Below are 67,584 nucleotides of genomic sequence, written 5' to 3' on the forward strand. Positions count from 1 at the left end.
GCTTAAAATGCTCGTGGATGGCCTGCTATGTCAGGAAATAAACATGCAGATACTGCCCCCAGGCTTGCCAGCAGGATTCCCTGCGCTGTGCTCCAAGCACGTGATTCAGCCTGTCCTCACCACAGGCTCCGGTCCCTCATGCAGGATTGCATGAAATGCAACGTGGAAAAGTGCCAGGTTTTCTGCAAGCTGAAAAGACCAACGTGAAAGAGGGGAGGTGGAGATGGGATGTAAGGGAGGTTTCACAGTGAGAGCAGTGGCACAGAGATGAGGTGGGTGCCTGTATGGTAACTGTTGAGTCGAGGCCTGGGCCACTGATGGAGCACCTAGGGAAAGGCCCCTGTCAGCCCTGGAGCACAGGTGAAGGCGATTCAGGTGTGAGACAGGAAGGGGTGGAGCAGGCTGCACCTTTTGGACCTCATTTAAGGGCTGACTGCCCCTGGGAAGGGTCTTTTTCTGGAGATTCCTCCCTTGGGAACCTGAAATCTCCTGATCTGGGTAAGCAATCTTTTTCCCTTTCTTTACAGCACCTTTTCTATTGAGCTGATCCTCCCATCGTACTCAGGTCAGGCTGGGGGGCTCTGAGCACTGGTGGAGCTGCGGGTGCCCATGCTCACTGCAGGGCCAGATGGCCTTTAAGGCTCCCTTCCAGCTCAAACCTTTCTATGGTGATTCAGTGCCATTTTGCACAAGATGTGACTGGGAAGGATGCAATCATTCCATTCCTTGACACAAGAAGGAGAGGCTCAAAGTGGGTGTGAAGTGTTTCAGCAGGCTGGATGCTTTCCTTGCACCCCATCCGTTCCTGCTCCATTCTTCCTAGCATGGAAGTGATTCTTCTCTCTGTTTCTGTCTCAAAAAATCAAATTCTGATACAGAGAAGGATGGGGATGGGTTTATTTCTTTGCCATTTTAGTACAGGTATCCACATCAGACAATTTCTCATGATAGTATTAAAAAAGGGCCAGGTGGACTCGTAATGCCTTCAAAGCATTTGCCCAAGTTTTGGCTTTTGAAGGACTTCTGGCACAGCTGTTGGTTGCACAGCCTCATCTTCTCTTACCAGCTGGAACAGAGCAGATCTGCAGGTCCACAAGGAGAAATTAAACACCCTGCACAGATGACAGGTCAGGTCCTTGTAGCTTCAGCCGAAGCTTTCCAGTGTGGTTTTGGCTCTTTCCATTTCATGCAGGAAACTGTAGAACTGGGGCAATGTTAACTCTGTAGGCAAAAAAGAAATAATAATAGAGTGTATCAAACCTTAGATGTCAGGTTGCAATGAAGGCTGGAGAAGCCACTCTGGTGCTATCACAGAGCAGCTCACGTCCACCTAAGCTAGGTTCACTTCCTTCCTTTGCCATGCTGCTGTTTTCCAGTGCTCCATGGCATACCTGCATCTGCTTTTGCAATGATGTGAGGGCTGCCCAGCAGTCGGTGCTCCCAAATGCTTCCCTGATTGCATCAAGGAGAGGCCGGAGGAGCAGCATCTCCCAGCAATGCTCTCACAGTGACCCCTGCTGGGTCTGCCCCCAAAGCTCCCCCACCTCCCCAAACACACAAAAGCTCTGAGCTACAGCTCGGATTTCAAGCTCTCTGCTGCTTTTCCAGAACGGTTAACTCACCTACATAGACATTTTCCATTTGGCTCCCTTTTTTAATCACCAGCTTCAGCTAGGGGGAAGAAAAAGCAGAGATGTATCAATGCAGAAGCCTGTATTTCAAGCACCATGAATAGACAGGAATCTGCTCTGAGTTCTAGTGCAAACTGCTGCACAGAACACACGTCTCTGTCGGGCTTTTCAAGAAGTGTCACTGCAGGAACAGATAAGGGAGGATCTCTGGGAAGCCCTTAGAAACGACGGCCTTCCCCCTCCCTCCCTGAGGCAGCACAACCTGTGCTAAGATCGAGCTTTTTTGAAGCTTTTCAGAGTGGGCTGCACTTTTGTGATGCAGCTCTTCTGAGAAGTAACAAACAGCAGCACGGCTGCTATCTGCTGGCAGCTCGCTCAGAGCACTGAAGATGTGCCACTGCAAAGCTCCTACGAGATCCAGCTTTCCTCTGCTTCCTCTGGCAGCCAGTTCCCCCCACAGCCCTGGCCACGGCTCGTTCCCTGACTGTGCTGTGATTTCCCCATGCAGGGCATTTACCTGTAAGAAGATACTTCCTACTTTTTCAAGTTCGCTGCTCCCGGCTGTAACTGTGATTCAGAGAGAGAAAGTTAGCAAGCTGTGTAACAAAACCTCCTACAGCCCAAAGGTGCTGTTGGGTTTCCCAACCCGGCCAGTTTAAGTCTTAGCTCCATTACCACCAAACTTCCACTCCATGTCTATCAGCTGGTTAATCGTCAGTGTCTGACCAACAGCCAGGCGTGTCAGGGTGGGGGCATTCAGCTTCCACTGCAAGAACAGAACACACCATCAGTTCAGAGGGGCTCCACGTGTGGTACCTGTAATTTCAACACAAAACAGCTGCCCAAGTGTGTGTGTGTGTGTGTGTGTGTGTGTGATATGGGCCAAGCTAATGCAGCCAGGAGGGCTCCCAAGGATGAGTCCTGCAAGGATTTCCATCTGCCCCGTCACTTCTGGCACTGGCTGGTTTTGTTTGAAGGTTGGTTCTGTGTAACACTATCTGCTCAAAAAGTCATGTGTTCGTGTAAGTGCGTGACCCCGGGGCTCCAGGCATGCAAAGCAGAAAAACAATCAGATGGAAGCCACACGGCTGCAAGAATCACTGAGCCCACAGGCTAGAGGCCACAGCAAAGCACAGCACCATTACACAAGTGTTTCTTATCACTGGGGATTTTCAGCTCAAAATTCAGAGCTGGATTGGAAGAAAGCAGCTGATGCATCTGACTGAGTTTCTGTTAGTTTAGAAACAAGCAAGGAGGTCTTCGTACCTGCTCTGCAAAATAACTGGCTTTCTCTTCGCTGAGGCCTGTGGGAGAAAGCACACGAGGTTACTATAGATGATAAATGTTAATTAGCTTTTATTTAGCGAAGTCACGTGACCTACCTAGAGCAACAAAATCTGCTCTGACTTGTTCGGAAGACAGATTTCTCTTCAGGGCACCTGAATAAACAGTGCAAGGGGAAAAAGATCAGCTTCTACTGAGTGGAACCAGTCCTTACTGAGGCAAACAGACGCAGGGATGGAGACCTCGCCATAGAAAGGCTGTTCTTGGACTGTTTTGAAACAAACCCCAGCTTGCCAATAGGCAATACAGTTGTGTCTGCTGGTATCTTTGCAGATGCCCAGTGCTTTAAAAGTCAGTCCTGTGGAAGTGCCTGAGAGAGAGAGGGAGAGATTTCATTGCAGGTAACCATGGTAACAGCAGCAGCAGTTGTGTTTTGAAGTTGCTGCTTTCTCTCCTATAGAAGCTCTGCTTGTTAAGGGGGAACTGTTAAGGCTGGCAGGCTACTAATTTGACCTACCTGCTGTGTTTTGGATTATGGGTGTGAACGTGTGCATATAACACTTTCCCCTGCTGTGCCTGCCTCCTTTGTTCCTGAGCGCAGGCAGCACATGGAAGTTTACAAGGATTCTGTTCTCTGAAGCCAGGAGCAGGAATTGTGAACATTCAAAGAGACTGGCAGCCCCACGTGGCTCTGTGTAGCACAGAGGCAAAGTTATCTGCTGTGTTCTGCCCTGGTGCAGCCCGTGGCATCCCGGAGCTTCTGAGAAGGTGTAACAGGACTGGAACCAGCGCTTGCAAACAGGAACCGTGAGGCTGAGTGCAGCCAGTGCACAAACAGGAAGGGAGAAAATGCTGATTCTGCACTGAATCCCTCCAAGGCAGTTGTAGGGAAGGAAACTATTCAGTGCTTCTCTGGGACAGAAGAAATGGCTTGAAATAGTAGGATGGAAGTTTAACCCGAATGCAGGAAGCCGCTGTGCGCAGCCTCGCTGCTGTGACGAACTCTGTGGGAAATGGGGGACTGAAGGGTATTTCTAAGCAACCATTGATAACGAGGATCACCAAGGCATGAATGTGTGTGAGGGAGGATGTCTGATGCAGCGTTGTGTCCGACAGCAGCCAAAACATCAGAGCAATCTCATACGGCAGAGTCCGAACAGGGCATGCAAAGGGAATTCTCCCACCCCTCTCCTCCAGTGTTTGTGAATGAGAAGTCACTGGAGGTTTATGTGTTTTTCTAAAACAAGACTACAAGGACAGACATCACGTGTGCACGGAACTATGCCTGCTGGATCCCAGTCTGCTCCAGGGGGGGCGTGAATGCAGCCCTCAAATGGTGCTTTGTTCTCGTAGGAGTCACAGCGCTGGGTTACTGGGATGGAAGTGCAAAGATGTGGTGCCAACATAAGGCTGTGCTGGTTTAGCACAAATGGATTACAGGTATGGGTTGAACCAAGCTCTGTTACCATCACAAAGTGTTTGTGCCTGCACTTAATAAGCAGGGGAGTGAGTGTAGCCAGGCCTGCAAAACCTGTATGTGGGAACGGTGTAAAGAAGACAAAGCCTGAGTCATTCAGTAGGGATGCTGCAGCAGGGGAGCACTTTCTGAATTTTTGATTCTTAAATGCTAAGCTATTTATGAGTTACTGTTAGCATCATCGTGCAACACAGTTCTGAAGACGTGGGGCCTTTAGCAGCATGCAGAATGGATGCAGCAGTTTGGCCTCAGGGCAGCATATGCATACGTACCACTTACCATTGGGTACCAGAAGAATACTTTTGACGATGTTTTTCAGGGGGCCCAAGCTGATTTTATTCATGGTTGCAAAGTCGGAGAGCTGAGTCAGAAACCTTTCTACCTGCTCAAGAGAAAGAGCAACGACACAATCTTATCTCTGCATGCTTCTCACCTGAGAGCTGCTTTTGTGCTCTGTGCAGCCTTACCTCCTTGGGTTCTGTCAGAAAGCCAAAGAGCACTTCCGTCAGTGCTGAGAATTGCTGTGAAGAAACAGGGTGGTGTTAGGAGTAAAGCATCAGTGTGCTTTGTTCCTCAGCACCTCGTTCCCCCCCCCTCACCACGCAGTTTGGGGCTGATGTCCTGCCCTGACACAGCTCTTCCTGTTTCCTTGTGCTGGTGCTTGAGTTTGAGCTCCCAATCATCAGCAAGACCATCCAGTCCAACCGTCCTCCCATCGCCACTGCTACCACGAGCACTAAACCAAATCTCCTAGCTCCTCATCCAGACACCTCTTGAACACTGCCAGGGATGGCGACTCCACCACCTCCCTGCACAGCCATTCCAGTGCCTGACCACTCTCTGAGAGAAAAAGTTCTTCCTTATGTCTAACCTAAACCTCTGGTACAACTTGTGGCCATAAATGCTGAGGTGCTCCCCCAGCCCTCACCATGACAAGATGCCTATGGGCAGCATTTGCACATGGACTCTCTTCAAAGACAACCCGAGGGGTTCATGCACCCAGCACCAGCAGGCCTTTTGTGGCCGTTCCATCCCATGCGATCCAAACAGCAGCCAACGGGAGAGGATGCAAACATCCACTCCGATGCACCAAAAAACCCACGGGGTAACCAGAGCGACTCGGCAGACAGAAGCACGGCTTCAAGGCCTCGCCGTCACCCCCGGGCCCAGCTGCGGGCAGATCCCACCGCCTCCCAGCACCGCCGCCACCGGCGCGGCCCGCAGCCCAGCAGAGCCTTCACACCGCAGGCCGGGGCAGGCCGGGCTCGGGGCCCCGCGCCTCAGGGCCGCTTGTTCGCCCTCTCCGGGCACCGCCTGCCCCCTCCTCCCCCTCCCCCCGGCCCCGCACCTCGGCGCTCAGCTGGTTGAGGTGCTGCACGTCCCCGCTCCCCGCCTCGGGCCCCGCGTCGCGCCCGGCTCTCAGCAGCCCCATGGCGGCTCCGGCCCCGCCCGCCCCGCCGCACCGCCCGAGTCAGTCTGAGCATTGGCGCTCGCACTTTCCACGGAGGGCCGGGCAGGCCGTGGGGAAGGCGTTGCTTCTACGGGACTTAGGGAAAAAAAAAATAATAATAATAATAATTTAAAATTAATCGTTAAAAAGCTGTCGTGGGGGAGGTCGGATTTTATCTATCTATTTATTTATTTATTAGTACATCCCCCGGGGATTGCAGCCAGCAGCAAGCGAAGGATAAAATCACCCCTTGCTTCTTCTCCTCTGTTACATTACCCAATTTCTAGGAGAAAATCCCCAAACTCAGTGTGTTCCCCCTGAGGACCCCCAGCCCTTTTTTTCTTTTTCTTCTTTTTTTTTTTTTTTTTTTTTTTTTTTTTCCTGAGAGCAGGAGCTGCAGGAGCAGCGCTGTGTCCACATGTCTGTGCCTGAGCCCTTCTGTCCCAAAAGCTGTTCACCCGTAAGAAAGTCTTCATGAAAGGCAAAATCATGCAGTTCACAATCGTAAATGCCAGCGTGGGATATTTCCATGGGTTTGCAAGCAAGGAGTCAGGCAGCGAAACACCATAGATGATGGAGAATTAAGAGAGATTCACTCCGTGTCTGGAAATCACAGCCCTGCGCCCATTCCTTCCCCCTCCACCTCCCAGCTCAGCCCAGAGATCCCCACTCCATGCCCAGCATGGCGGGATGCTGCCCTGACCTAACAGCACTGTGGGGGTGGGAAGTTACACGTGGGACTGAGTGGCCGCAGGATTTGACCCTCCGTGTTCAGCACAGCCCAAAGCAAGTGTGGGTTTTTCATCTAGCTATTGCTACGATGTATCGGGTGAAGTGGTGAAGTGGCCACATTCATTCATGGTCGAAAAAAAAAAAAAAAGAAAAGAAAAAGTGGAAAGAGGCAATCCTCAGTTTGGATTGCAAGCCAGGATCAGCCTTGCTGCAGCAGTCTGTGACTCATCCTTAATTCCCCGTGTCTTTCTAGGGTGATGCTTTAGGAACTAATTAACGATGGTCTCAGTGCTGGTGTGTGCTTGTGTGAGCATGCACATGGTACGGCAGAAGGGAGAAACCCATGGAGGTAAAGAATTTCCCAGGCAGCAAACCAAATTCTTGGGGAAAGTTGAGTGACGGGATCCACGAAGAAGAGTTTAAATGGAGAGATGTGCTCCTAACATCCTGTTTGAACGATCAGTGGGAAATGCATCCATCCTGCTGCATGGGACACGGCTTTATGGCAGCGTGTGCTGAGCACCACCAACCTTCTGTGCTGAGACCCGGCTGTGGGGTTGGGCAGTGGTTGTTGGGAAAGGATTTGGGGTTCATCTATGAAGAGGAGGCTGCAGGCCATCAGCCCGGGGTGCTGCATTGGGGCATTCTCATGCAGAGCGTTGCTGATGGGCTCGGAGCTGCGGGTGGCATCTGGGTGCTGTGCACAGGTGATGTTAACCACAGGCATTGCAGCAGGAGCAGCAGCAAAAAGCAATGGGAGGAGGAGAGGTGAGGAAGCAGGGTGTTCCAGTGGGATGTTCCAAAATAGGAGGAACCATGTGCCCTTCTTAAGATACTTTTTCAGCTTCATTTCACCTGTCCACCCTGGGCTTCCTCCCTCCCCTTCCCCTTTGTATGGAAAGCATCACCTCAGGAAGGCTCCCTCCTTTGTATTCTGAAAAGATCAAATCCCAGCTGACACGTCCAGCTTGGGGGGTCTCAGATCCTTCCATGCAATCCCCCATGGCCAGACCTGGGGCACATTTCTGGGACAGGAAGGCCACCAGCTGCAGCTTCCTTGGGGAAGGCCCAGAATGGTAAGAAACTGCCAACGATCCCAGGAATCACCCCAGCACATTTCACCCCTCCAGGATCAGCTCTGTTTGTTCTGCTGATGCACAACGTCCCTTCCAGCTGTGCGGATTTGGGAGAGCATCCCTCCAAGAGACTGAGGAATGCTGACATTCTCCTCTGCTCTTGTGATGGATATTGCCCAGCTGGAGGGGGAGCACTGTTCCTGCAGAGGCAAATGGCACCTTTGAGATCAGGATTTCAGTTTCTTCTTGCAGCTTCATGCCCTTTCCTTTCTCTCATTGCACTCTGTGCTGTTCGCTCCCAGGGAAGTGCTGCTGCAGGAGCCCATAATTGCAAAGGCAGTGGCGGTGTGGCAGCACGGGCTCTGGGTTCTGCTATGCTCTTGTTGCCTTGTGACCACAGGGAAAACATTTCCTCCGCAGGGCTCTGCCCACTGCTGCCTGCATTCACAGCCTGACGTTTGGGGCCTCTGCTTTTCAGGTTCGACTGCAGCAAATGCATCCTGTTTTCTAGAAAAAAAAAAAAAAAGAGGATTTTGTGGCCAGAGAGGCACAGAAGGTTTTTCTTTGTGTGCCTTCTTGTTTGAAGTTCACACGCTGGTTGCCAGTCTTTCGAGATGTTCTGGTTACATGAGTGCCAATTGGTTTTACATTTATTTTTATTAGGGAGTTACAGCATGTGGTCCTGGCCAGCCCACAGGAAGGGCTCGAAACGCCGTGTAGGAGGGAGAACACTTCCTACCTCCATGTCAACAGCAGCTCCCCGCAGATGTGAGCAGGCAGCCCAGCTCTGCACAGGCTGCAGGCTCCTTCCCACATGTGGCAGCAGGCTGAGGCTTTCCAACAGCTGAGGCAGAGCCTCCAGCGAAGCCCAAACCCTGCGGAGATGGCACAGGGCTGTTTGAGGATGTGGGCATGAGGCACAGAGCCCCCCTGGGGGAGGAGGACAACACACCTCAAGAGATGCACTCCCTGGGGTCACTAGGAGGGTTTGTAATGGTTTGCAGTGTTTTAATGGCGCTGGTGCTTTGCTCTGCTCGATGAAGGCTGAACAAACAGCTCACTTCCACCAGGGCCTGGGACCTGTAGCCCCAGAGATAACAAGGATGCACTGCTGAAGGCTGTAGGGAATAAATCACAGTTGCTCAATTGCTTTATTTGTCTGGGATGTCCAGGCAAGCTGTTTGCAAAGCGCAGAGCAGTTTCCAACCCAAACCCTTTGGTGCAAAGTAAGAGACAGCAGGTGCCCAGAGGAGACAGGGCAGAGCTTTAGGAGGAAGCAACATTGGTTTGCCTGGCCGGGACAGCAAAGGAGAAATTTAGGAAGAGGTTTGGCAGGAAAGAATAAGGCAGACAGCCAGGATCAGATAGCTGCTGTGACCAACCTGGGCACAATTCCCAGCCTCTGGCAGATGCACTGGTGACACTGGTGAGCTCCAATCCCACAGCTGCATCCCACTGCTGGTCCTCACTGGGGAACCTCAAGCCGATGGGCAGCAGTGCTGTGATTTCAGTGGCACTGCTGTGACCCAGCATAGCCAAAGTGCCCAGCAGGAACCTTGATACAAAATCTCCTTTATGATTTCGTCTCCTTTAGGTTCCTTTATAGGGACCTTTTTTTTTCTTTCTTTCTTTTTTTTTGGCCCATAAAATGACATACTTACTTTCTTGATGGGTAAGAAATAAACTCGCAGCATCTCTCCGCGGCTGTGTGCAGCGGTGATGGGGTCAGGGTTTAGCTCATGATCTGCTCAGAGCGGCTTTGTTCAGTGCCATGCCTTTTTCAAACCGTATGCACAGAAGTGCTCTCCTGAATTAAATGATAACCGAGGGAAGAGAGGGAAAGAGGCGTTTCCACGGGCAGGAGATTGATGGCAGGTCAGCGGGGCCAGCGGCGGCAGGAAGGTTTTGCTAGAAAGGGAGAGGAGCCCGAAGGTCCTTGAAGTAAGGGCTAATTGCACTCCTCATGGTGGCCTGGAAACACACAGAAGCATTTTGCTTCTCAAAATTTGGAAAAACCAAACAGGATTGCTTGGATTTAATCTATTCAGCAGAGCTGCAAATCAGCTTGAGGTTTATTTGGCGTGTGTTTATTTGAATGGTAATCTCCAGCATTCCCAAAGGCTTCCCCAGACCAGATTTCTCATCTCCTTCTCTTGTTCACTTGCAGGGCTTTTCTCTGCTCATGCAGCCACATTTTTCATGCTCGCGTTGTGCACAGTAGGGTGGTGGTGTGGGGAACCTGCTGTATGGGCCTGTGTAGGCACTGCGTACAGGTTGCTGACACTTTGGCTGCCTCATTTTTCCTCCTAGCCTTGAGAGCTTATTTCCATCGCAGCAGGCTAACAATATTCCCTCTCCTTCCTGATATCCAGTTTTCTGCTGTACCCAGCAGCAATAACAAGGGAGCAGAGAAGATTATACCCCACGTGGACTCGGGATGCTTTGTCTGGGGCAGGGGACGTGCGGACTGTTTTCCTCATCCCCAGTGCAGCCTTTCCAAGTGCTCACCACTGCATGGGAAAGGAAAAGGAGGAAAAAATTATAAACTATTGCGAAACTTGTGTGGCTTTGTCCATCCACACCGTGGTGAAGGGCCGTGGGCAGGGGGATGCTCAGCCCAGAGCACCCGGCAGAGCTGGGGGGCTGCACTGTAGAGCACTGTTAGGGCTGAGCCCCGGGAGGATGTTGAGCCCTGGGGGGATGCTGAGACCCGGTGGGATGTTGAACCCCGGAGGGATGCTGAGCCCCGAGGGTGCCAGCATTGGGGGTAGAGCACCATTGAGGGATGGAGACACCCGGGGGGGTAGGGGGAGTGTGTGGAACCCCGGAAAGTGGATGCGAGGCATGGCGAGGCGGTGAGAGCGGAGCCTCGAGCGATGCGGAGAGATGTGGAGCGATGGGGGAGTGAGCGCTCGGGGCGCCGATGGCGCGGGGCACTGGTGGAATGCAGGGCACGTGGAGGAAACTCGGGCGGGGTGGTGCAGAGGCGCGGAACCCCGAGAATGCCGGGCTGCTTGGGGGGGAGCTGCGCGGCTCGGGGGCGGCGGCCGGGCCGGGGGGTGCGAACCTCGCCCTCCCCTCCCCCGCCGTGCGGCGTGGGGCGGCGGCGGCGGCGAAGGAGGAGGGGCTGCCCAGCACGGGCAGGGTTAAAGCGCCATGTAACCGGAGCGCGGGGCTGTCGGGGGGCCGGCCGGGGCGCGGGAGGCGGCGAGTGGCGGCGCGGCCCCGCTGGACGGCGCGTCCCGTCGCGGCGCAGGTGAGCGCGGGGCCGGGCACCGGGGGGAGAGCCGGGGGTTGCGGAGCCCACGGGGCAGGAGCCGCGACGCATCCTCGTGGGCGGCTTTGTTGTTCGCGGCGGCGGGGGACAATGGGGCGGGCGGGGACGCGGTACCGGAGCGCGGCGCCGGGTCTTTGCGGGAGCGTCCCGGGCCCCCGTCGCTCCGTGCCCCGTTACCGGGACTCGCGGCACGGGGCAGAGGGCGGTGGGGAGGGGCTGCGGGCAGCGGCCTCGCCGCCACTTGTTGCCGGCTCTCGACCCCGGGAGAGCTGCGGGACTCGGCGACGGGCGCGCCCCGGGCTCCCTCCTCTCCCGGCCCCGCCGGCTCTTGTCGCAACTTCGCGAGTTACCGGCGCTGCGCTCCGCGGGGCTCGGCCGGGGCTGTCACGGAGAGGGCGGGCGCTGGGCTTCTCCCGCGATGCCGGGACGGCCGAGGCACGGCAGACCACGGCAAAGCCGCGGTGACTCGCGTTCCCGACGGCGAAGAGACAAGTGATGCCTTCGGGGCTGGGAGGGTCCGGGGATGCTGCGGTCATCAACCCCACGGGCACTGGGGCAGACGGGAGGGCTTCCGGGAGCCTGGGTGGCATTAGCCGTGCTCGACATGAACACCTTTGTTTTCCTCCCGTGGGCCGGCGATGTGTCAGACCATCTTCTTTCTCTCTTTCTGCAGGAGAGCGGCTCCCGGTGGTGCCTGAAGCGTGAAGTCATCCCTCGAGCTGCGCACGGAGAGCAGCGGGCGGCCGGAGTCGGGGTGCGCTCAGCCGCGGGGCAGCGGCGGGGGGTGCGGGGGAAACACCTCCACCTCCTCCTCTTCCTCCTGCCGCCGGGCCCGGGGAGATCCCGGGGAGAGAGACTGCGGGGGGTGTCCCTGCGGTGCGGCAGCGCTGTGCCGGGGGCTGCGGTGACACCCTCGGGGCGAGGGGTCAGGGGACACTGGGAATGCTGTAGCCTGAAGGGGAGGACGGTAGTGTTTGAAATCGCTGCCCCGCAGGAGGATTTCCATTCCCGTCTTTCCCCGAACCGCAAAGAAGGTCGGGTTGTCCCCGAGATGGAGAGGGCGGGTGGGAGACGGGGACAGCGAGGTGTCATTGTCATCACTCCGTTCCCTTTGTGCAGGGCAGCGGGGATGCAGTAGTCGCTACCGAGGGGACCCGGGGGCCACCGCCTGCCCTGCCCGCCGGCACCGGGCACAGCGATGAGCATGGTAACGAGCCTCGAGCGGCTGGAGCAGCGGCTGGCCGTGATGGTGGCTGCCCAGGAGACTTCCCAGGCCTGGTCTTCGCTGGGAGAGGAGGGGCCGGTTTGTGGTTTTTTTTTGTTTTGTTTTGTTTCTTTTCTTTCAAGCGAGCTTTTACGGAATGCAAAGGGGCAATGGAGCACAGGGCGGGGGGAGGGGGGCAGGGAGGGGGCACAAAAGGGCTGCGGCGGTTCGGCGGGGAGCGGGGCAGGGAGGGCAGAAAAGGAAACGGGGGGGAAAATGGAGGGAAATGCCGCAGCCCGGCGTGCGGGGAGGGAGAGCGGCAGCGGGGAAGGGGCCAGGCACAGGAAGCGGGCAGGGGAGGGGAGAGGCCGGCACGTTAATGAGCATATCTGCCCCAATGCGCTCCCTTTCTTACTAAACTGCCAACCCGGCGACTCTTTTCTTCGCAGGATTAGAGGGAAATGTTCGGTTTCGGGGAGCGTTAAAGGCCATTTGTGTTGCGTGATCACCCGGAGCCGGCTGCAGAGCCGGGGTTGGAGGGAGCCGGCCCCGACCATTGGGGGCTTTTAGTTCTTTTTGTTATTCAAACAGGGCTTGGGTGATGGCTGCCATCCCAGCCATCGCGCAGTGCTTCCCTCCAGCCTTTTGATATGCATGCCCCTGTCTGGAGGCAAAGTCCGCCCGTCTCCCCTGCAATCTCTCCACCTACTGGGGAAACCGACCTGATAAGGGCCCTTCTTCTGTTTTCTTAAGAAGGAAAACTGAAAGCGGCCCGGAGCTGCCCCGGCCCCGAGCTGGGGCCCTCCAGGTGTGCTCTGCCCGGAGCTCAGCCGGACACAAGCGGGCATTCCCGGCCGCGGGATCCCTAAGCAGTTAATGCCATGGCACGGGCTTCAAGCAGCTTGGCAAACCGTAAAGAAGCTGGTATTGCAAAACTAGGGCGGGATCTGGAGGCAGCGGGTTTATTGTCTCCATGGGGTATGGCTGCAGGGAACGTCCCGGTCACCGAGGCAGTGTCATGGGCTGCCGGAGCGCCAGCTTCTTGGGGAGCCTCGAACATCAGAGCTGGAGTGCTGGAGTCGTTGGTTCTCCACAGGTCCTATGGGCTGTATCACCGTAGCGTCTGTCTGCTTGCATTCAGCAGGGCGAGCGCTGCGGTGCTGCTTTTCTCCTCCCCCCTGCCAGAGAGAAGCACGCGAGGGGAGTGCTCTGTTTCTTATTATTTTTGTAAGGCCCTATCTGCACATGCTGGTGTGCTTCTGCGAGGGGAGGTGAGGACAAAGAGCTCTCCAAGCTTGCAGCAGGCGGAGCTGAATGGACCGGGGTGACCGTGCTGGAGGTGCACGGCTCTGTGTCCTGGTACAGAAGCTGGCATGGGGAAGAGAAGGAATGGGGATGGCTGCCCAGGCGAAGCCAAGAGTTTAGCTAGCTTTGCAGCCTGTGTTTTGGTGTAATGTTCCCTTTCCCGCTTGCGTATCAGAGGATGGTGATGAGATGTCCTTGAGTGATCCCAGGCTGTGCAGCTGGAGGAGTGCATGGAGCAAGCAGGCCCCTGGGGCTGTCCTCCCCACACCTCAGAGCCACGTGTCCCCATCCCTTGCTGCCTTTCTCTGTCACATTTCCTGGCACTGTCCCTGTCCATCGCCTGTTCTGAAGAGAGCAGCGTGTCTGCACTCAGTTTATGGGATTCTGAGTTAGACATGTTTGTGAGATGCTCTGGTTAGGGTTAAGATGCTCTGGTTTTACTGGCAGCATCACTGCTGCCGATGATTTGGGGCTGGGGAGAAAATCCCCAGCAGTTGCTGTTGTGGGGCTGTGTCTGCAAGCGTCCAGGGCAGCCGGGGGCACACGGTGAGTCTGGGCAGCTCCTGGGAGTTCTTCACTAGTCTGGGAGCAGATGTGCTGCAGCAGTAGGATTTCTGTGCACAGCTGTAGGGCTTTATGTGGTTCAGGCTCCCGCCAGTGCAGTTTCCCTCCTCGTCCCTTTGTTACAGAGCCGTGTCTCTGGTGGGGGGAGGATGTGTGCCTGGGGTCCCTGCCCGGAGTGGTGGGGGCCAGGCACCTGATTCCCCTCGCATTTGGGTTTTACCGGGGTTTTAATGCAACCCTCTGCATCCAAAACATCAAACCCCGACTGGTCTTTGTTTGCCAGAGGTGCTGACAGATGATCTCAAAGCAGAAATCTCAATTGTTAGTGAAGCAGTCGGAGGCGATGCCGAGAGCGGGAGCGCTGGGGAAGGGGCGGCCGGACTGGAGCCTGGGGCTGGGGGTGGGGGCTGCAATGCATCCCCCCCCCCCCCAGGGCCTTGGAGGGGTGAAGCCGTTCATTCCCCGACTCCTCGAGCTGATCTGCGTGCTCCTGAAATGACGGCGCTGGCGAAGGGGCAAGTCGCAGCACAGACCCATAGCCAGGCAATGAGGCAGCTTCGTTAGCACCGTCCTGGGTGCCTCTGGGAGAGACTGGGAGCTTCTGGGAGCTGGCGCTTCCGAAAACACGATCCAGGAAGGGCACCCGCGGGGAGGCAGAGGCGGCGGGCGCAGGCGAGGCGTGTCCCACTGCTCCTGGAGCCCTCCGCTTCCAGCGCTGCTGCTGTGAAATGGCTGCTGCGGGGCAGGGGGTGCTGCTGGGGAATGGGAGAGGTCTCCGTGGCGGGAATGTTTGGCAACGCCCAGCTCGGGCTCAGCGTCGCTTTGCTCTTTTGGGGTCAATCTGCCTTTGGCCTCGGAGCTCCTGGCGGTTTCGGCTTTGCGGGGGTCTCGTGAAAGTGTGGCTAGTGTGGCTACAGCTGCTGCGGGGAGCTGGGAGCTGCCTGACCCTGCGTGAGGAGCAGCAGGGCCGGCTGACGTGCAAATGGCTGCAGATGCAGATGTTTGCACCGGCCCGCATGCCTCTCGGGGGGCTGAGCAGGGCAGGCACAGGACTTTGGCCCCACGGTGCTGCTGGCTGTGCCCTGTCTGCAATGCTCACCCTCTGCTGCAGCTGTGGGTTGTGCAGGGCAGGAGCTCAGTGCGTGGGGCTGGGGGCTGGGGGCAGGATTGTGGGAAGGGTCTGAGCCACGGCTGGGCACAGCACGGAGCCTGGGAGTGCTCCATGGACACGTGGGGCTGGGAATAGCTCTGGGAATAGCCCTGGTGCTTCTCTAGGGGCAAATGTGTTGGGTTGCTGGAGCTGGTGAATCTGCAGGGCCACATTCAGGGAGGTTTTGTCCAGGTGCCCATCAGCACCCAGTGTTATTGCAGATGCATCCCCAGCCAGAGCCTTCTGCCTGCCCTGGGTGCTGTAGGAGAGCTGCTAAGGGAATAGACTGTGCCTGGCCTGAATAGTTCACACAACCTGCTCTGCTTTTCTCAGCCAGAGGGCTCTCTGGTTGGCTAAGTTTATGATCCCCTATTGCTTCCACAGGCAGCCATGAAAAAGGAGAAGAGCCATGGCCGGGATGAGGCGGACTGCAGGGCAGAGCTGATCCTCTTCGACAGGGACTGCACCGATCCCACTAAGGACACAGCTGCCCTGCTGCTGGAGGCCAGTGGGAAGCCCAGCACCCCAGGTAAGTGGGACTGGGGGGTCCAAGCTGTGCCCTGCTGGGGTCAGGATGTGCCCCAGCTTTATAGTGCTCAAGTTGTGGTGCCCAGATTCTGGCTCTTGGTTGGCCAGATTGTGGGAGAGTTTCTGCTTTGAAAAGGGAATGAATAGCAAACTTGATCAGACTGTCAAAAGTGTTGCTCTCACTGCGTTGTCTGAAAGATGAGGCTTCGATCTCTTCCCATCCCAACACACCACTCTCATGAGATCAGCTCATGGAGCTGAGTCTGCTCTGCTCCCTTGCACAGATGCTGGGAGCCTGGGGCTGGCACCCCTGAAGAACAAGAGGGTGAGCAAAGACCTGTCCAAGGAGGAGCTGTCCTGGCCTCTCACACTGATGGAACCGCAGGAGGTGAGTGCAGATTGGAGATCTGCCCGTGACTGTGAGGCTTTGAAAAGAAAGAGCCATAAATTCAGCCGGGGTGACAATTCTGCGTTCCCACAGTGCCACGTGCAGGGGCTGCTCACTCACAGAGCCCTGCTGTAAAAATCTCACTTCATTTCGAAAGCGCTGTGCCGGATGCCAGAAGCATGCCTGGTTTGGGCTGCTGCAAACCGCAGGGGAAAAGCTGCCCTCAGTGCCTCCAGGCTGTGGGGTTGAGCACACTGTGGGGTGTGCAAGTTCTGTTCGGGGTCTGTGCCCTCATCTCCGATGCTGTCTGTGTCCCTATGAGCTGCTCACCTCTGCTCCTTCCTACAGGTGCGGCCCCGAGGCAGTGCTGGCTGGGAGAGCAGCCTCCGGCAGAAGCCCCCCGTCCGCCTCATCTTCCAGGCAGGGCAGACCCCCCACGAGATGCAGATCAAGGAAACGAGCAGCGTGGAGGCTCTCAGGGAACTGCCGGCTCCGCTGCGGGTGAGAGCTGAAGGACCTGGAGCTGTCTGCATGGCTGGGGGTGGCCTGAGTGCCACATGCTCCGTGCCTCAGTTTCCCTCTGTGATGTGTGTGTGCCTTTGAGTTGGGTGCTTTGACTGCCTGGGGTGAAATGAGGGGAGGAAAGCAAGAGCTGGCCTTTTTGCTGCATGTCATACGCACGAAGCAGTGCTCCCTTAGCTGCACTCAGCCCTGGACCCTCTGATCCCAACCGCAGAGGCTGGGGGTCGTGCTGTGCTGTAGGGACAAGGTGGTGGGGGCTGCTCCCTGTTCCCAGTGGGTTCTCACACCGCTCCCTCCCACACAGAGCTCCCGGAGGAGGACGGCCATGCCTGTGCTCACCACCATCGACCTGACGGAGGAAGACTCACGGGACTCATCGCAGAGCAGCAGCACGCTGTCGGGGAGCAGCTCCCAGGAGGGCCAGAATGGTTCCACTGAGCTGGTGGCTGAGGAGCCAGAGAGCCGGGATGCAGGGATTGCGCTGGAGTACCAGGTAGAGGGGAGGCTGTGCTCTTCCAGCACCCCCTTCTTGTGCTGGGTGGAGGGAAGGTGGTGGGTCTGTGCCCGCTGGGTGCTGGCAGCAGGGGCTGTGCCACAGCGCTGAGCCGTCTCTGCTGTGTGCAGCTCAGCACTGCCAGCAGCCCTGAGTGCAGCACGTGCCTGCTGGCAGCTGTGCCTGCTGGGATGGGTGGCTTCCTGCCCGCAGAATGCCCTTCTGTTGGGAGATGCTGAAAGGGGGAGTGAAAGCGGAGTGATTTGGTGCCTGATGGCGTCAGGGCAGGGCCTGAGACTTGCAGGAATTGGGCAATTGCTTTTGGCTGAATAATTAGGTGCCTAATTGCTGAACAAAACTTGAAGGAGTGCTCTACTCATGAGACAACAGCTCCTGTGGGAAGATCCTGGAGCCAGTGCAGTGCCGGGCTGCCTGCTGGAGGTTCTCAGCCACACCAACTAACTGTCCCAGCTCTGTATTTGCTCTCTTTGCTTTGCCTTGGTTCCTGCTGTGCCCTGGGGCAGCAGAGGAGGGTGGGTGCCCTCTCACTGTGCTGCAGACAGATGAATGGGTTGTTGCCCCATGAGCAGGAGCTGCCTGGGACATGAGACCCAGCCCCAGCTGCCTCAAAGCATTCAGGGGAGTCTGAGGACTGGCAGCATCCTTGCAGAGCTCCACACGAGTGCTGTTGCAGCTCTGCATGGTGCCCAGCCGTTCCTCTGCACTGCAGCAGCCCAGGGCGTCCTTGTGTGGGTGCTGGGACAAAGCGTGCGTGCTTCTGGTTCATCTGTGTGTTATCCTTTGCTTTCAGGATGGGAAGGAATTTGGAATTGGGGAGCTCGTCTGGGGGAAGATCAAGGGTTTCTCCTGGTGGCCGGCGATTGTCGTTTCCTACAGAGCCACGTCCAAGCGCCAGGCGGTGTCGGGCATGCGATGGGTGCAGTGGTTTGGGGACGGGAAGTTCTCTGAGGTGAGCATGCTGCTTCTGGCTGGGGGTGGGCTGGAGCCCCTCCTGTGCCAATCCCTGTGATCTGTGCCCATTTCTGCAGCTGCTTGTGCCTGGGGCTGGGTGTGTGTGTCCAGCTGCAGCCTCCCCGGAGCAGGGAGTGCAGCGCTTTGCAATCTGCAGCTCTGGGATGCTCTCCTGACTCTGATGCTGGCAGCCTGTCCCCTTCCCATCTTCCTTCCTGGTTTGTCCCAGCTGTCCCCCCTCACTCCGTGCCCAGCTGAGCACTGCCCTCCCACAGCCCCATGCTGGGTGCCATGCTGCAGAGGCTCAGTGCCAGCAGAGGGTGCACACAGCCTATCATAGCCACGTGTGCAATGATTCCTCTGTCCTCCCTTCCTGCTGCAGCGTGGCTTGCTCCATGCAAAGCTACTGCTATCTTCTCTGCCAGAGCTGTACCACGCTATATGGGGACAGGAGCAAGTTGTGTCACTGAGTTTTTGTCCCTCTGTCCCAGGTTTCTGCAGACAAGCTGGTAGGACTGATGGCCTTCAGACAGCATTTCAATACTGCCACGTTCAATAAGCTGGTCTCCTACCGCCGAGCCATATACCATGCCCTGGAGGTATAACTGCAGAGCAGAACTGGGCTCTATAGGGAGCACAGGGTGGGGGGCAGCTGGGGGGGGCTGGTGTGGCCATGGCACTCCCAGTGCTGGAATCTGGCAGCTGCTGCTGGGAATGGGAGGGAACCATCCCCCCGTGCCTTGTCACTGTGCTCCACTGCCCTCCTCTTGCAGGTTGCCCGGAGCCGCTCAGGGAAGACTTTCACATCTGCCCCTGGGGAGTCCCTGGAGGAGCAGCTGAAGCCCATGATCGACTGGGCACTCACTGGCTTCAAACCACTGGGTGTGAAAGGGCTGCAGCCACCCAAAAGCTCAGGTGGGCTGGTGGTAGGAGCTGGGCATGGTGCTGGGGGCTCTAAAAAGCACGCTGAAGTGTTCTCCGAAATGTTGCTGTTGGCAATGAAATGTGATCTGTGGCCACCTTGGGGCTGTGGATCTGGGGGCAGCAGTGGAAGCACAGACCCCATGGGGAGGGGAGCAAACAAGGTCAGGGCCCCACTCAGCTCCTCCCTCAGTTCATCTGCTGAGAGGAGGAAGAAGGAGCAAAAATGGTAGCTCTGCCCTGCAGTGGATGCCAGTAGGCAGAGATGATCTCTGCTGATTTGCAGGGTTGTGGCATCCCATATGAGCACTGCACCCTGGGGTGAGCCGGAGCCTCGAGGAAGGGTTCTGGGGTGGGACTGTGACAAAGCTCAGGGGCTGATGTCCCCATGTATCCCCACTGGAGCTGCCTGTCCCTTGCAGAAAACGGGGCCCTGAGGAACGGCACAGAGGAGGTGCTGTGCCTCGAGCATTGTCCACCCACCAAGAGGCTGAAGAGCAACCCCTGCAACAGCAGCAAGGAGCAGCGCATGGAGGAGGACCAGACTCGAGGTACTGGGATGTGGTGTGGGCAGTGCATGGGTTCCTAAGTAAAAAAATCCTCTATGCTCTGGCTGGCCTTAAAGGCCAAACTGTGACTGCAGAACTGCAAGTCAGGCTGTGTTATCTGCTCAATATGAAAGTTACTTTATGGAATGCTAAATCTTTTTTTTTGTTTTTTTTTCTTAAAGAACAAATGGTTTCCGAAGTTACAAACAACAGCGGGAGTCTGGAAGGTAAGCATTTGCCTGTTCTATCCTGATACAAGGGCTGGGAGTGATGGAAGTGCTGGAGGGCGGCACCAGAGAGAACCCATCGGTCCTTTTTTACATGCACTGTGCTAAGCTGGGGACAGGGCTGCAAGGCTGGGACCTGCCCACAGCTGAGGCGATGTCCCCAGCCCCACTTGGTCCCTTGGCCACGGGCTGTAAGGAGCCATGGGGTGAGTGGAGCTCTCTCTGCCCTCAGACAGCTGCTTGTCATGCGGGAGGAGGAACCCAGCCACCTTTCACCCGCTGTTTGAAGGGGGCCTGTGCCACACCTGCAGGGTAAGAGCGGCCAGCAGGGCTGCAGCCATCAGGTTGGGAATGGGATGGGGATGATAGGGGAAACTGCCAGACCTGAACCTGCCATGCTCACCTCAGGGTCATCCCTTGGCATGGTCCCCTCTGAGTTCCCTGCATGCTGTGGGTGGTGCCCAGGAGGCACTGAGGATGCACATCTCTGAACTGGGGGCTGGGGGGGGAGCTGAGTACAGATCCTGATGCTCTCTTCCCATCTGCCCTCTGCCAGGATAGATTCCTGGAGCTCTTCTACATGTATGACGAAGATGGCTACCAGTCCTACTGCACCGTGTGCTGCGAGGGCAAGGAGCTGCTCCTCTGCAGCAATGCCAGCTGCTGCAGGTGGGTCCCCCGTGCCTTGGTAGTCCCTGCAGAGCTTGGTGCTGGGCTGGGGGTCAGGGGGGAGCAGGGCACTACACTGGGGCAAAACAGAGCTGGCTGTACTTGGACAGGTCCTGGGGAGGGTGGTAGGAGATTTACCCAGGCCTAAGTCATCAGTCCGTGTCAGCAGCCCTAAATCCTGAGATGCTGTCACTCGGGGAGAGCATCCTTCAAAATGGAACAGGGCTGCAGGAGAAGCTGGGCTGACACTCAGAGGTGCTGTGTCTGGGCAGGTGCTTCTGTGTGGAATGCCTGGAGGTCCTGGTGGGACGAGGCTCGTCAGCCAAGGCGAAAGAGCAGGAGCCTTGGAACTGTTACATGTGCCAACCCCAGAGGAGCTACGGGGTGCTGCAGCGCCGGCAGGACTGGAGCTCGCGTCTGCAGGACTTCTTCACCAGTGACAAGGGGCAGGAATATGTAAGGGATGAAGGCAGTGAGCCTGGTGCACAGGGTTAGGGGAGAGGGGTTAATGGTCCTGGCCCTGCCTCAATCTCATCTAGGCCATCCAGGTGTGCTGGGCTCATCCCCCCCATGGATGCTCCCTGTGAAGGGAACTGGACTTGGGGAGCGTTGCAGCACTGCCCTGAGCTCCACAGGGCTCTGCTGCAAGGGGAAACAGGGTCTCACGGCTGTCTTCCATTACAGGATGCACCCAAAATCTACCCAGCAGTGCCACCAGCCAAGAGGAGACCCATCAGAGTGCTCTCTCTGTTTGATGGCATAGCAACAGGTGAGGTGCTGGAAGAAGGTGCTCTGATAGCCTCAAGCCTATCAGAAAGCTTGGGGAGAAGGGGATGGGGCAGGTGCATCCCCATCAGTGGAAGCAGGGAGGAGAGCAGGGGGTGGGGATGGTGCCCACAGGCTGTGCTGGGTGCACTGGCTGCACTGTGGGCACTGTGGTCCCATTGCAAAGCCCTCAGCCCCCCCATCCCCGGGCAGGGTACCTGGTGCTGAAGGACCTGGGCATCCAAGTGGAGAAGTACATCGCCTCTGAGATCTGCGAGGACCCCCTGGCAGTGGGCACCGTGCGGCACGAGGGCAACATCACTTACGTGCACGACGTCAGGAACATCACCAAGAGAAATGTGAGCTGCACTGCTCTTGGCTCAGGGAGGGTTGGGTAGGAGCTGTGCCCCGATAACCAGCTCTGTCTGCCCGCTGCAGATCGAGGAGTGGGGTCCCTTTGACCTGGTGATCGGCGGCAGCCCCTGTAACGACCTCTCGCTCGCCAGCCCGCCCAGGAAGGCTCCGTACGGTGAGGCTGTTTGGCCCCACGGGGCTGGGAGCCCCCAGGCTGCCTGGGGTCGGCGACGCAGTTCTGCGGTGGCTCCGTCCGGGGATGCGTGCCAAGCGCTGTCTCCCCCAGGCCCACCAGAGCCCGTCCCCACGCCTCAGCCAAACCTGCGGGGCCGCGGGCGGTCCCCTCCTAACACCCCTGCTGGGTCCCCCCGCACGGAGGGCACCGGGCGGCTCTTCTTCGAATTCTACCATCTGCTCAACTACGCCCGTCCCAAGGCTGGAGAGGAGCGGCCCTTCTTCTGGATGTTTGAGAACGTGGTGGCCATGAGGGTCAACGACAAGAGGGACATTTCTCGGTTCCTGGAGGTAGGGATCGCTGCGGCTTTGGGAAGGGCGCAGGAATGGGGCACCCACACTTACCCGTGGAAGGCTGCTCCCAGCAAAAAAAAAAAAGCCCTGACCCCTCTGCTAACTTGCTTTCCTTCTCTCGGGCTGCAGTGTAACCCTGTTATGATCGATGCTATCAAGATATCGGCTGCGCACAGAGCACGCTACTTCTGGGGCAACCTCCCAGGGATGAACAGGTAACGTTCAGCCATGGTTTCACTTTGTTTGTGGTACTTGCAAGGTTCTGTGCCGCTTGACACTGCAGTGTTGCTGTCCCCAGAGCTGCAGCCACTGTAGGGAAGTGCTGCTGCTGTGCACAGTGCTTGGATGTGTGCGGAGCTGAGCCCAGCTCGAGGCTCTATTCATGACTTATAGCAACCCCAAATTTGCTGCAAAGTGCAGCATAATGAGTAGAGCAGACTGCAATTGCTAGCAGTCCTGCACTCCACATGCACAAGGCCGTTTTTGCTTACTAAGGCCTCAGCCAGCAAACAGGCTCATTTTTTTTTTTTTTCATTTGTTTATATTTAAATTGCCAATATTTATTGGAATTGAAACTAATTAAAGCTGAGCCAGAGGCATGCAGGGATTTGAAAGTTAAACAGCAATTACTGAGCCATTGTCAGGCTGTGCCTGGAGACGTGGCAGTTGAACTCCCATCCAAGCAGTGGGAGCACCGGTGTTAGCCAGAGGATCCTGGGGCAGTGCTGGGAGTAGGTCTCATGGTGCAGGCTCCGTGGGCTCAAGGCTCCTCCGAAGGTGTTACTGGGAAAAATGGGCAGTGGTGACATGGGCTGACATTGAACAAATTGTGCAAGGTGCTCTGAGATGGGTGGGCAATAAGCACAAGCCAAGATTACTCTCTTATTTTTGACCTTAGTACGGGAGCCTGGAGAAATGACTCACTGCCTTCCTTTGGTTGTGGTGCCTGTCTGTGGTGCCACCAGGATCTGGTGGCTGTGGGGTGTGATGGCACTGAGGTCTGGTGGCACGTGGGGACTGTGAGGGGTGGCTGTGAAGCCGGGAGGCTGGATAGGAGCCATATGGGCACGGGGCAGCTGCTGGGCATCACCCATCCCTCTGCCCTCCAGGATCTTTGGCTTCCCCCTGCACTGCACCGACGTCTCCAACATCAGCCGCGGGGCTCGCCAGAAGCTGCTCGGAAGGTCCTGGAGCATCCCTGTCATCCAGCACCTCTTCTCCCCTCTCAAGGATTACTTTGCCTGCGAGTAGCCCACGCTGCATCCCTCGTCTCTCCGTCACAATGCAGCTCTGCTGCCCGAGGAGGGCTCAGCCCTGTGCTCACCATTCCCAGCACTGTGCCCCCCGCTGCCGCAGCGCTCGGGAAGCGCCTTCAACCAAAGAACCTGGCCAGGTGCCTTCCTGATGGGACTACAGACAGCACTGCCTGGGAAATGATGGACAAAACGAGCTTTAATCACCCAGCACAAAGCTGACAAAGCTGCGTGCATCACTGATGAGGCGAGAAGTCTCTTCCAGAGCATTGAATGTTCCACTTGAGCCCAGAGCTGGAAAGCAGTGAGTGGTGGAGGCAGCTGCTGGCGTGCTGCAAATGTGGATACAGAGCTGCTCACCTCCTAAACAAGCATAAACCTCTCTTGAAATGACTGCCAAAAATCCTCAAGCTGCAGCAGCAGGTGTGAGGGCCCCGGGTCAGGTTATGTACACTGAACATGCAGAACACGCAAACCAAATCTTTTTTTATTATTTTTTTTTTTTTAAGACCTTTTGTAAAACTTTACATTTTGTTGTTTAATGTCTATTGCTGCTTTAAGGCATTACTTAAGAATGTGGAGACTCCTAGACCTGAATGTAGCTGAAACTGAACTGTGAGATGATAGAATTACTTTTCTAGTTAGGGAGATACTGTTTTATGCGTTCGGCTGTAGTTTACAGATATTCACTACGTCCTTTCCCAAGCATTTCCCTTTTTTTCCCTGACGTTTCAAAATCCTGCTGAGTGGGTTGAATGGTTACATTGGGGCTGGAAAATCGGGCTGCAGTGACCGGAGGGGAAAATGTTCTGAGAATGAGTGCGTGGTGTGGGCAGGGCGGGCAGTGTTACCAGCCCCTGCTGTCACCCAGCAGCAGCCAAGGTCCATGGGTGCCACCGGGGTGCCCATCCCTCTGCCACCCCATCCCATGAGTTTTGTTTCTTAAAGCCATGCGGGCTCCTCTCCGTCGCATCCTCCATTTCTGTGCCGGATCTCGCATCCCTTCCCATCTGATCAAAAGGAAAATAGAGAAAAAAAGGACTTGGGGAAAGCAAACAAAGATAAAAGGGGAACGAGAACAGTCCTGGCATTAAGCTGACTTGATGAGAATCGCAGTAGACAAGTCTTCCTTGGAACGCTGCCTTTTATGGCGTGCTCATAAACACGTTGCAAGGAGGTAGATCTCAGAAATGCCTTTTTTAATGCTTTGTAAAGGTTTCTAACTCTCCCTGGTGCTATTTTTTTAGTTAAAGGATTTTTGATGTCCAAAGTTTTGTGGGTTTTTATACAATCTTTTAAAATAAGAGGAAAAGAAAAAAAAAAAAAAAACCATATTGTTTTGTTGAATGTGTTTCACATGGTCTTTTGGTTTGTTTTTTTTTTGTACTGGGAACTCAAAACGGTGCGTTGGCCGAGCAGTTTACCGATTTTCATATGGGGAAAGGAAAGGGATCGATGATTTCGCCCTTGCCACGCAGCACCGCGGAATTAAAAGACTGAAAGCCGTGTTTCTGCGCCAGCCGGCGGCGCGCATTGCGCGCACCGCGTTCATTCATCGCCTTGCCCCGCCGGCACGCGGCATCCCGGCGAGCGCTAATGAATGGGCCGCGGACTGGGCGGGGCTAGCGGGACCCACCAATCGCAAGCGAGCGCTCAGGAGTGGGCGGAGCCGCACGGTGGCCCCGCCCCCCCCCCGCACCAGCACGCCGTTCTTCCTGCGCTGCGGCCGCCGTGACGTTGCGCGGGTGACGTGAGCGCGCCGCGTGCGCGTGACGTGGTCCCGGGCAGCGGGCGGGGCCGGTTTGAACGCGGAGGAGACGGGGCGAGAGCGGGGCAGGTAACGGGCCGGGAGGGGCCGGGCGGCCGGGGGGACGCGGGGTCGGGGTAGCCGGGTGCGGGAGCGCTGGGCCGGCGGGCGCGGGGAGCTCGGGTGCGGCGTTCGTGGCTCGGCCTGGCTCCGGGCGCGCCCCTTCGCGGGGGCCGCGCGGCGGAGGAGGGAGGGGCGCGGGCCCTGCGCTGTGCTGCGGAGGCGTGCGGGCGGCCGTGCCCGCCGCGGGTGCTGCGGGGTGGCGTCGCTTTGTGGGGCTGGTTCGCCCCGCGGGGAGGGAAGATCCGAGCGGGTGGAGGGCCGGGAGGTGCTGGGGGGAGGTGGGGCGACGCTGCGTGCGGGGCTCCGAGCCGCGATGGGGCTGCGGCGTGAGCGGGTGCGGCGGTCCCACCCGCTGCTCTGTCTGGCAGAAAATGGCTGTGAATGTGTACTCCACGTCGGTGACGAGCGACAACCTGAGCCGGCACGACATGCTGGCGTGGATCAACGAATCCCTGCAGCTGACGCTGACCAAGATCGAGCAGCTGTGCTCAGGTGAGGGGTGCGGGGAGGGACGTCCGGGTTTGGTTTGGAGCTGAAAGGTGGCGAAGAGGTCCGTGGAAGCAGCCGTGTGGCTGTGTGTGTAGTGGGAGCGGAGCTGTGGGCGGTGCTGGGCCTGCGTTTGGTGCTATTATGGTTTGGAGTTGTACTGAAATGGTTTTTAATAGTGAAAACGTGATGGGAACGTAATGGGAAGTTAGGATCTTCTGATCTGCTACAGCAAAAGTGGGATGAGGAGAAATTAGGGTCAACGTGGAGAAAAATGCTCCTAAGAGAGGCTGTTTACTAGTGGGGAGCCCAAGTATTTAGCCTGAACGGGCAGGAGAAGTCCTGGGAGTGCAGTAAGGAGCATAAACGGATGTGATCCCTTATGGGGGAAGACCATGGGGAAGTGCCTGCGGGTTCAGACAGGGCACAAGGGTGTGAGGGAACACACTGGTGGGTCTGGGTTCACCCCTGGGAATTCCCATCCCCCCCTGTAGTGAAGGAGCACCTCAGCCTGACCCGGAGTCACTGTGAGCTGATCTGCCGGAGCTGAATGTCTGGTGTGCAGCGAAAGGGGAAGTGCTGGTGCTCCAGAAGTGAAGTCACATGTCATCGTGCAGGGAGGAGTGTGGGGGAGGAGGCTGGGTGAAAGGAAGAGAGCAATAATGGGCTGTGGGGCAACGGCGGAAAGAAAAGCAAACCCAAGGCTAAGAAGGCAGCCTGGGTGAGAGGTGGTGATTTGAATAACTGCAGCAGGGAGATGAAAGGGCCCGGGTAGGAGAGGTAGGAGCACATCTCACACGGTGAGGTTGGAATAAGGCGGTTGGGGCTGAACAAAAGGAGGCAGAAGTTTACGTTTGGAGCTGGCACTGCAGCGTGGGGCTGAGGAAGGAGCGTTCCCAAAGATGGAGAGAAGGAGGGAACTCAGAATACACGTCGGGCAGGTATTTCTGGTGGCTTCTGTCTAATAAGGTGATGCAGGAAAAACTCTAGGGCTGAAGGAAACTGAAGATCTGCAGCCACAAAGAGGAGAAGCGATGAGCACTGCTGGGCTGAACTCAGTGTGCTCCACCTCAGTCTGGGGCCCAGAAGCTTTGCAGGGAGCTGGGCTGGCTCAGGGCAATACAGTGTACTGCTTCTTGGCCTCGTGCCCCTCAGACGTTTGCCATGCAGCTATTTGTTTTAAGTTAAGGCTCCCATTGCTCTCTGTGTCCTTTCAAGTGTTTGATGTGGGGTGAGATGTCGTGCTCAGAATGCTGTGCTTGTGTTGCTGATGACACACAAGTGTGCATCATCACTGCAGCGTAATTAACACAGTTTTAAGCTGTCTTTATGGGGGGGGGGGGGGGGTGTTGTGCAAAAGCTCATCATTGGGGGTGGCTCTCTGCTTGAACCACCCCCCCCCCCCCCGTTACAGTGAGAGCTGAATTGAAGGACTTAAAGGATTTAAAATGAACAGGAAGGAAATAGTGTCTTATTTCAGTTCTCTGATTAAAGTGTGACTTAAATACCATAGAATGGTTTGAGTTGGAAGGGACCCGTTCAAGTCTCCTCCAACCTCTGCAGTGAGCAGGGACACCCACAGCTCCATCAGTGCTCACAGCCCCCCAGCCTGACCCGAGTGCCTGCAGGGATGGGGCACCAACCTCATGTCTGTGCCACTGCCTCACTACCCTCACTGTAAAAACCTTCTTTATATCCCATCTAAACCTCCCCTCCTTTATCTCGATACCATTCCCATTGTCCTGTCACACAGACCCTGCTAAAGAGTCTCTCCCCTCCTTTCTTACAGCCCCTTCAGATGCTGAAAGGAAATGTGATTCAACTTACTTTACTCTCTTACTTCTGAGAGCACCTTGAACTTTGTAGGTAGTATATAAGACACTATTTGAAGAACAGCTAAACAAAATTTTTAGAAGAATACTTCTTCCAGTTCAGCTCTATTAATGTGGATAAGAGTTCTGATGCCCACGAGGGATGGGACACCACATTGAGTTGGATTTTCCCTCTTGGAATTACAGAGGTGTTACTGCTCTTGGGTACAAGAGCTCAAGCCATGGGGCCAGACCCTTAGTTCTGCAGCTTGTTTACAGCCACGCTTCCAAATCAGGCCAAGGGGTCCTGTTATGTCCTTTCTGTTCCCCTAAGGGCTTTGTGCCCTGGTGGAATGAGGCTGGGCAGTGTGCTGCTCTGCCTGATCATCTGTTGTTCATCATGGAATGCTATTCTTCTCTCTCACAGGTGCTGCTTACTGCCAGTTCATGGACATGCTCTTCCCAGGTTCAGTAGCTCTCAAGAAGGTGAAGTTTCAAGCAAAATTGGAACATGAGTACATTCAGAACTTCAAGGTTCTACAAGCAGGTTTCAAACGAATGGGCGTTGACAAAGTAAGTTGGGTTGGAGTTGCTTCTCCCTGTTCCTGGCATCCAAACGGGTGGCGTGCACTTTGCAATCTGGGGGGCAGGGTTTGTCGGCTTACAAATCTCACAAGTTTTGGTTCCCACCTAAATTAATGCAATATTTACTAGAGAGCAGAGGTTGCGTTTGCAGTTTTTAATGCTGGAGATAGTTTCTTCCATGTTAACTCAATTCAACTTATGTAGTGTTGACCAGTACTGAAACCTGAGAAATCATGTTTGAGTTTATATGGCGTGAAGCCGTTCCTGGCAGTGCGTCCCAATAATCTGTTGGTGTGCTGCTCTTAAGGATTTCCCATTCCTCTTTACCAGTGTGTGTTGTTCCACCAGTGAGAATGGGATCTTTGAAAACACGTTTGGATCAAGTGAGTGCTGTGTTTATGGAAGAGTGCTTTATGGAGGTAGAAGTTATTGGTGGCGTGCTTGGTGCAGTGCAGAGCATTCCCTTGCTAAAGCTGCTCCCAGTGAAGAGGGCATCTCGTGCTGTGTTGGCCAGCAGCTCCAACACTGCATCTCTCCTCTCCCTCGGGGCTGTACCTGGAGCAGTGTGCCCATAGCAGGGCTGTGCTCACAGGGAATCAAAAGGGGAATCAAGGGAATGCCTTCTGCCCACTGCCAGACCTCAGGCTCTCAACTCGTGGCTTACAGGCAAGACTTCACAATTTACTGCTTTTTCTCCAAAATAAACAAAGAATTATATTTGCTTCCAAATTTAAAAACCCTTATTATATAAGGCAGAGAGGTTCTTTCCCCTTACAACACGTTTCATTATTTATTGCTATTTTTTTTTTCTCCAGATAATTCCTGTGGACAAACTAGTGAAAGGAAAATTTCAGGACAACTTTGAATTTGTTCAGTGGTTCAAAAAATTTTTTGATGCAAACTATGATGGGAAGGAATACGACCCCGTGGCTGCCCGACAAGGCCAGGAGACAATGGCACCAAACCTCGTTGCTCCAGTGGTGAACAAACCCAAGAAACCTCTCGGTACTGGCAGTGCAGGTAGAAACGAGTTCAAGATGATCTCGAGCCCTTAAAAACTGAGGGAAATGAGGCTGGGTCACTGTTTCAGTATCTAAAGGGGCTGTAAGAAAGAAGGGAACAGACTGTTCAGCAGGGTCTGTGTGACAGGACAAGGGGAGATGGCTTCAAGCTAAAGGAGAGGAGGTTTAGATAGGATATAAGGGAGAAGGTTTTGACAATACAGGTGGTGAGGCAGTGGCACAGAGATGAGGTGGGTGCCCAGCCTTGCAGGCACTCAGGTCAGACTGGGGGCTGTGAGCACTGATGGAGCTGTGGGTGTCTGAGCAGAGGACCTGCACCCGTGGGTGCACTGCAGGAGGTTGGGCCTGATGGCCTTCAAGGATCCCTTCCAACTCAAACCATTCCATGGTTTAAAATTGGTGTATGAAGATGTCGTGTCTCATCTCAAATGCTGGGCTTCAGTCTCTGAGTGAGTTATCTGGGAGTTACAGAAAGGGAATGGCAAGGGTTGGTGTCAGGGTGTGCTGAAGGCAGTGGACGTGGCAGGGGGGGTGAAGAAGGAACACTTCATTGATGAACGTGCCTTCAAATTGTGACGTGCCTGGAAGGGGAACCCCACCTCTGGGGGAGGAAGAGGGGTGTTCTGAGAAGAAGTAACAGCACATTTACCTTGCAGCCCCACAGAGGCCCATTGTTGCACAGAGGACCCCAGCAACTCCCAAAGGCAGCGCTGGGATGGTCAAAAAGGCTGCGGGAGATGATGAATCAGCGGGATTGATTGAGCAGGTGTGTTGCCAGAATGACCTGAGGTACTGACCTGGGCTTTCTGTTGGATGTATAGGTATAGATATTTAATAGCATGAAATGGCTGTGCTGGGGAGAGACAGATCGCTTTCTTCTGTCTAGTAGGTTCATTTAAAGTGGCTTCATCAGAAGCCTTTGGTGTGCTGGCCTTGCTCTCCTGATAGCAGCAAAGCCCCTTTTGCAGTACAAGCCCCCAGACATTTAAATCTGCTGTGTCCCATATCGCACATAGCTTTGCTTTCAAGTATTTCCACAGCTGTGTTGCAGCTATCACAGCATTCCAACGGAACTATGAGCAGCTGCTGCGTCCCCGAAATGCTGAATGCAATGGAGCTGAAGCTGCCACCAGTGAGGGCTGTCCTGGAGGAATGTGTGAGCAGAAGAAGCTGCAGGCAGTTGGATTTTTACCCATGTCATGCAATAAGCCTTTAGAATTTCCATGTGGCATTGCATGTGTTGGGCTGGGTGTTGGCTGTAGAAATACTCCAACTTGAGAAATAGAACCTCCTCTTGCCCTCACAGCCTTTCCCTGATGTCTTGGTTACTTCTGAAATGCTTTGCTTACAAACGCACCTCTGAGCATCTTGGGGGACCCCCACCTTAAGGATAGATGCCTCTGGTGGGTAAATCATTACTGATTCTTGTGGGCAGATCAACGTGTTGAAGCTTACTGTTGAAGACCTGGAGAAGGAGAGGGATTTCTACTTCGGCAAATTGCGGAACATTGAGCTGATCTGCCAGGAGAACGAAGGCGAGAACGACCCAGTGCTGCAGAGGATTGTGGAAATTCTTTATGCCACAGATGTAAGTCATCCTCCCCCCCGTCCTGCCTCACTGTGGGAAGCTGTCTTGTTTCTTCTGCTTGTTTTCTTCCTTTTTTTTTTTTTTGTCCCCTTTAAATTTACGGCCAGATACCATTGTTATGGTCAGGCCACAAGCGTGGTTGGGCTCACCTGAGGAGTGTGTAACACAGAGGTCAAAGCTGAAGAAAGTGAGTTTGCTGGGGACACTGTGAGTGGTTGACTGAAGGGTACTTCGTTGTCAGGATCCAAAGTAGGAATAACTAAAATGAAAGGAGCGTGCAGAGAGCTGGGAAGTGCTCGGGTGTTGGCTTCTCATCGAGCCTCGTTGTGTTCCCTGCAGGAAGGCTTTGTGATACCTGACGAAGGAGCGCCGCAGGAGGAGCAAGAAGAGTATTAACAGACCACACACTGTACCAGCAGAGCAGCAACATCGGAATTCTGTGCCCCAGATCATGTGCTTAACTGTAAAATACTCCACTTTATTCTTAGAGGACTCACTGGTTTCTTTTCATAAGCAAAAAAAGTTACCTCTTCTTAAAGTGCACTTTGCGGAAGTTTCACTCTTTTTGCAGTGGGTTTGAGTTAGAAACTCTCTCACTCTGTAGCAGAGCAGTATTCACATCTAGGTGGTATATTTAGGGAGCAAGAGGCTGAACATTTGGAACTTGTTGGTTTGCTGGTAAACACTGGTTCGTGGAAAGACTTTTTTTGTACCTGAGGTGGTGTGTAGTAGAGAACGTAAAGACTGACTCATGGGAAGATGGAGTTCATGTGAAATTGCAGCACGGAAATGATAATAAAATGCCTTAAGAGTATTTAAAATAATGCTTCCAAATGCCAAAATTGAAGTAATGTGACAGGAGATTTTATGTGCTTCATCCTGGGGAGACGCTCCGCTCCCCTCCCTGCTGTCCGAGGGGCTCTTAAACAAACCTCCATTCCTGCATAAAGCTGCTTACCGAGTGATTAGTTCTCAATGAAATAGGCCTTAATGTTGCCTGTCACAAGATTAGAGGGAGTATGAACAGCTGAGACACATAAATTACCTTGAGGACTGCTAAAGCATTTTTTTACTATGGCATCGTGGCTGATGGCTTTGCCAAAACGTACTGTGTTTTCTGTATTAAAGAAAAAAAAAAGCTCCATAAATGAAAGCAGAGGGCACCAGTCTTACTGCCTACAAGGTTCTTCTGAAGTGCTTTCCTCCTTTCTGCTTGTTCTGTTTGTTTCTGTTGGTGTGCTTATGGCCTCGCACCCTTCCCTTCCCATCCCAAGGTGCTCTGGTCCAACCCCGTGGTTGCAGCAGGGTTGGGCTGTGTGTGCAGCTCATAGAATGAAAGTGAATTGAGCACATGAGGATGATGATTTTCTCTTTTCTTTTCTGTTTTTTCTCAGACCAGGGCTTATCTAATAGTAACACTTGCCAGTTCAGTGGTCTTCTGGGGTCAAAACTAAGAGATGCTGGCTAACAGAGCTAATGTTATTGCAGAAAATACAGTACTGAGACTAACTTAAATATTAATATTTAAAGTACTTTCTTTAATTGTCCCCTTTTTTTTTTTTTTTTTTTTTTTTTTTTTTTTTTTTCTCTCATGCCCCCTCATTACTGTTGTGTTTGGCAAGATCCTGCAAGACTTCTGATTCCCCTCCACTACTGAGATCCATCAGTCCTGTTGTGCTGTATTCATTCGTTCCTGGTGGTAGCTTGTCCTAAAACGTGTGTAGGAGAGCATCTTATGGTAATTGTTGTGTAGTGCATGAATCTTTGTGAAATTCAGAGAAAAACCCAAATTCAGTGAATGCCAAAAAAATGCAAGTATCCAGCCATTGTTTGAAATCGCAGTGGTGCTATTTCTCTTGTGGCCTTTTAGACTTTTGTTGCCCTAAAACTCCATTTTACTGAGAAAACCATATTTGACTTGGATTTTTCTTGACAGGGTTTTTCTATTTTAAGCAGTTTCTAAATAAAGTTCTGTATTTCAAGAGTGTCATGTCTGCTGGAGTGTCTCGTGCTTTCAGATGTGGTCAGGCAGCCCTAGAGCTCGCGATGCTTCTCATGGTTGGAGCATTGAGGACCTGCAGTGTCAGCTCTCACCCTCCAACCCTAGCTGTGTGTCCCTGTGGGTAGCAGGAAAGCTGAAGCTTCCCTTGGAGTTTGCTGGGGGAAGCATTGCTGCAGTTCATCCCCACCACTGAGATGTTGTCCTCCTGCAGTGCTCTGTGGGTGCTTTGTTCTGTAGGGTGGACATCACTGGTGCTGGAGCTGAGGTTGCACTGCAGGAGTGCAGATGTGGAACCCGGGGGCTTTTGATGCACATAAAATCTTCTTGACCATTACTTGGTTACTTGGAGCTCAGAAGCGTGCTTCCACCGACTTGAAATGCTGCATTATTCCAGCGAAGCCCGGTGATGTGCTGGGATGTGGGGCTGCCTGAGGTCTGTGTGGTGAGGATGAGGTTTTGCGTGGGACTGTGGGGCACCCAGGTCAACCCGTGGGCTGCGTGGGGTTGGTTCTGAGCTCTGCTACTAAAAGCCAGCAAATGTGCTCTGCTGCTGGGAGTCAGAAAGCTGTGCTTTGTGAGACTGGACGCGCGGTCCTACCCGGTGTGCATTGGAACTCAACTGAAACTGCAGTCTTCTAAGTCAAATGCTGCTAAGATTTCCAGTTCCTTACATCATTTCTGTGCCCCCAGGGTGGGGGGGCAGCCTTGTGGTCAGCTTAAATGACCACATCGTAGGTAATGTTGGTACAATCTGTTGCTGGTGTCCTTTTTGGGAAGCAAATGACAATAAGCCCAGCTCAAACCCACAGACCTGACACAGCTACTCTGCTACGTGGTACAGTATGTGCTGTTAATCTGTTGTACTGCTCACCTATGGAGCAGCCCAGCCTTCCTTAGTGTCTTAGTTTTGTCAGATATTTGAAATACAGGCGGAATGGAAGAACCAAAAGCTCAGTCTCCATTCTGCCTGACTTGGGCTCGTGGATGTTTTCTAACTTTTATTGTTCAATTTTTTTCAGAATTCCTGGTTTGCAATGACAATTCTTACTGTAACTGTTGAAAGCCTTCAAATAAAGGCCAAAAGCTTGCTGATGTTGTATCATATCAGTATTATTTGGGGCTGCTTGAGATATGAGACTAATCTGGTGACCATCTTTCTTCATTTGTGTACCAGCACGAGGAATAATAGTGTGGGCTTATAGCACTGCTGGGATAACTCCAATGTGCAGAACTTTAAACCAAGGATAGAGGCTGCTTGGTAAAGGTTGGACCAGAAGTCTTTGTGCTTGGCTGTTAGATGAGGTGTATCTCATAATGAAAGTTGGGAAGGGGAAAGCACGTAGCTGGCCTAAGATCTGGGAGGATGGATGTGCTTACATCCTCATTAAGACAACCTCTGTCTTCCAATCACAGCATTGTAGGGGTTGGGAGGGAACTTCATAGAGTTCAACCCCATGCAAATGTTTGTCTTTCCTCTGTAATAGAGAAGAAAGGAACAAAGTTCAACTTCAGCTTTGGTGTTTTCTGAGATCAGAGTTGAAGGCAGTTTCAGCTTTGGTGGCACAAGGGCTGATTTCTCTAAGATCAGCTCTTCCCTCTGAGCACAGCTGACTGGCTTGCTGAACCGTGGTCTTCGTATATGTACACTTATAATTGCATTTATTTATACAAATGCATAATATAGAGAATGCAGTTTCATCTTCCAGGACCCCGTTCAAGTCTACAGGGCCAGGATAAGAGCATCCCAGCGTTCAGAACTGGCTGAGCTGCTCTCCGTGTCTGAAGAATGGGTGACTGTCAGGTGAAGTTCTCAAGGCCTGGATTTGGATGGGCAAAGTGCAACAGCTACAGCAGGGACAGATGCTTTGGTATGTGTGCTCACTGCATTGGGTGTCTGGTATCTTGGAGATGCACCTTCAGACACTTCATGTGTCATGGCAACGACACTCAGGCTCAAGGTGTAACAGCAGAGCAGTGGCTGCAACCTGCAGCTCCATTCCAGCTGCCTCAGTGAAGCTTTGATTAGCAAAGGGCATTCCCAGCACGACTTCAAAGTTGCACAGTGGTTCTGAGTGCAAAATCACTGCATGCATGCCTGCTGCTTTCCATCTGGCACGTGTGAGCAGCCCATTGCTGGGTATTGCTTTTGCAGCGCTTGCTTTTGCAGGTTTGGATGCAAATAGTTCTGCATGGCAACGGATAAAAGTTACAGATAAGATTAATGATAAGGACTTTGGTGTGTTCCTGCTGCTGACTGCGATGTTTCATAGCTCAGGTAATGTCACTGTTCTCTGGTGAAGGATGAGGGCATCCTCCTGGCTGGCATTGGCTTAATGAAGCACTTCCTAATTTTGGAACCCTTTTGGTGTCCCTTATAAGATGTGCTGATAAATGCCTCCTTCAAGTGGGTTCTTTTTTGGGATTTGGGTTGGTGTGGCTGTTCTCCTTCATGGCTCTATGTTAATGCAGATGGAACGGCTCGATCAGGAAGATTGAAGAATGGAGGTGGCTCTCACCTGGAGAAGGCTGTGGTGAGTTTGGAGAGGGGGAGTTGTGCCACATTCACGGGGGGAAAGGACTCAAACTGCTTGGGCTGAACCTCATGTATTCATATGGGCAGCCTGCCAAGCCAGCTTTCCTAAACCAAGCATAAGGTAATGAATGAGGGCTGGGTGCTGGAGAGCTGCAGTCAGACCGCAGTGTAACTGGGGAGCTTCAGGCTTACTCTCTTCGTAGGTTCTCTTGTGCTTCTTGGTTTTCTCTTGGCATGGAATTCCTGGACATGGGATCTTTTGCCTGCCCAGAGGGGACGGAGATGCTGTGGCCTTGGATTATGGGATGCAGGTGGAGTCACAGGAGATGGGGTGGACTGATGTACAGTGTGAACCTGGGACCTGCTGGGAGAGGTCCTGTAGGAAAAGCACTGCTCACAGAGCCAGGTGCATCCCCTGAGCTGCAAACCAATGCTCTGCTCCTGGAGGCGACGCTGTGGGTGCAGCACTGAGCACCATCAGTGCATTACTGTCCTTGAGGTCTTCATGCAGTGCCTTCTGTGGGTGTTTGTGCCATGCACAGCCCTGCAGAGGCTGAGGCACCCCTCAGGAGCTGTGTGCTCAGCAGTGATGGCCTCGGAGCCTTTCCTGTAAGGCAGTGCAGTATTTTTATTGCTCGTAAGCCAACAGCACAATATAAATATTTATACCCCCTTAGTCCCTCCTGCTTTCTACTCGCTCTCAGTGTTTAAATCCACTTTCTATATTCTAATGGGCTCTTTCTTTTTTGTGAAGCAGCATGCTGGGCTAGGTAGACGCCCCATCTATTCCCCTACAAGCAGAGCATTTGCTGTGAAACATGGAGGCTCAAACCCTGGTGCCATGAGGTGAAATCTTTCTTCTCTTCCAGATGCTCCTGGGGAACTGGTGCCACCAGATAAAGCTCATTCCTGAGCTCAAGCTTGTTGCCTCCTGCTCAGCAACTGATAAGGGAGCAGCGATGCTTGCTTGGCCATGAAATAACACAGGGGAACTCCAGTAAGACAGGTCTCAGCCTCTGTTCTGTAATGTATCTGTTGCACAATGGTACCGGGCGATGCTGCTGGCATCTTAACGTTGCCTTCCCTCCAGGTAAAACCGACCCATACCAAACTTTTTAGGGCTGTGGGAAATGTGAATTAGAGAGAAAATGTGGAAGAGGCTCAGTTTTGTTTGCGCTGTCCTGCGAGTAAATGAAGCTTTTGAAAGCTCCTGCAGGAGGAGAATGAATGGGTGCAGGATCAGCTCCTATTACATCTGGGGGCATCTCCTGGCTGGGGCAGGCTGTGGGTCAGGGGGCTCAGAGCTGACGGCTGTGCTGTGCTCACCCCTAGGATACTCAAGGGCTCCTTGCTGCCTGTACGAACTGGGCATCCTCCTTGGTCTTCACCTCCCTCCATTGCTCAGTTTGGCTTTCAGTCCTGTTTCTCTGCCTTTTCCTGTACGTATTACACAAGTTTCATTCCCACCATTTGAGTTTGTCTTTTCCTTTTCTTACCATCACTCCCATGGCTGTTTTTGTATGCTTCTCCTTCCTGTCCCATTCGTTTTCTCCCCACTTTTCCCCTCCTAAGGTTCCACGTGCTTGCTTTTCCCTTTCTCCAAAGCGCTCCAAAAGTAATGCCTCCTATTTTATGGTGTTGCCCCATGATGTCAGAGGCGGATGTTGGTGGGATGTGGCAGTAGAGGTTGTACCTTCTGTGTATCTGAATACTCAATTCCATGTTGTTGCCATGTGATGGATGGCAACAGAGGGGCAGTCTGCCGGAATGGCATCTGAGGTGGAAGTGAGAATGGAGCAAAAGTGTTACACTGAACACCTCCATGCAGAAAAAAAGGCACCCGCTGACATTCACTGATGTTTGGTGAATGCTGACGGAGCACAGTGAGGCGGTAGGTGATGCGCTGCAGAGTGGAATGGTTTGCAGGCTCTTCATCGCTGCCTAAAAGGCACAGCTCATGGTGACGACCGTTAAAGAACGGTGTCATGTGGCTGAGAATCTGCTCTATCGAAAAGCGTCGCCGTGCTCTTTGTAGTTTCCGTGGAAACAAGCAGGAGGCATTACTTTCGGAACAAGGGTTCCGAGGCAGTCCCTCCTCGGGCCGCGCGGTTCCGGAGCGGAGCGCAGCGCCACCAGGGGGCGCTGTTGGGCCGCGATTCACACGGGCGGCGCCGTCCCTGCGCGGTGATCCCGTTTCGTTTCGCCGCTCGCTCTTCGCCCTCCAAGCGGCTTTTGCCACTTCTGTCCCGCTCCCCAAATATTCCCACATACAGGCAGCTTTCGTTCGTTTCTCCCTTTGCCTCTTTTTCCTCTCTCTTTTTTTTTTTTTTTTTTTTTTTTTTTTTTTTGCATTTTCCCTGATTTTCTATCACTTTTGCCTCGGGACTCCCTCTGCTCATAGCCCGGCGCTCTCCTCCTCCTCGCTGACCCTTTCACACACATCTGCCCTCCACAGCCACTGCTGAGCTCTGTGCTGTGCTGCAGGGGACCCGCAATCGTCTCCACGCACAGCCGTCCACCTCTGCTCATATCCCACCAGCGATTGCTTTGAGAGAGAGGCATCGTCTGTTTTAATGGCTCCCTGGAGACGGCTGCTGTAGGCAAAGTGCTGTGAAGGTGTTTTCTTTTTGCTGCTCTGTGGCTGAGACGATGCACGCTTATCATGGCTGTTATTTCTGATACTCACAGCTTCGTTAGCAGCGCAGAGATTCGTGTCTTAATCAGCTGCTCTGTGCTGATGGCAGCAGGGAACTGCAGTGGTTCTGTAGGAGCTGCTGAGCAGGAGGCCCCACAAACTGAATTTCAGAGCTCGCCTGCCACCTTCACAACAACTCAGCAGCATCACGCAGTTGGGATTTTCCTGCTCCCCTGCTTTTTTTTTCCCCCGCCTGACTTTAGTTGTGTGCTCACACAATTTTGCCACCCTGCGCGTGACGGAGCGCTTTGTCTGTTGGTAGGAATGTGCTGATGGACGGCTCTGTCTGTGCTGTTTGTTACAGCACAGCAACTTCTGCGCATGCATCACCTTCTGGGGCAAGCAGTGTTGGTGGGAGATGGGCGATCCTCGCGGGGAGATGAGCACTGATGAAGTATTTCAATATCTGCTGAGATCTAATGACTTCCTCGTTACTATCACAGCACTGCAGGTGCCCTTAATGCATTGTTTCTCCTTTAGCATTGTCACAGAGCCTGCAGTTTCAGTTTAGAGATCTCCTAAACTCGGTTATCATGCTGTATCTGATTGCTATCGCCTTCTGCTTCTGTTGTGAGCTAGCAATGAGTTTGTTCTTGTTTGCACAGCTGCGTAAGGAAGAGCTCTGGAGTTTCTTGCTGGAAAGTACTGGTGCATGCCTGATGTGACCCCAGGGCTGTGGGTGCTGGCTGTGCCCTCGGCAGAGCATCCTTTGGGTGATCTTTAAGGTCTCCCCAACCACAGCTGTGATGTGACGGCTCCCAGTGCCTGTGGCAGCTGATGCTGCTGTGCTGCTGGTGCTTATTGTTGGAGCCAGCAGACAGCATTCAGTGCCCTGTGACGTAAGGACAGCCGGGAGCATCAATGGAGGCTTTCACAGGACGTGACTCACCGCCTATGGAGGAGCCAGGAGGGATCCATGAGAAGCATGCAAAAGGAACAAAAAGGTTTTGTGCAAGCTCTGAGCCAGGCTGATGGCAGGGAAACCCAGCGGGGGACCTCATCCACCCCGACTGAACAGTGCCCTGTGTGTGCAGCGCTGCTGCTGCTTTGCTTTCCACTGGGCTTCGGCATCTGCCTCCGATGCATCTGGGAGGAGCTGAAGGGAACTTCAGCAAGTAGAGGTTAGCCTTCCTCCCATGGTGTCTCCCTGTTCTCACTTCTTTCAGTTCTGCTTTGCTTGGTTTCCTGATCGCTGGCATCGTTGTGCCAAGAGAAAACCCATGGAGAGGCAGATGGTGCCTGCAGCCACGTGTGGGTCACACAGCTTTGTGGGTAGGAGTTGTGCCCGCTGCTGCGAGCTGCACTGAGCCTTTCTTAAAACATATCTCCTCAACACCAAGCAGGCTTGTTTTGACACCTAATTAAGTTAATTTAGGTGGCTTAATGCAGTTCAGCAGCAGCTGAAATCACAGTCTCCCATCCGATCTGATATATCGATTCCACCGGTGCTTTGTCCGTAAGCCTCCTCCTGTCTCTGTCCAGCTGTAATTGTGTTTGAGAAAGGGAAAATTATATCTGTGCCCACACACCCAGAGTGTGTAATTACTGCACTGAAATACCTCTGGGGTGAGCTGAGACCGCCCCAGGGACAGGAAGGAGTTCATCAGATCTTTTCTCTGTGGATTCTGAGCTGTCTTAGAGCTGTTGGCTCCTATGCTCTGGTCTGGAGGGGATGGCAGAGGGGCTGCAGGGCTGCCCAGCAGCTGCCAACACTGTCAGAGTTTGTGGGGAACGGTGCTGCTGCTCTCATCAGCATCGCTCGTTCATTGAGGTCAGCGCAATGAGGAGCTCTCCCCTGTAGTCAATGTGTGCTTCTCTCTGGTTTTGGGCTGCTGGCAGCAAATGGCTCTGCTGGATCCAATGGGGGATCCTCTCCCATGGGGTTCACGTGGAACCCAGAGCACCTTGCACCCCTGCAGCACTGTGGGCTCCTGCTGCAGCAGTGATGGTGGGCAAAGCTCACCCAGCAAAAACCTCCTCCCTGCCATGCAGCGTGGGGCAGAACTTCAGCAATGCATTCTGTCGATTTTCTTACAGAGCCATTTCTGCCTTTCAGATCAAACTTCTCCCAGAACCCTCGAGAGCTTTTGCTCTGGAAGCAGCATTAAATGAAATCAATTCCTCATCCACAGGGATGCTCCCTTCCCTGAGGCCTTTTTAGCCAAAACCCAAAGCGCAGAAGCCAGGAGCAAGCAGTGTGAGCGTGGTTCTGTTCGGTTTGTTTGGGTTTCTTTGTTCTTTTTCCCCCCCTCTGAAACAATTTAAGTGTCTGCTCTTTGCTGAAGCAGTTGCATTTCTAATCATGTAAATTCAGAGCCAGGCAGGGGTGGGAGGGCTCTGGGCAGCCCAGCATTGGGTCTCAAAAGGAAATCAGTTACATACATGCTCTGAGCCTTTCTGGTTTTTCTTCGCCCCTCCTCCTGATGTGTGAGTTTTGAAAGGTTCCTTAAACTGCACGGGGTTCATGCAATGCAAAATGGAATTTTCTTCTGCCATTGGTGACAAATGCTGCAAAGCAAAACCAACAGCAACAAATTCAGCCTTGCAACGTGCTGTGGGTTCCAGGCCTAGGAAGAACACTTGCTTGTTTAACCGTATTCTTTCCTCCTCTTGGTCCTCTTTCCAACAATAACCCGTCTCTGTGACCATCCCCCGACCTCTGCGGCTGCCTATTGCTGCTGCTGGGGTTCACAGCTCCATCGCCCCTTCTCTTCTTCGCCAAGCAGACGTTTCATACCAGTGAAGACATGGAGTGGAGGAGAGGATCTGCTCTTTGTTTGCAATACGGGAGCGTTGTCGTGGTGCTGCGCTGCACAGCGCACAACCCGGTGTGCGGGAGGAGCTGCTGCTGCCCGACCGGAGCGGCACAGATGGGCTCCTCGGCGTCATTCTTTGTTCTAAAAGTCCGATGGTTTGAAGGGGGAGGAGGACTGCATCCACTCTTGCAGAGCTGCACCTCGCGAAGCTATCAGGAATTGCAGATACGGATTAGAGGACTTGAATGCGAGGTGTGTTCGGTCACCTAAATCCTATTGGCACCGTTTGAGCTTTGCCTGGGTAATTGATTCACATGTAAATCGGATGGATAAATCCTTTACAGCTGAAATGCGCTCTCTTTTACCCCCGTTTCTCTGCTTCTTTCTCTTGAATGGCGCAGGACTATAATCTCACAAAGGGAGTCCTTTGCCAGGAGGGCAGAAGCCAGGTCCTACGGTGCTTGTTTCTTGCATTCCTCACCTGTTAATGGCTTGGCTGTCGCTTCTGGCCCATCACCTGCTTGTGCAACCCTCCTACGAGGCCAGGTGCGCCTTTATTGCCCCAATGTTAGCTAAGGGCTGAGCATGGGACAAATCTCTTTATTTTTAGCCAAGGAGCGGAATGCAGTTGTGAAACGGGTGCCCCGCTGGCAGCCCAGGTTTGTTTGCTTTGGGGTTCTGCACGGAGGGACTCGAACTGGCGGGAGGAAAAGCCTTTGTGAGCGCTTTGCTTTGTGAGCATTGAAAGCTATGTTTTTCCGTAGGGCTTCACTGATGTTCCATTAGGGACAGGGCTCCCACAGAGGAACGTTGCCTAAGCCTCCCTCCCAGCCCACTTCCATAGAACCAGCAGTGCCACAGATGGCAATTCCTGGAGGCAGAGCCTTGCAGCACAGCCCCTCACCCCCGCCTGGCAGCGATGCCATCTCCCCCATAGATCACACACTGAGCTGTGTGTGGCACAGGGTGCAATTTGGTAACGCACATTGCCAGCTGCAAAACGCTGTTTTTTCCACAACAACCACCCTGTGACAGGAGGCTTGGAATTAGATGATCTTTGAGATCCATCCTGTGCCATTCTATGATTCACTGAACATTGCCACACTATTAGCTATGCATTTTTGCAGGCAATCTGCATTCTGCTCCCATCAAACTCTGCATCAGCAGAGCTGCCCCACTGCTGAACTGCACCACCCCCCACCTCACTTTGCTCACCGCCACTCTTTGGTCTCCATGAGCTTTTTCCAGGTGTCAACGAATGGCAATGGGGGTCATTTTTTCTGCATGGAGGGATTTCATATCACACCTTTGCTGCATCCTCACTACCGTGTCAGACAGCATTCTGTCAGACTGCCCCTCTGCTGCCATCCATCACACGACAAGAAAACATAGCAGCATGTTGGTGGAAAGGTTTAACCTCTGCTGCCATAGCACCAACATCCGCTGCCAGCTGCCACTGTGGGCCGACAGCTTAAGATAGGAGGCATTACTTTTGGAGCAGCCCTGCTGAAGAATGTGATTTGTGTACACAGGTAACAAAGCTGATTTTAACCTTGATTTTTTTATTTTTATTTTTAAATTCAACCACCTACAAAAAGAGGGCAACGAAAACCCGAAGCCAGTGGGATGTGGGAGCCATGGGAGCGGGTGCAGCTCTCCTGGTGCTGGTTGGGGTCTGCGGTGGGGTTTTTTTACTCCTCCTGTGCTTCGTCCTTGGAAGCAGCTGTTCATCCATGTGGGCACCACCAAAAAGTGGTGACGTGAATGAGTTGCGATGGGGAAGTGAGGGGTATTTGTTGCTGGAAAGAGAGAGAGCTTATGAAAGTCTGGGGAAGAGGCAGAAGCAAAGTTTTCTTTGAGTTGAAGGTCTGGTTGCAGCTCTGTCTGTTCTGTTTGAAAATTCACAGGTAGTGTGTTTGTGTCAGCAGGCAACAGAATCTGCTCCCCGTGTGCCCCTGGGAACACTCAGCCTGCTTTGGAACCTAATTAATGCCTTGGCTTTGGAGATGCCCTTTGGCAGCATATCCCATATTTGAACCATCCATGTGAAAACACATTTCCTCCCGCCCCCAAATCCCTGCTTGAGCCGCTTATGCTGCAATCCTGTTTGCTGGAGGTGTTCTGCTGATGTGATTTCTTTCCCAGTGCTTTACTTCTGCCTCTGCTTATCTGCCCGCTCCCCTCCACTGTGCTGCGGGGCACTGGGGTGGGATGGCCCCATCCAGAGCAGAGCATTGCCCCTCGCCTCCCCATAACGGTGTATGGGGGTCTTGGAACCCCTGAGGTTCCCTTGGCTTAGGGCTGAACTGATTTGTTTCTGCATTTGTGTAACAAAGGCTGCTGTGTGCCTCCTATCATCGCTCCCAGCTGTTGAGCATCAATATTTATAGGGTTTGTTATACAGCTTCTTGCATCTCCATCGTGGATATGGGGAAGGGAAAAAAAAAAAGCCAATCAAATGGTTTGTGCCCACTGCTGCCATCGTCCAGAATGTGAATTTCTCTCCCCATCTCTATATGGGGTTGCCACAAACAGGGGATTTTGTGCCTGGCTTTGGCTGTATAGAATACATCCATAAATCATACAGGGAGCAGCTGCCGCTCTCCACCGAGCCAAAATGCATCAGATATAAAACACTGCTCAGTTCCTCAGTTTGGTGGGGATAAAGTTGCTGTAGTGGAACGTTGTTACAGGCTGCTGTTAATTCACCTCAGGGCTGCTTCTAACAGCACAGCACAATTCCCCTGTGAGAAGGAGATGGGTGTTGTGACGTCAGGCAGGGATGGAAGGGAGGTTTTAGGAATCAAAGCTTTGCGAAAGGAATAACTGCAGTTTGTGCTGTGATACGGGGAGAGTTCCCTGCTTTGTTACTGATGGAAGCCCTGACAGTTCCAGGCGGTTCTGTCACAAATCCCACAGCAGCTCAGCACTGAATGAGGGGCTGAGTGCTGCTGATGGTGACCAGGATGGCTGCTGGGTTTGGTTCATCCTTGTGTGGTTTTCAGCTGTGCGCCAGGCAGGAATCCTGCTTCTGCCCAGCTCCTGGCTTACAGCTGCTTTCACCCAAGCAAAGCAGCTTAGGAAATCTGTCCTAAATGTTTGACACTAGGCTCAGTGCCTTGCAGAAATGTCATTGGCACCGTGTTCAGCAGCGGGCCGTGGTGCTGCTGGTCTGACACAGTGCTGTCCCTTCAGCCTAAAGGGGAGGGAAAGCAATGGGGAAAGCTGCACTGTTTCCTGAACAAGGAGCCAACATCTGATCAGGGCTCTGCTTTTTTCCTTAGAAAATGAGGCTTCAAAATGTCCCGTCTCCTCCTTGCACAGTGGTTGGGCTGAAAAAAAGTGAGAACTGGGTGGGTTTGAAGGCGTTACCACGCTGTGGGAGGGACGGAGCTGCCGTTCTGCTGCGTTGTGTGGGGTCCTTCAGTGCCCAAGCCCCTTGTGGGCATTGGGATGAGCAGTGGGAGGAAACGAATTACAATCCCTGTTCTTATCAGATCCTGAGCCTGATGCTCTGCATCCCGTGCAGTGCTGCTGGCGGCTGCGGTCACATTAAGCGTGCTCCCTGCAATAGCCTTCCATTTCTGCTGGAAAAGAAAGAAGTGTTTGCAGCACGAGCAGAGCCCAGGGAGAGGAGCTCTCAAACTGTTAGAGCTGACCCTGGTGCAATGTGTGAGGGCTGCGAAGTGCCAGCATTCAATGAGAGTATTTCTTGTTCAATGTGAGCTGCACCGCGCCGACTCAGGGAATCTCAGGGCTGCGTTTCAGCTTCAGTAACGCTGCAGCAAATGAGGAGTTGGGTTTTGGATTCAGACTGCTCCAAGTAAGCCTCCCGAGCTCTCCCCTCCCACACACAGTGCTGCTGGTGGGGCTGCTCAGTTCGGTGCTGTGCTGGTGCTGCTGGTCTCTGTGTCGCACAGCAGCTCCCTGCGGACGGCGGCCGCTTTGATGCCACTCGATGTGAAGCACATGAAAAAATCCTTTGCTTGGGTTCTAAAGTCTCACTAAAAAAAATCCAGCCGGGACTTTGATGTTGAGGAGACGCCGCTCAAAGTGCCCCAACCCTCTGAAGCCCGCCTGCCTGCCCTTATCTCAGAGGCAGAGCAGCGAGTGGGCGCCTCGGGCAATAAAACAGCAGCAGCGGCAAAACTGTGCGCTGATTGCTTATGGTCTGAGCATCTGCAGGTAGGAGAGAAAATCACCCTGAGAGACCTGTGGTGCCTTGAAGGACCCTGTACTTTGTTGTGGAGGCTGTGAATGGCTGCTTGAGGACCTTTCGCCACCGTGCAGCTGAGTGATGCCCCGTGCTGGGATGCTGCTGGGTTCAGGGCAGCTGTGCTGGGATGCAGCAGGACTGCTGGTGGCTGATGCTGTAGGATCAGATTGTGCTGCTCTGGCATTCCCCACGCCTTGCTGCTGCTGTGCGAGTGAGGGAGTGAAATTGGCCTCGAACCAATTTGGTTTTATTATTTTTTTCAGCTTTATTTTAACTTCTCTCAGCAGTGGGACATACCAGGGCCGGGTGTGTGGTTGGCTCCCGTGTGCTGTATTTGTTTTCCAGGGTGATGCTCGGTGCTCTGCAATGTGTCACACACTGCACCAAATTGCTTTTCACAGTTAAGAGGGAATTAAACGATCTCCTTTTTTGTCTATATTGCGTTTTTGTGCACAGGAATCAATCTGACCCCACTGTGAGTTGGTTTCGGAATGCTCTCCTGCCAGTGACTGAGAAATAATTTTCTGCACAGCATTCCCAGCCCATTCCTGTTTGGTGCTGGCTCTGACGGGGTAAGCAGGACTGTGCCTGATGGCGCCAGGCTGCAGAATAGCTTTTGAGTTCACTGCCTGCCCCATGGAGCAGCACCAGGCCTGGTACAACCCCATAGGGCTGGAGGGATGCTCCCGCTGTGCTGCCTGCCAGCTGCCGGTTCAAATCCCACCTCGGCACTTTGTGTGGTGAGCGCTGGGGCTCCCTTAGAAATGGGCATTTATTTATATCACAACTAGTGGCAGGGCTGTGATTTACCCCCAGAGGGATGTCTGCACAAAGCATGGTGCTAATTCTGTATGCTGTGCTGAGGATGTGTCCAGAGATGCTGTGTCCTGTCTTCATTAAAAGCTGAGCGAGATGGAAGGCTGAAATCTTTGCTTACAGAAGACATATGTGTGTAATATAAGGCTGCTGCTAATTCTTCCTCGGGATTGATAGAGAACATCGAGGACAAATTCACTCAATATCGTGTTTGCTTCTGTAAATGAAGCCTCTCCGAACCTGAGGCAAGACAGAACATGACTTGGTGTCTGTGCTGCTCTCTTTCAGTCAAATGGAAATAGCTGTCTTTATTTAAGAGGTCTCTGTTGGCACTGCGGTGCCGATGCTTCCTGAGACAATGCAATGGACAGAAATCTATTTTCCAGGCTGGAAGGAAAGCAGAGAAACAAAACAAAGAAAACACCAACAAATTGGAAGAATGAAGAGTGAGGAGGAATTGAAGTGTCCACAGAGTTCACAGTGTGGGTGACTGGAAGTGATGGGGGAAAGGCAGCGAATGCTGCTTGTGTAACACACAGCGCTGGGTCTGAATGCAGGACTGCTCTGCCTGTGTCCATGTGCAGCACTTGGTAACAAGGTCTGTACCCTTTGGTTTGATAACATTCAGTTCATTGTACTTCACTAAGCTGGGAAAAGATGGTTTCCTGTCTATAGAATTCCTGGTGATGCTGATTTGTTGTTTATCCTTGTAGTGTTTGTGCTGTGTGCTCTGCTGTTTACACCCAAACCCAGCACTGCTGTGCACCCAGAAGCCAGCACTGCTGTCCCTTGAACTTATCTTCTCCCTCAGTGCTATCTGCTCATCCTTCCTGAGATTGTTTCCACATCCTGAGTTCCATATGTAGGAAACTGCACAGGTGAGTGATCAGACACAGCCGCACGGAGGGACGCCTCTGACGTCTGTTCATGCTGTGCTGCAAGCCCCGTGGGCACAGCCAGCAGAGAGCAATGTGTGCCCCAGGTCAGCATGAGCCAGGGCCTCCCTGAGGCTCAGTTCTGCTATGGGTGCTCAGCCCTGGGAGCTGCTGAGAGGTGTGAGCATGGCTGGGGGTTTGGTGGGCCTGGGATGGAGCCTGGTCCTGACTGCAGGGCTCAGTGCCTGCGGCTCTGCTCTTATCTCCGGGAATTTCCATGTCCTGTTTGATCGGATCTTGCTGCTAGAAGTGAGCTGCTGAGCCCAGTTTTGGGATGATTCCTTCATTGCGATCTGAGCACTCCCATAAACAGGATGGGGAAATAACCCTCTGCTATGCAGGGCTATGAGGCAGCGTGAGCAAAGCACTGAAGAACATTGCTGCATGTTTGGTGGTGGCTCCTGGACTGCGTTGCTGCTGCCCATCACAGTGGTGGAGACCTGCTGCACACACTGTGCTGTGCTCCCCAGGAGAGGGGAGAGCTGGGGCTTACAGCAGGTACAGCTGCACTTTGGCTGTTCTGGAACCGGGCTGGGAGCTGTCGGTCTGGCAGCAGCCTGCATTAGTACGTTCTCTGTATTTCTCTTCCCCAGATGTTGCTCTAACAGCCCCACTCCATTCATTTGCCATTCCATTTCTATACCCGAGTGCTTTCTCCCTTTCCGCAGCGCTGCTCTCTTTGGCTGGCTCCTTTGTTTTGTTGACATCAGAGAAATCACTTTCCATTGACATTTGAGCAGAGCAGTTCCATTCATGCCCTCAGCAGCTGCTCACCACCCCACAAGCAGCAGGCAGTGTTTGCTCAGGGCAGTGCTATCAGAGGGCACAATTCATGCCACCAGGTTTAGTTTTTTTCCTCTCGAGAGACAGTGCTCAGTTTATGTATTCTTAATACGGAGTTTCTATTTCCCCTTTGAAGGAGTTTTATGGGCTGAGGTTACTCTTTCTTTTTATTCACCGCGTAACAATAAAGCAGTGTTGTGCTCCCGCAGCCTGCAAACCTCCAGCATGTATCACAGCCATAAAACCCCGGTGCTGTTATTCAAACTGGGGCAGAAGAATTCTCCGTATTTTCATTCAGGTTGCTCACTCTTTTATTTTATGACACGTGTGTGGTTCTCCCTGAGCTCCTACGGTTCTTAACGCTGGAGAATAAGAAATGGCAGATTTAATCACGTTGAATAACGTATATTTGTTTGCTTTAACACCGCTCTGCGAAGCGCCTCGGGGCTGCTTGGGGCATCCACGTGCAGTCTCTCTCCGCAGCCCTTCTGCTTTCCAGCCTTTGTGTTGTGACGATCTCTTCCTGAGTTCCTTGCGATGCTTCATTTTAATATATATTCCCTTGTCACTGCAGAGCTGAGCTCAGCCTTCCTGTAAGTGACACCTGAAGCATTGCTGCGAGGGGAGACTGAGATCCAGGTGAGCGAGAGGAGCAAAGGGTGGGACTGAGCAGCAAAAACCCATGCAGAGAGGAGGAACACCCGTGCTTGGGCACAAAGCACACTGCCTGCTTGCAGTGTGAGGCACTGGAGCTTGGATGCTGCCGTCCCAAAGGGCACAAGCTGCGATGGGAGCACACAACCCTAAGGGCAGCAGCGTGTGTTCCCATGCCAGCTGCTCCCTGAGAGTGATGCTATCAGCTCAGCTTTGTTCTGCTGCGTGCAGCCTCGCTCTGCTGCACAGCACCGAGCAAAGCACCGATAGGATCTGCCCAGCCCTGCACAATGGAAAGTGCCATGGCACCCAGCCAGGGCCCGACCTCAGCCCTCCTTTGGGATCTGCTCCTGCAGCACTGCTGTGTCACACTGATGCTGCTGGCTTTGTGCATTTCTGTACAGCTGCGTTTCTCACTGTTGTTCTTTACAGATACATTCGAAATCCATCTGAAGGTCAGTCTTAACAAAGCCGATGCTTATCAGCTTTCTCCAAGTTTCTTTTTTAATTTTAATTTTTTTTTAAATATTGTGGTGAAGAAAATCATTTTCCAACGCTGCATTTGAAACATCCACGAGCACTGTTAATCCCACAGCTCCTCAGGGTGGGGAGATCCGGTCCCGTCCCACCCCACAGCCCCATCAGCCCCCGGTGTGACCTGTGTGCTTCAGCTCCCCCAAAAGATGGTTTCCTTCCAGCATGGGGATCCCACAGGTCACCACTTTGGACACCTTTGTAAGGCAGAGAGGGGAAAAAGCAGTGCCCAGGTGAGTGCCCCAGGATGGGAAAGGAAGCTGCTGCTGGGAAAGGCAGCAGTGACGCGGTGCTGTATAAATCAGCAGCCTGGCAGCTGGGTGTTGCTGGCGGAGATGCAGGAGGTGCCCACTGCTGGGATGCGAAAAGGTGTGTCCAGGTGGTGGCAAATTTGATATAAGGGCAGCTGCTGGCACTGCTGCTGCAGCACCAGAAGAGCGGGCAGCAGCCGGGTGCTGTGCAGAGCCGGGCTGAGACGGCATCTCCCAGTGCAGGTGACAGCAGAGCTGTGTCTTGCAGTGCCATCCCTGTCCTTTTGCACTGCTCATGCCACCGCTTCCCCTGCTGCAGGATGATGAAGCCGCTGAAGCTTTTTGGAATGGTCATCTTCTGTGGGCTGCTTTCTCCCACCCAGGGGGTTCTGTCTGGCCTGTCCTGTGCTGTCAGTCCCAGGGCCACGCAACAAGGTAATGGGAGTGGTGGTGGTCCCATGGGGCCGGTATGTGGTAAAACCCCTGGCTGCTGTCATTGCTGTACGCTTCCTCGGGGCTGCAGGAACCATCGCTGGGTTCACAGGGAGGGAGACCTTTTGTCTCCAGGACAGGGGTGGCATTCTGCTCCAAACAGCCATGCAGAACTTCAGGATTCTGGATCCTTTCCTCTCCTCTTTGTCTTTGTTTTCATTTCCCTGTTAGAGCAGCCGATTCTTTTTGCCAACAGCCACGGTGAAGCTTAGCAGCCACCTTCATGTGCACAGTGCTCTGGCTTACTTCTTGTTGCTTCTGTTCCAAAAGCAGACCAAAGGAAAGCAAAACCAATGCCCTCTGGAAACGAGCAGCAAGCAGTGGGCTGCAGCTGTGCCGTGCTCCTGCTGAGCCCAGTGAGGGCAGCTTTGTTATTGGGCATTATAAAACGTCACCCCCCCCTATTTGACCACACGGATGTTGGAAATGGCTCACACAGGAGTTTGGGGAGAGGTGGGAGCTCACACGGAGCTGTTTTGCAGCGCTGTCCGATGCCATCATTCAGAACGGGCTTCTCCAGAAGCACCTGCAGGGCCTGGTGCTGCCGAACATCATGAGTGACGGGGGTCTGCTGAACTCCCCCACCATCATCACGGGGTGAGCAGGGCTGGCCATTGCAGGCAGTGCTTTGCCCTCGGGGTGCTCTGTAGGTTTGTGAAGGCTGTTTGCTGCTTTTTGCAGGCTGCACCTGGAGAGGTCCCGGATGCCCACGCTGTCGATGGAGCTGCTGCCTGGGATTGGGATGCAGTTGGTCATCACCGTGCGCCTGGATCTCAGTGGCAACTGGTGAGTGTGCAGAGCTCCGAGATGCTGTCAGGTCTGCATGTGTCCCACAGCACAGTGCTTTGAGTCCTGCGTGGGTTCACCTATAATAAACCCACGTGTAGCAGAGAATGGCTTGTGGCCTTCACCACAAATTGCTGATGATGGAGGCTTTGCTAAGCGCCTCTGGTGAGCGGAACAGATTCCATCTCTCAGCCTCTCATTCGCCTCTTTCAGCTTGCTTGGCCTTCTCTCCGAGGTAATTGTTATCTCCGTGGATGTGACCGTTACCACAAACATCAAATGCTCAAGTTTCGAGTCGGGTGCAGTCCAGGTCATTGCTGATGACTGCTTCTGCATTCTTGGTGCTGTAAAGATCAAGCTGCTCTCTGGGTAAGTGCTCGTGGGTTGATATTTTCCATTGCCCTGTGATTTATCCCATGATCTGGACTGGCTGCCAGCCCTGTGCCAGCAGAGCCAGGGAAGAGATTCCTTTCCTGCTGCCAGTGCTGGTTTCTCAATGGAAAATTGGCTGCTGGAAGATGAGGGCTGACGATCTGAATGACAAGGTTTAGCATCAATTCCGATGCAGTTCTGTTAGACCTAGCTAGTGAACTGATATCTGAGCCATACTAACCTGAAGGTGGAGGGGGGAGGTGCCAGGAAAGCAGCCCCACTGGTGTGCCTTGCTCTGTTCTCCAGTCTTGCCCTTTGGCTGCTGTAGCAGAAGGGCGTTGGGCATTTGATCCATCAGTCTGACCACTGTGGGGCTGTGTGATCCCATGCAAGTGTCCCCTCTGCAGGGGGTGGGTATGTGTATGCCCAGATGTTTCATGGTGGATCCTCAGATGTGTCTGCAGGGAGAATCTCCTGTAAGTAGAGTGCTGCATGGCGAGTCCACACCATCTGCAGATTGCAGCACTGCTGTGTGTTCGAGCTCAGTAGTTCAGAAATGTATTGATTCTCAAGCTGAATGTCTCTGCACTGCCTGCAGGCAGCATATAACCCAGAGTGATCTATTTAGCAGCAGTGAGGGAATGCTTCACAGCAGATTTCTCCTCTCGTTATTCCACATGTAAATATTTTGTTTCCCGTAACTAACATGGAATTCACAGCAACAACACCTCCCCTTAAGTACAGCACTGATTTAGATGCCAGAGGGAGATGGCCAAGCTCAGGATATGCTGCGAGAAACTCTTCCTTGCCCGCAGTGGTGTCTGCACACTCCAAGTGCTGCAGCCATGAGCCCAACCCTTCCTCCTTGAGGCACACAGCCCTTCTGCTCGTGGGACAACTGGGGCTGGGGCTGTGTGGACAGTGAAAGTCTTCTGCTTTGCTGCAGTGACGGGGAGTTGTTGGTTTTTGGCTCTCATACATTCTCTTTTGTTTTCTTCCCTCCTTTCCAGCTTACTGTCCCTGTCAGTGCATGACATTGTGCTCAGCCACCTGACAGCAACTTTGCCTGGTTTGGTAAGTCTGAAATCAGCCTTCCTCCCGTAGCCAAAATGCTATTTTGAAATACTGGGGAGAACGCACAGCATGGCTGCAGTGAGCTGTGGCATGCCCGTGCTTTGCTCCCACAGTGGCAGGGTGCAAGGTGGGCAGCCTGGCTACTGCTGGTGCACTTTGCCTGAGGTGTCCCCAAGCAGCCCAGGGCACCTCCACCACCCCCAGCCCATCCCAGTGCCTGCTGGCTGCTGCCCCACGGCTTCATGCTGCGGCTCAGAGCCATCAGGGCTGCCAGAGCCGTGCAGGGCACACATGAGCTGTCCTGTGTTGTGTTCTATTGCAGCTGTGTCCAGTGATGGATATTGTCTTCAACATAGTGAACATCCAGCTCCTGAGCACTCTGGATGGTACGTCCCAGTGGAAGATGTTTGCTGTGTTTGGGTGGTGGGATGCACACGGTCCCGTGCTGCTACCCCAGTGCTTTGGGGTCCTAAGAGCTCCAAGGGCAGAGATCGACTCTGAATGAGAGCATCTCACAGCCTCGGGTTTCAACTCCTATCTTTGAGCTACATCCTCAGCTCATAACCCACAGAGTTTCATTTGGGGACGTTTTGCCAATGCTGAGTGGCAGCGATTTTACAGAGCTCCCCCAAAATGCAGGTGCTCTGTGTGTGCTGCTCCCTCTGGCTGGGACCTGGGGCTGGGAGGAGCTGTGTGATCCCTGACCATCACCAGTGTTTTCCCCATGCAGTGGTGATCCCGGTCGGCTCGAAGGGGACGGTTCACTACCACCTGGCTGGCCCACCGTTCACCTCTGGTTCGTCCCTGATTATGGATTTAGATGTAAGTGAACACTGGATATCAGTGCCCTGTGCACCCCAGGCTTCATTCAGCACAACCAAACGGATGGGCTGTGCTGATGAGCTGTTCTGACAGCCAGCTAAACGTGCCAGCCCCTATCCGACCCCATCACCAGGTGATTGGGTGCTCTCTTTTGCTTTAGTAGCAAATTTGCTGCATTCTGCCCACATTGTTTGCAGGCTGCATGGGATGAGCAGTTGCCACCCCCTTGCACTGCCTGAGCCTGTGGTGCAGCATTTTGCTTTTGCTGTGCACTCTGTGTGATGGGTGACTGCTAAACCAAGCCAACAGATGTATTTTTTTTACTGCTGCCTCACGGGAAAAAGACTCAAAAAAACCAAACAGTAATTTCAAACAGGAGAAATTAAATAAATAGAGCTAGCAAGAAGCAACTGGCAGGTGAGGAGTAAGGGCTGAAAGAAGGCTGAGTGCTCCACCTGACAGGGCAGCAGTGCTCTGTGCTTTCTTTAGTGCAGATGTCATCAGGATTGGGCTTTGCTCCCACAGAGTCAGTCTTCTGTGCAAATAGGTAACATTAGAGCAGATTCGTTGCAGTTGGAGCAATGCTCTGTAGGGTGACATGGAGCAGTGGCCTGGGATTTGGGCAAAGCGTGCTCGTTATCAGGGGCTTCAGTTACACACAGGTGTCCATCAGCTCCTTTCACACATTAAATCTGGAAGGAACAGCTCTGTGTGCAGTGCAGGACCACGTTGCTGTTTGCTCACAGGGCACGGTGCAGCAAATGGGAGGCAGCATCATCCCCCACGACTCGTACGCCACTGCCTTGCCCCCGCTGCTGGACAGGCTGCTGATCATCGGTGTGCGCCAGAGCTTCCTCAACTCCCTGCTGGCCCTGCTGCTCCAGATCCAGCCACACACCTTCCCCTGCTCGTCAGAAGCTGTGAGTGCCACGGTGCTACGTTGCACATCAGCAGCCCTTCCTGCTGCTGGTGGCTCTCACCTGAATGAGTGAGCGGCACTGCTCTGCACTGGGGAGGCTTGGGACTGGCCCAGGAGTGTGAATCAAGCAGCTGGGAGCAGACATGGGAAGTGGGTGGGTGGTGCTGGGACCTGCAGGGTGCCCACCTGGGCTGTGTGCTTCTTTCCCTGCAGTTCTCTGGAGCCAACCAGCTGAGAGATTCCATCACAGCCCTTTATCCCACTGGGGTGAGTGACTTTGACTGGGTAAGTTTTGGATAAGTCTTGCTGGGTCCGAAGCCATCTACAGAACGCACCTGGACAAACACCTGAGCCATCTCTGGTTCTCTGCAGCCTTGTGCTTCTACTTCTCTCTGCTGTCTGGTTTTGTTCTCTGCACTTGTGTAAATCTGGGCTTGTCCAAGGTGTGCATGACCTCAGGGGAGCCCCACAGAGCTGTGGGGCTGTGCGTGTCCATGGGCTGAGTGCAGGCAGCCACCTTCACGTCCCCCATCCCTGCAGTGCACCAGCTGCCCTGGGGCCAGTCCTCTGAGCATCCGTGTGGAGTCTGTGGGGAACCCCATCCTTCTCTTGGAACCCAACAAAGCCACCGTTGAGCTGTCGGTCCTGCTCCAGGTGTTTGTTAAGCGCCCGGATGGATCCATCATCAACCTGCTGCTCCTGAAGGCAGTAAGTGGAACACGAGGTGCCTGGGCTGCCAGCAGGGATGGGGCCGTGGCGTGGGCTGACCTGCTCACTGTCTGCTTGCAGGACCTCAGTCTGAACGTCCGCCTGTCGATCTCCAGGGGCAGCCTGGTGCTGGCCTTCTCCCTGGGCAGGTAGCCTGTCCCCCCCTGTGGTACCTGGCCTGGGGCTCTGCTGAAGCTCATGGTGCAGGGGTGTGGTGACACAGCATGGCAGGAAGGGCAGTGCATCCCACTGGGATGCCCTGAGCAAGCTGGAAGCAATGGGAGCAGAGCACAGTGTGCGAGTTCAGCCCCATTCCAGGCTGCTGGAAGCCTCTCCAAGGCAGTGTTGGCTCTGGAGCTGCTGCCTGGGCATTTTTCAAATGTGGCCCCCGGATTTCCCAAATCTGAGAATTCCACATCTGAATGGTGGCACAAAGTGGAGGAGTAATACTCATCACAGTGGTGGGAGAGTTTTAGGAGCATGGAAGGAAATCTGTGTCCACTTTATAACCAGGAGAGATGAGGCAGTCTGAAAAACTGTACCACTGTCAGCTTGACTTTGATCCTGGGCAGCACTTCCAAGTGCCTGATACTGGGCATGAGTGATAAAGGAGCAAAGGAAAATGCTATCGTTAGTGCCAGTCAAGGTATGATTAAAGATTGGGAAGCATTTCTTACAGCGTGAGGTCTGAGGAATTCAAGCCATTTACCTTGTCAAAGGGTTAGATTTAGAAGCAACATTGGCACAGCCCATATGCAGTGATACAGACAATGGAAATGCATCAAAGGGCTTTTAATTCAATAGACAAAGATATAACAAGATTCAAAGGAAGCAGAAAAGAGAAACTCAAAGTGGAAACAAAGCAGAGGTTTTAGCTATGGAGATAACTGTGTGATTGCAGTGACAGATTGGGAACTTTGGCAGATTCTCCTGAGCTCATGGTCCTTATGTTTGGGCTGGGTGCTTTTTCTAGAAGCTCTGCTCTCAGCTAAGCAGAAGCTGATTCCTCTCCTAAGGTGAAAAGCTACCTGGGCACAGGAGAGGAGGGGGAGTCCCTCGCCCATGGGCTGAGTAACGCAGCGCTGGGGGTGTTGGGCTGGGGGCTGAGCTCCTGCTGCTGACCCACTGACTGACGTGCCATTGGCTTTTCTTTTCTGCAGAGTTTCCCTCATCTTGCAGTCATCTGACATTGGCATCAGTGATGTAAGTCCCCCATCAGGAGGGCCCTTCCCATGGGGTGTGGGGGGCACGGTGCCGGGGGTGTGAGCTATCAGCTGCAGCTCTGCACACTGTGGCAATGCTTTTGCTGCCTTTTATTACTATTATTAATTATTATTATTGCTATGCCTTTTCTAATAATGCAAATGCAAAGCCTGAAGTTTGTGCTTATTCACCCTTGCTTGGGTTGAGCTCACTGAGCTCCAGCTGAAATGTTATCCCTAGAACTCTTCCCAAAGGAGGCACCAAATACAAACAGAAAGAAAAGTAGTTTTGATTAAAGAAAAGGCCATGTGCTGAGCTGAGCTCGCTGCTGCCGCACTGCTGCTCATGGTGCTGTTCCATCTCTGCCTCAGATCTCCAACCTGAAGCCGCACCTCATTAAGCTGCTGGTGGAGACCTACCTGCCACTTCTCAATGGTAAAGAGCCTGGGGCAGCCCTTGATTTGGAGCACTTTTGTTGCAGAGAGGGGGTGGTTTCTATATGGCAGGGGGGTTGCTGTGTCCAAGCTGAGGCTGCAGCTGTGTGCCCACAGCCAGCTCTCAGCACTGGGGGCTGTGTGTCCCTGCACTGGGTGAGGCTCTGTCTGTCTCGCAGCTGCTGCAGCCGTTGGGATACCCCTGCCTGATGTGTTCAGAATTCCTCTGATAAGGGTGGACTTCCAGATCTCGTTGGTGAGTGTCGGACGTGGCTCTGCCCTCCTGTAGGCATTGGTGTGAGTTGGGTTGCTGGGGTTGTTTCTGGCACGTGGGTCCTGCTGAGGACATGCTGCAGGGGCAGAATGTACCACCGGGTTGGAACATCCTGCAGCCCTTTGGAGCGGTGCTACACAAGGAGCCCCGAGTCATGGCAAGCTCTGAGCTCTGCAGAGAAAGGACCTGGGGCAATCTGGTGCCAACAGGGTGAACAGGAGCCAGCCGTGTGTCCCTGTGTCCAAGAAGGCCAATGGTGGCCAACAGGGGGACCGAGAGCCAGCAGTGTGTGCACTGGGGGCCAAGGAGAGGCTGGGCAGTGATGTGGCCATGTTACTTTTGCAGGGACTGTTGTTGATCCTCGTGTGAGCCATGCACTATGCAGGCAGCTCTGGAAAGGAAGAGGGAGGAGATCCAGTCAGGATGGAGCATTGAAACCAACATTATCGTCTTTCCTTTCCTAAACGTACTGCAAGATTCTTGGTAATATTTAAGGCACTTTAAATTAAATTGGCTTACATGGTACTGAGACGCTTGCATAAGCCAACACCAGTTAGGCAGCTCTGTGTAGAAATATTTATTTAGAGAAATTAGGGCGAATTAGAGGTCACGGTTGCAGAAGTGGCATGTGGTGCTGCAGCTAAACGGTTAAATTCCTTGAGAATTTGGTCTTTGGGAAAGTTGTTGTCTGTGCAATGAAAAAGGGAAATTTTGCATGTGGCTCTCCAATGCGGATGTCTCCATCCGTGCTGAGAAAAGTCCAAAGCGCTGAGCAGGAGCTCGGGATACATTTGTCACTGATTCCTTCAGTAATAAACATGCATTCTTTTTTAGTGCTCAGAAGGAGGTTTGTGATGTTCTTGGGGATGCCCCCCCGTGCCTCCTGCTGGAGGATCTGTTCCTCTGTGACAGTGCTATGTTGGGGTTTGGTTTGAGCCCTTCCATCCCAAATTTCTAACAACACTCTCGGGTTGCCAGTGGCTCCTGCTGTTGGGTTACGCTTTGCTAAAACGCACGTAGGAATCAGAATGAAACTGAATTTCCAAACCAGCAGGCATCAGCTCCTGTGTCACTCAGGGTGCCCTGGGGCTGGATGAGCTCTGAGCACCCATGTCCCAGCTCAGTGGTGTGGGTCTGGCAGTGCCAACCCGGTGCCAGGAGGGGCTCAGGGCATGGTGATCCTGGCCCTTTGCTGCCAAGCTAATGAACGCTTTTCCTACTGCAGCCTATTCCTCTTGGGAAGCTAGGTTAAGATATATTAGTCAAGGAATAATGGTTGCAGCTCGACCAGCAAACTTTTATTAGGAACAGTTCCTGCTATTGCCAACCTCGGGCATTAAAATCATTAGTCAGGTCCCCAGGACGAGCATAGAAACCTTCAGGTTTTTTCCCTCCCTGCAATAAATCACACTGGCTTGTTTTGTTTCCTTTCCTATCCCCGACTCTCTGAAATATGAGGTTTTCAAGTGCTTTTCAGCTGCTCCAAAGGCTGGAAATGATGTGGACAGGGAAAGCAGATGGATGTGTAATTAACACAGCTCCGTGGGCTGGGTGCTGAGCGCACTGCGAGTGGTGTGGGCACTTCTGGGCAGCACGTGGGGACCCTGTCCTCCCACCAATCATAGAATCACAAGGTTGGAAAGGACCTACCAGATCATCTAGTCCAAAAACGACACCTCTGGCACCGTGGCACAGGGTCTGACCGGTGCTCTTGCCCTCCCACTCTGCTACAGCTTTGCCAGAAGCATGTTGGAAACATGACCAGCTTTCAGGCTAATATTAGAAACCATTGTACAGATGATGGGTGATTTTTTTTTTTTTTTCTTCTTCTTTCTGGCCCAGCTCACCAGCTTTTTGGTTCCCATAGTAACACTAGAAGTGGAGGAATAGCCACAGGGTGTCTGTGGTGGGTAGGGGCGATGCTGTGCTGCACGGGGCTGCCTTGCATCCACAGAAATTAGTGGAATTTTGATGCTCCCTCGGTGAAATCTGAGGGCTGGGCATTGGTGCTGGCACTCAATGAGATGGAGTTCGTCCATCTTTTGGTACGTTGAGGGGGAAAATAATTGATACCGTACAGGAGAATGCAACATTAAGGAGAAATGTTTAATTAAAGCACGGAATATTGTTACAATCCATCCTCCTCATGCACCAAGAACGCAAAGATCAGGGTTAGAAGAGGAGGACTCTAATGCAATGTTATCCTAAACGTGAGAAAGTGTTGTTTTACTTAAGAAATAAAATTCTTCATGTTTTGTGCAGTGAAAATCCACAAAGCAGAGCGGTTTTCCTCTGCTTTCACCCAAACATTGTGGCAGGTTCAGGCCATGGTGCTCTGCAGCTTCAGGTTGCATGGGACCAGGACGTACTCCTATAGACAGAGGGAAGCAGGCAGGGGCAGAGCACACCCTGCTCCTCCCAGAGCATGCTTTTGGCTTGTGCTAATGTGCTTAGTGAGGAATGCCCATGCAAAGCAAGGGAACGTGGTGCTGGGAGGATACAGCTCAGAGCTGGGAGGGAAGTGTCAGTCCTCTTTAAATCAAGTATAGCAGGAGCAGCTTAAATGCCTTGTTGCAGGGAGCACTTTGCGTGTGCTGCTCCTTACCTTGTGGATCACAAGATTGACGTCGGTGTAGGTGAAGCGGGACAGGTGAGGCAGCTGCACGCCTTCCCTCAGCACATCTGGGAGGAGAAATGGGGAAAGCAGACGGGGAAGTTCCCAGCAGAGCATTGCCCTGTGCCCTGTGCTGCCTGCAGGACGTGCCTGCTGCTCACCATCCATCCATGCCGGCACCTGCTGGCATACAGGGGCCAGGAACAGCTCCTCCAGCAGTGCAGCCTGCAGGGTGAAACAGGGCAGAGTCAGCTCCAAAAGGGAGAGGGAAAAGGCTGGGGCTGGCAGTGGGGTCCTGGTGTGCTGCCATGAGCACTGTGAGCACACGCTGCCCTGCTGCTGGCCCAGCTGGGGTGTCTATGGTGTGAGGTTGACTGAGGATGGCTGGGCTCAGCGCAGTGCCGTTAGGGGCCTGACTATGCTCCACTTCCTGGGGGGTTCTTGGGGCACCTACCGGCACCAGGCCCACATTGGAGGCAGCCAGGCTGAGCTCAGCATCCCTGCAAAACAAAAGGCAGCACCAGGCTGTTGCTCAGCAGCCCTTTGGCCCAGTGTCTGTGCAGTTTTCCTGAAGCACCTGTGCTTGGTGACAGGCACAGGCTCACACACTGGGCAGTGCCTGGCCAGCATCTCCCTGCAGCCAGGCACCTCCCAGCTGGCAGTGGCACTGCCTTTGCCCTGCACACAGCAGCATGGAGCTGGGGGTGCCTGGCCCTAGGGCTGCAATGAGGATTTGCTGCGAGTCATGGGATGCTTGGGGTGATGCACAGCGGCGGGGCACTGTTTCTGTTTTCCTCTCACCACTTCCTTTGGGCTAGAGCTACATCTGCAAAGACAAGCTATGAGAGCTAAGGAATTCCTCAGACTGCTCTGCCTCTCCCATCCCATGCTATGGCTGTGCCGTGTCCCCTGCAAGGCTGCAGAGCACAGCCAGGTTTGTTACTCTATCACTGCTGTGGAGATCATCATCCGTGTGTCAGAGACGCTGAGCTGCAGTCCTGCGGTCACATCCTGCGAGGAGAACAGGGTCAGAGTGAGCAAATGGTGTCACTGCGGATCGGAATGCTGGGATGCAACGAAGCTGTCTGTGTGCTGCCCCTGCAATGCACTGCTCATACCCTGCTCGTGCAGGAGACCGATGGCACAGGGTGCCGTGCCGACTGCAGTGCTCACTCACCGCGCTCACACTCAGGAAGCTCTGGAAATCGGGTGAGCCTGCCCCGATGTGAACAGTGAGGAAGAGCTTCAGAGCTGCCCGGCCTTCCTCCAGCATCACCCGAGGGGAGCTTCGGAGCGCGGCGCTCAGCATGATGGGCAGGTCGTCATGGTACAGGGAGCCCACCTGCAGGGATGTGTTTCCAGCCTGGCTGTCCTGTGCTGGGGGGAGGGCAGTGGGGCATCACCCCATGGCAGCAGGACACGGCCACGCACCTGAGTGATCTTCTGTGCCAGCGTGGCAGTGGTCAGCATGCTCTGGAAGCAAAGTGCAGCTGAGGTAAGAGCACCAGGGGGGATGCGGTGTGGCTCCGACAGCAATTGCTGTCATTGTGTCCTTTCCTCCTCCCTCGCCTGCTACTCACTGGGATGGTCATGTTGAAGGCTCCGGCCCTCTCGAGGCTGAAGTAGAGGCTGGTGTAGAAGTGCTCAGACAAAGCCAGGATGAGATGGGAAGTGCTGGAGCTTGCCAGCTCAGGCATGCTGAAGGGCATGGCGGGGCTGACCGGCACAGGGACAACTGCCCCCTCCACCTGGAATGTCGTCTGCAGAGACATGGGGAGGGGAAAAAGGGCTGGGGGTGCTCAGGGCATGCTGCAGGAGGTGCAGTGTGCAGCACAGAGGTGGGTGCTGCAGAGCCCTGCCTTACCTGCAGGGACAGGGCAATGCCCTGCTTGGAGAACACGGGGGCAGCCAGAGGCAGGTACTGGAGCTGGCAGCTGGGGGTGACGGGAAACAGTGCTGCAGAGTGAGCAGAGGAACACTCAGAGGGGAGCAGAGGTGGAAGGCTGTGCCTGCGACCCTCCTGCGTTTCCCGGAGGAATCGAATTCAGAAGGGGAGAGCAGGATTCATTTCTCGTGATGTTCCGCCCTCCCCACTCCCAGATTTCTGGAGCCTGGACCTGCAGCACTGCTCACCTGTCAGCGACATCAGCTGCTCATTTGGAAGAAAGAGCAACTTGGAGACATCCAGGCAAAGCTACAGGATAAAGAACAAACCCTGAGAGGTGGGAGATGAATGCAGGGGCTGCCTCACTGTCCCTGGGTGCATCCGCTGCAGACCTTCCAGAACTTTGTCTCCTGCTGCCTCCTATCTGTGTAGATGTTCTCTTACCTTATCAACATTCACCTCTTTGTCCAGGATGGATCTGGAGATCTTGCTGGATGAAAACAGCAGAGCAGGGGAGGTTAGACAGCACCAGCTGGGCCAAGGGACCCAAAAGGTGTTCAGAGATATCGTTATCATTACTTTCAATCATCTGTTAAACTGTGACTATAGTGTGGAACCCTACTTGCACTAAAAATGTTCCTGCTCTGTGCTTGGAAACATCTGCTCCCTTCTGAGAGAATGAAACTCTATTAAGAGAGAGGTGAGGACAATGCTGCAAACGGATCAAAGCTTCTGCCTTGAGGCTAAAGCATTTGTGTTAACCTCTGTAACCTTTTAGGTCAGCGATCAGCTGTCAGTCCTTCCACCTTCCTGCACAGCAATGCTTTTTGCTCAGTGTCTTTTTCCCTATTCACCCAACCGTGTGCCCAGGGAAACTTAGAGCCGACCTTTCTGCCTCCCTGGTGCTCTGTGCGTGCACAGTGGGTCTGCAGGCAGAGGTCAGCAGCTGCAGGTTGCCATCGGGTCCCACGTCCACGTGGAGGTCAGCCTGGATGGAGAGCCTCGCCAGCATGGGCACGGCGCTGCAGGGGGAGGCAGAGTTGGGGTTGCCCCATGGTGCTGAGCCGTGCTGTTGCCCCACTGTCCCACTCTGTGGGTGGATGTGACTCACTGCAGGGGTGCGATGCGCAGCTCCGCTTCGATGCCCAGCCGCAACCCGGCCTCTGGGATGAGCGACAGCCACAGGTCAGCCACTTTTACAGAGGTAATTCTCTTCCTGCTCAAGGAAACGTGGGTGTAAGGAGCCCTGTGCTGCTCCTGCCCAGGGTGTGCGGGATTGGTGCATTGCACCTGAGGCTGGCATCGGGGCCAATGCCATCGGATCCCAAAGGAGGAGCCAGGAGCTTGCTTCTGTATAGAAGTTTTAAACTTTAGGGTCAATTCCTAGGAGGTTTTTTTGCCTTTTTAAAATTAATTTATTTTTTTTTTTACAAAACCTCCATGCGAAGCAGCAAAGCCCTGGGCAAGGCAGAGCCAAGCACTCACCTGCTGGGTTCTGTGGAGCCAAGGAACAGGTCTGAGGCTCTCCAGGCCATCAGGTCCCGTCTGAGGGCCACCTCTGCATGTGGCTTTGAGACTTCAGCAACTGTGAAACAGAGCAGACGCCTTATGAAATGCTTCCCAAGCCTGTGATCCCATGCACAGGGGTGGATGGACTGAAATCTACCCGAGAAGTGCACTTCCCCCTCTTCCTAAACCCCACTGTTGTCAGATGATGGCTGAAAGCAATCCAATTCATGCACAGCAGTATCAGTGTCCTGTCCCACTGACTGGCAGGAAGGTCCCCTCCCACCCCATTGCAAGCTGACGGCTGCATACTTACGGTAGCTCAGTCCCAAGGGTGTGAGGATGCCCCCACAGTCGGGGGCCCTGGTGGGCTGCACAGGGTCCATGAGGGCCAGGATGGCACCCATGGTGCAGAGCAGGGGCACAGCACTGCCTGCAGGAGGGGGACGTGAAAAGCACTTTGGAATTGCTGATATACCAAAAGTTGTGATGCTCTTAGGGTATAAAGAGAACAACTCAGTGAGTTCAGGCATCCCAGCACCATGCATGTCTGTGTCAGCCTTAGCAGAAGAGGACCTCTGCTCAGCACCGATGCTCAGAGACCCCCCAGGTACGCGCTCACATCACTCTCACTGTGTGAACGCATCTTTACCTTTTCTGTTTGCTTTTCCCATCCTCCCGAGTCCGTCTGTGTCTTGCTGTGGCTGCAACAAGGACTTGTGCTGGCTTTATATATAATCTGCCTAACTGGGGCTGGGGGGGGGCAGGGATTGGCGGAGAGGGCTGGATGGGGTGCGCTGGGCGGCAGGGCTTTGTTTTCTGTGCCATTTTTATTGTCTCCCACAGACCTGATTACATTGGCCATCGACCCAGCAGGGTGACATATGGAGCAGCAGGTGCTCGGGCAGCTTGCCTCCATTGTGGGGCTACTGAGAGCACAGAGAAAGGTCCCAGCTCCCAACTTGGAAGCAGAGCCACTGCCAGAGGTGCTGCTCAGCCTTATTGCAGCATCGGTAATCCCAGCAGCACCAGGGATGTATTTATGGTGCTACCATCATCTAGAAGGGCACAAGGGTGTGGGGCTGAACTGATGGGACAGTAGGGTGCTGTGGTGCTTACATGTGGGTGTTCTGCTCCTCAAGAGCTGCTCTGGACATGGCAATCCCCGTGGAGGCTTATTAATGAGATGTCAGCTTCTAGCAGTGACTGAGCACGAAGGTGTCTCCCTGGTGTGATGGGCTCCTCGATGGAAGCCATCTATAAATCCTGTTAGATGAGATGTAAATCTCCCTGACTGCGGTAAGAGCCACTGAGTATATCACGGCGGGAGGTAACGACAGATTAAGCCCCATGACATGTTTTATATGGAGATGAAGAGAAGAAATAAATTCCGTGGTGCTGCAGGATCCCGGCAGGGCGGGCTCTGGGTGGCACAGGAACAGCCACAGCCTGCCTGGGGTTCCCCTCACTGCCCCCAGGTCCTTCCCTGGCACCTGCAGGAGCTCTGCCAATGTGGGGAGCGGGTGGCTCATCCCAAGGGACAGACACATCCCTGCTGTGTCCCCAGAGGCACAATTCACCATCACCCTTCTCGGACAAGGAGATCAGTTTTTCTCTTTCAGATGCCACATGTGAAGCTCTGTGGGCCCTTCCTGAGTGTTGAGCAATACTCAGGAGCTCCACCCTTCACCTGCAGCTCCGGTGCTTACCCTGACCTTCAGGTTACTGGTGAAATTATTTGTGTTGGAAGATGGCAGAATCACCGAGGGATTAGTTTTCCATCACAGCAATTACCCAGCTCCTTAATCTGTTGTTTTCTCCTCTTTCTCAGCCAGGGCTCTGTATATAAGGGCTGGCGGATCTGCCTCCAGATGATTGTCTCTTTGTGTTCCTTCAGCCTCCAGAGCTGGATGCACGCTGTGCCATCCATGACCATGCTGTGGTACGTTTTGCTCCTTGGGGGCTACCTGTCAGCATCACAATGTTCTGGGGACCCTGAGGCCATCCTTAGAATGGACATTGGAACCATCAACCGTGGTAAGCTGGGGCAGGGATGCAGGGATGGGTGCTTGTTGCAGCAAGGATGTGTTACCAACCCTGTTCTATGGAGGTGATGAGTTCTCTCTGCTCCAGCACTGTCTCCCCCCCAAATTGGGCCATCAGTTCTGAGCCTCTTGTGTGAATATTTCAGCGGTCTCCACCGTGCTGAATGAGAGTGATGTTCTCCAGAAGCTGGTAGAGGGAGCGACAGAAAAAAAGGCAACCACGAAACCCATCAAAGGCATCTTCGTGTGAGTGATGCTGAGCAGCCTTTCACCGGGAGCCTGAATCTGGAAATCACAAAATAAAAGCAGAAGGTTTGGAAGTGTCAGCCCAGAGGCAGAAACAAATCACTGCCCGCTAACAAGCGTGATATTAAAGGTGGTGATTTTTCCGCATGGCTGTGTCTGCAAAGGGGAAACTATAACTTAAAGGCAACAAAGCTTGTTGGCTCCTATTTCCAGCTAGGGGGGGTGGGAGGGTTGCTTGCCCAGCAGTACCCCTCTCCCTGTGCTTTTCTTCTCTTTTACCCCAGGCTGAAGGTGATGGAGCTCTGTGCCATGGAGGTAGCACTGTGGCTCTCACCTGGTGTGGGGGTCTCTATGGCTGTGCCGGTCCGGATGACCCTCATGGGGAAAAGGTGGGGGAATGGCAACACAAGGGGGCTGCTGGCTGCCAGGGAAGTGGCTTTTCTGTGCTGATGATGCTCTGTCCTGTGCAGCTTTATAGGAGGAAAAATGGAGATCCCGATGGCTGCCAACCTGAGCACCAGCAGTCGGATGGTGCAGGACATGCAGGGCTGCCCCCGGCTCAGCACCAGGCGCTGCCACGTGGCACTGATCCACAGCTGGGCCAACCTGCCCCACCGGTGAGGGGGGTCAGTGCCCAGGAAAGGGTTCTGCAAAGCTCAAGCTCTTTTCACTATGAATATTCGTTTACTGAAGGCCCTGTTTTTTTCCACTATGAAGCCCCAGATGTGTTATGGTTGAATCCAGGCTGGTCCCGTCTGTGTCACTCCATGCAGCACCCATTTTTGGCCAAAGTCCTTGTAGAAGTGCTGTGCTGCTTTCAGGCCTCTTTTAGCTTGTTTAGATGGCATTCCTGAGAAAAGCTTTCTATATAGGGAAATATCTTCCACTGCACATCATGCCAGCTGGGTGTCCTTAGCACCTGACTTCCTGGCGTTTCAGTCTGCAGTCAGCACACACTGCCTCACGGCTCTGCTGGCTGATGGTGTGTTCTCTGCCCAGCATGCTGCCCTTGATCATGAGCAAGTTCCTGGATAGCACCCTCCAGAAAGTGCTGCATGGCCTGGTGAGTGCTGCCCGGTGCTGCACAGCATCTCCTTGGTGTGCTCTTACTCCTGTTCCTGCTCTGCTGCTGTTGCTGCTCACTGCTCCGGTGGAAGTGAGTGGATCAGCTGGTGGGTGTGTGAGGGGATGCTGGATTTGAGCATAACTCAGCCAAGGTGAGCCTGTCTGGGTAATTAGGAGCAGAGGATACCAGTGCCGTGAGGCAGGAGCTGTGCAAGCCTGACTGCCACAGAGCTGTGTTCCTCCCCCTCTGAGCTGCCAATGCCTCTCACAGCTTTCTTTTCACCCTCCAGCTGTGTCCAGCCATGGCCATGGTGCTCGACCTGGTGAATGCAAAGTTTGCCAACATGATGCATAAGTTGGCACCTATCCACATGTTCACCCACCTGTCCACCTCTCCATCCACACCCCCCCACCCATTAAGCCCTTGTGTCCATCCCAACCCCACACCTGGGTTGGACTCGGGTCACTCCCCAATGGGGCTACATGTGTGTCCCTGTTCAGGCCTGGGAGCACATGGCACCACCTGGCATCGCCAGCACTGGCAGGGAGGGAACAGCATGGAGCTGCTGTAGTGCTGCCAGCATGGTTCTGCTGAGCCCCCCCCCCACCTTCCTGCAGATGCAATCCCTCTTGGGAATGCTGGGATGCTCCAATATGCCCTGCTGAACCCCCCCATGGTGAGAGAAGCTTTCATCCAGCTGGAGCTGAAGGTCAGATGCACTTGGTCCACTGTGCACAGCCCAAATACAGACCCTGGCAGTGGACCTTTGCTGACATGGCTCTGTCCATGGGTCCTTTCAGGCCACTTTCCACAGCAAGGAGGGAGAGGAGGTTGCCCTGCGCTCAGAGCTGCCACCTCTCACTTCCCTCCCACCGAAGAGGGAAGCAGCCACTCAGCTCATCCTGGCTGCGAGCTTCCTGAGTGCCGAGCTCTCCATCATGCAGGCATTCTTCGGCCTGAACATTACCAATGGCATGGTGTGGTAACACCATGAGGCTGCTGCCTTCTGCAATCCCTCCCCACGTTGATCCCCCCAGCTGCATGTCTTACATCCCTCTGACACTTCCTCAACAGGTTCTGGGGCTTGTCCCGCTGGTGACCACGATGCTGGGAGCCCTCATTCCTGAGGTGGGTGGACTTCACGCAGTCCCGCTGCTCTCTGGCCATCTCAGGCTATTGATGGTGCAAGTCAGTTTGGTGCTTCTTGTGTTTTATTAACAAAAGTGGTATGAATAACACTGCCTGGTCACCATGGACTTTGGTGAATAGTCCTGGTGCTCAGCAGTCACCAGTACAATCCCCAGGGAAGAGAACTGGGAAGGAATGGGAATATGTCACCTTTTGCTTTGTTTTCCCCAGATCTCCAGCACTCTGCCTCCATCACGGCCAGTGGTGATTGAAATGCAAGAGACACAACCACCGCTGGTGACAATAACCCCAGAGAAAAGCACCGTGCACCTCTTCAGCACTGCCAAGTTCTGGGCTTCCAGTCCTGGCTCTGCTCCTGGATCCCTCTTTATCCTGGATGTGGTGAGCTGAAGCCTTTGGCAATGTTGGTGGGATTTGGTCACTACTGCAGAGGGGCAACAAGAGTTGTGAGTGAGGGGCTGGAGCTGCTTCTGGGGATCTGCTTACATGCACACATATCCCATAGGGGATCCGCTCCCCTTTTCTCCCTGCAGCACTCTGAGCTGGGTGTGCGGTTTGCTGTCACAGAAGAGAGGCTGCAGTTCTCCCTGACGCTGCATAGGTAACAGCACAGGTCTGCCTGCCCAGTGCCACCACCAGCAAAGAGGCAGTGGGGTGCTGGGCAGCAATATGTCTCGCACCTAGCTGGTGCACTTCCATCTCTCCTCATGGGTTTTTAGTGGTTGGTACTGGCAGCTATGGGGGTCTTGGAGGAGTGTGAGCTGAGGTTGGAGGGGTGCTGCAGGGCAGGGCAGTGACCCCATGCTCCTGTCCCCACAGCCTGTCCCACGTGGCTGTGGTGAACTCCTCCATCGGTGCGTTCAATGTGAGTCCTGCAGGGTGTGGGCACAGCTCTACTCTGTGGGTCTGAGTGCTGCTGGGCTCGAGCAGGATTCCCTCCCCAGCATCCGACCCCGTTTCTTTCATTATTAATAACAAATGTATTGGAACTCTAAAGAAAGTCAAATTGAATGCTGAAGATGAACGTTTCAAAGGAAGATGTTGTAAACAATAAAAGAACTCTCAAAACCATTTGCCCACAAATGCTCAGACCCTTCTCCCTGCTCGCAATGCACTCTGTGCATTCCTGGGAGG

The 67,584-nt window shown here is 53.7% G+C and overlaps 6 protein-coding genes across 11 annotated transcripts in view; 4 read left to right on the top strand and 2 right to left on the bottom strand.

Moving 5' to 3' along the window:
* Positions 1-1,090: 1,090 nt before the first annotated feature.
* On the bottom strand, positions 1,091-5,824 carry COMMD7 (COMM domain containing 7; the record flags this gene model as incomplete). Of its 2 annotated transcripts, none has more annotated exons than XM_079543325.1 (9): positions 1,091-1,221; positions 1,623-1,671; positions 2,149-2,198; positions 2,307-2,397; positions 2,898-2,935; positions 3,014-3,070; positions 4,672-4,774; positions 4,860-4,913; positions 5,741-5,824. In XM_079543325.1, the coding sequence occupies 9 exons, from the start codon at positions 5,822-5,824 to the stop codon at positions 1,145-1,147; spliced, it is 603 nt and encodes a 200-aa protein (XP_079399451.1). In that variant the 3' UTR covers positions 1,091-1,144. The 2 variants fall into 2 exon arrangements, with proteins under 2 accessions (XP_079399451.1, XP_079399450.1); XM_079543324.1 differs by having other exon boundaries at positions 4,672-4,777.
* Positions 5,825-12,125: 6,301 nt separating this feature from the next.
* On the top strand, positions 12,126-23,316 carry DNMT3B (DNA methyltransferase 3 beta; the record flags this gene model as incomplete). 4 transcript variants are annotated; one of them, XM_079543476.1, is made up of 19 exons in its annotated part: positions 12,126-12,230; positions 15,535-15,679; positions 15,963-16,066; positions 16,415-16,567; positions 16,893-17,081; positions 17,893-18,051; positions 18,545-18,652; positions 18,827-18,968; positions 19,397-19,525; positions 19,705-19,749; positions 19,982-20,061; positions 20,306-20,418; positions 20,691-20,874; positions 21,103-21,187; positions 21,397-21,542; positions 21,622-21,712; positions 21,824-22,062; positions 22,195-22,280; positions 23,175-23,316. In XM_079543476.1, the coding sequence occupies 19 exons, from the start codon at positions 12,126-12,128 to the stop codon at positions 23,314-23,316; spliced, it is 2,445 nt and encodes an 814-aa protein (XP_079399602.1). The 4 variants fall into 4 exon arrangements, with proteins under 4 accessions (XP_079399602.1, XP_079399603.1, XP_079399600.1 ...); XM_079543477.1 differs by having other exon boundaries at positions 16,487-16,567; XM_079543474.1 differs by having other exon boundaries at positions 21,622-22,062.
* A 2,243-nt stretch (positions 23,317-25,559) lies between these two features.
* Positions 25,560-31,076, top strand: MAPRE1 (microtubule associated protein RP/EB family member 1; the record flags this gene model as incomplete). Of its 2 annotated transcripts, none has more annotated exons than XM_079543440.1 (6): positions 25,560-25,680; positions 27,913-28,058; positions 28,886-29,090; positions 29,749-29,858; positions 30,528-30,680; positions 31,020-31,076. In XM_079543440.1, 6 exons carry the CDS (start codon positions 25,560-25,562, stop codon positions 31,074-31,076), a joined length of 792 nt encoding a protein of 263 aa, XP_079399566.1. The 2 variants fall into 2 exon arrangements, with proteins under 2 accessions (XP_079399566.1, XP_079399567.1); XM_079543441.1 differs by having other exon boundaries at positions 28,886-29,075.
* Positions 31,077-49,178: 18,102 nt separating this feature from the next.
* LOC306952537 (BPI fold-containing family B member 4-like) lies at positions 49,179-56,308 on the top strand (the record flags this gene model as incomplete). Its single annotated transcript, XM_079543253.1, has 15 exons — positions 49,179-49,290; positions 49,830-49,944; positions 50,029-50,133; positions 50,347-50,502; positions 51,516-51,579; positions 51,902-51,965; positions 52,310-52,401; positions 53,148-53,321; positions 53,534-53,587; positions 53,861-54,028; positions 54,110-54,177; positions 55,189-55,231; positions 55,603-55,666; positions 55,845-55,921; positions 56,189-56,308. 15 exons carry the CDS (start codon positions 49,179-49,181, stop codon positions 56,306-56,308), a joined length of 1,476 nt encoding a protein of 491 aa, XP_079399379.1.
* A 1,951-nt stretch (positions 56,309-58,259) lies between these two features.
* Positions 58,260-62,618, bottom strand: LOC306952455 (protein TENP; the record flags this gene model as incomplete). Its single annotated transcript, XM_079543166.1, has 16 exons — positions 58,260-58,310; positions 58,545-58,621; positions 58,715-58,778; positions 59,008-59,053; positions 59,497-59,564; positions 59,731-59,895; positions 59,985-60,026; positions 60,134-60,313; positions 60,418-60,509; positions 60,687-60,747; positions 60,883-60,928; positions 61,326-61,460; positions 61,550-61,654; positions 61,924-62,023; positions 62,261-62,377; positions 62,597-62,618. 16 exons carry the CDS (start codon positions 62,616-62,618, stop codon positions 58,260-58,262), a joined length of 1,371 nt encoding a protein of 456 aa, XP_079399292.1.
* Positions 62,619-63,878: 1,260 nt separating this feature from the next.
* Positions 63,879-67,584, top strand: part of BPIFB6 (BPI fold containing family B member 6) — a gene marked incomplete at both ends in the record, with an annotated part of 4,757 nt that continues 1,051 nt past the window's right edge. Inside the window, 12 exons of the mRNA XM_079543254.1 lie at positions 63,879-63,981; positions 64,136-64,235; positions 64,520-64,624; positions 64,706-64,852; positions 65,235-65,298; positions 65,591-65,651; positions 65,919-66,010; positions 66,102-66,278; positions 66,376-66,429; positions 66,661-66,831; positions 66,984-67,051; positions 67,270-67,315. Coding sequence (XP_079399380.1) covers positions 63,879-63,981; positions 64,136-64,235; positions 64,520-64,624; positions 64,706-64,852; positions 65,235-65,298; positions 65,591-65,651; positions 65,919-66,010; positions 66,102-66,278; positions 66,376-66,429; positions 66,661-66,831; positions 66,984-67,051; positions 67,270-67,315 — 1,188 coding nt within the window. The remainder of the gene's footprint in view (positions 63,982-64,135; positions 64,236-64,519; positions 64,625-64,705; positions 64,853-65,234; positions 65,299-65,590; positions 65,652-65,918; positions 66,011-66,101; positions 66,279-66,375; positions 66,430-66,660; positions 66,832-66,983; positions 67,052-67,269; positions 67,316-67,584) is intronic.

The sequence above is a fragment of the Tetrao urogallus genome (genome assembly GCF_951394365.1).
Source record: "Tetrao urogallus genome assembly, chromosome: 16".
Taxonomy (NCBI): domain Eukaryota; kingdom Metazoa; phylum Chordata; class Aves; order Galliformes; family Phasianidae; genus Tetrao; species Tetrao urogallus.